General features: G+C 42.6%; 1 protein-coding gene across 1 annotated transcript; it reads left to right on the top strand.

Annotated features, from left to right (window-relative positions):
* Positions 1 to 12,775: 12,775 nt before the first annotated feature.
* On the top strand, positions 12,776 to 65,430 carry rimkla (ribosomal modification protein rimK-like family member A). The gene is made up of 5 exons (XM_084333898.1): positions 12,776 to 13,540; positions 35,299 to 35,529; positions 54,939 to 55,025; positions 56,963 to 57,166; positions 60,536 to 65,430. Exons 1-5 carry the CDS (start codon positions 13,378 to 13,380, stop codon positions 61,036 to 61,038), a joined length of 1,188 nt encoding a protein of 395 aa, XP_084190024.1. The 5' UTR covers positions 12,776 to 13,377; the 3' UTR covers positions 61,039 to 65,430.
* Positions 65,431 to 72,089: the final 6,659 nt, after the last annotated feature.

Raw genomic sequence — 72,089 nt, 5'->3', positions numbered from 1 at the left:
AGACCTACTCCTATCCAAGCCCCGGGAGGGTCATCAAAGAGATGCCGCTTATTCTCAGTCCTTGCCCCACAATGGTGGAATGAACTACCCACCCCAGTTAGGACAGCCGAAACCCGTCCAATCTTCCGCCGTCGACTTAAGACGCACTTCTTCAACCATTATCTGAAATAATAATGTAAAAAAATTAAAAAAAAACTCTAACCCTAACTAACCTTACTGTCATGCACATAAACTAACCTACACTGTAACACGCAACACTTTGATGAACATTGTTACTCAGCTGATAGCAGTGGCGGCTCGCCACTAGGGGCGCTGGGGCGATCAATGAGAGAGTAGGAGAAGAAGAATTTGTGTTTTTTTTATTTTAGATATTTTGAAGGCTTGAAGCCTAATAATAATTACTATTAAAATGCACAATAACGTTAATATAGCAATAAATATAGTATAAATCATTGTTTTTTGCATGCTATTCTAATCTCCTCCCCCTCGTTTGTGATTGACAGTCTATAGAAACTACCTCAGAATCCGGGGCGCTAGACAAAACGCAGTGAGTAGGCAATAGGCATCACTGCGCGCAAGCGGCCAATCGTAATGAATCTAGTAAATACATTTTAGCCTATCAATGGTCATAAATATGATCTGGGGGGGGGGGCTTGGGGGGGCTGGGGGGGTCGTGGTTTCGGGCGCTCTGGACAAGCAAGCACTGCAGACGCACTCTGTGCTCACGCCTTCACACTCTGTGTTCACTCGTCACCACCAGTTGACATGGTTGCGGTTTCAAGGAGTATTTTCATTTTCGATTTATAGTTAGCTTAGCTTATAGCTTTACAACATTACAACCTCGAATGCAGGTAAATCCCACAAAACAATACCTTTTGAGAGATGAACACTGGAGTGAAAGAGTTTCTACCTCATCAGCCTGATATCTCCTCAGTTCAGAAACACTCAACAGATAGAAGAAGGATATACTCTGTCGTTTTCTACTTGTGGTGGCTAACAAGAAGCTACATGGCTAGCTGGATGCAGCTACCACCAGCTACCGTTAGCTACCAGCCAGTGCACGTGAGCGGTGCGGCGCGTGAGCGGCACAGGGAGCGGAGCGGGCGGTTTTGACGTGAGCGAGGAGTGGGTTTTAAAATGGGTCGGCGCGACGTCCGGAGCGAGAGTTCTCCTCCGCTCCAATCCACTCCGGGCCGCTCACAGTGGTTTAACACTGATGTAATATACATGTAGTACAATGCCAAAGCAACAGATGGCGATGTACAAACATGAAGGCCATTTTCAACCAATGAGAAGGGTGAACCGTCACTCACATCCTGTTAGAAAAAGTATATGACGCCATTGTTGTTGTTGTTAGCTTACATGCTAACGTTAATGGCAGCGACCATAGCATTGTGGCTAGGCTAGCTATCATCGCTTAGTAGAGCTAGTGAATGGATAAACAACGTTATGTAACATTGCAGAATGGGTACAATTACAATACGGCTCAATACAAACAATTGTTAAGGGGCCCAGGGGGTGTAGACTGTTGTAGTTTGAGCTAATTTACACCATGCTCCAAAAAGAAAAAAAAAAAAAAACTGCCGAGCGATGTGGAGCGGGGAGCGCTCGATTCAAAGTGAGCGGTGAGCGACTTGGGGGCGGGGTCAACATGAGCGATTAGCGGAGCGGAACAAGCCGTCTAGAGCAAAGAGCGGATTTCACGCCCGCGCCGATCCGCTCACGTGGCCTGCTACCAGCTAACGGTATGGACTGTAACTTTACTGGAGTTTCTTTTTGAGTGGATTTAAAAAAAAAAAAAATTGGATTATGGCTTGTTGTGGACTGGACAGCTGAATATCTCGCCCCATTCAACTCTTGTGATGGTAAGTAAGTCTTGTAACGATAGCTGGGATTCCACGTCATGCTGTGTGTCTGTGTGAGAGAGAGAGAAAGAGAGAGATAGAGGGGGATACTAATTAATTTTGCCGCAGGGGGGGCATAATCACCGGGACAATATAATGGTTGATTGATTGATTGAAAACTTTATTAACAGATTGCAGAATGGGTACAGTACAGTACAGCTCAATACATACAATTGTTAAGGGGATGCAGACCAGAGAAAGACTTTCGTCTTGTTTACATCAGGGTCCCCCATTTTCAATTCATCGTAACATATATGACATACATGACATACAGATAGACAGTACTGCTACATCTATACATTTATGACATACCAGATTTGCAATTACAGTACTGTTTGTGATACAAAAAGAGTCCAGAAAAAGAGTATATACATTTGACGTAGAAACTGTACATTGGATTGGGTAGGTGGGGGTGGGGGGGGACTGTACATTGGAGGTGGTTGGGTGGGTGGGGGGGGGGGTTGGGTAGGAGTGGGGGGAGGTTGGGTAGGAGGGGTGGGTGGGGGACACTGTACAACTGTACAAACAAAACTGTACATTGGATTATTGACAAGACCATACTTGGTAATTTACTGTACATTGGAGGGGTTTGTGTTCGGACATTTACAGGGGCCAGTTTCGAGTTGCAGTCTCCCTTAGGTGTTTTTTGAGAGTGTTTTTGAAAGTGGGTAGTGATTCACATTCCTTTACAGCTTTGGGTAGGGCGTTCCACATTGATGTGGCATAATTGCGAAAAGTGTTTAGTCCCTTGTTTGAGCCGAATCTGGGTTTAACATGATTTGTGGAGCTCCCTCTGGTGTTGTGATCGTGGTATTCACTGACCTTTGGGAAGTATTTTGACATGTACATGGGTACCTTGGTCGTGTAGTGTATCTTGTAGACCAGGCCCATTGCAAGTTGCTGTACTCTGTCGTCTACTCTAAGCCATCCTAGGTTGTCAAAGTGGGCAGGGGTGAGGTGGGTTCTAGGAGTAAGGTCAAGCAGTAGTCTGACCAGTTTGTTTTGAGATGTTTGTAATTTTGTTTTTAGCGCCTTTGAGGTGCTTTGGTACCATGAGGTGCAAGCATAGTCGTAGTACCCTTGAATGAGTGCTCCTGCTAGAGTCTTCAGGGTATTCTTGTTTACCAGTGAGGAGATCCGGTACAAGAAACGAGTTCGTTGGTTGACTTTTTTTATTACATTGGATGCCATTTTGTCACAGGAAAGATTTGCCTCTAGGATGGAACCCAGGAAGGTAATATCTTCTTTCCTTGTGACAATATTGTCACCCACTGTAACTGAGAAGCCGTCGGTCTTGCTGAGTTTGTTATTTGAACCGAAGAGAATGGACTCTGTTTTACCCATGTGTAATGATAGTTTGTTATCAGCGAGCCATATGCAGATTTTGCCTAGTTCTGAGCTGAGGGTTTTTTCAACCTGTAACTTGTTCTTGTCAGAGACCAGCAGGGCTGAGTCGTCCGCAAACAGGAACAAGTTGCAGTCACAAGCTGACGACATGTCATTTGCATAAATTAGGAACAGTAGCGGACCTAGTATGCTTCCTTGTGGAACACCACAGCTTACTGTGAGGGGGGGGATAGGGTACCGTTTACCTCCACCATCTGCTCTCTCCCCTCCAGGTAGGATTGCATCCAGCTCACTGATAGACTATCAAAACCAATTGCTTTTAGCTTGTCAATCAGAATGGTGTGATTGACAGTGTCAAAGGCCTTTTGTAGGTCCAGCATGACCATGCCGCAGTATTTGCCCGCGTCCACCTCTTGTTTGATGTGGTCGTTTAAATAGAGAAGGCATGTGTCAGTGGAGTGGGATGTTCTGAAGCCAGATTGGAATTCGTAGATTTCGTAGACAGCAAGGTATTTTTCGACCTGTTCGTATACACTTTTTTCCATGACTTTCGAGATGGAGGTAAGGATAGAAACAGGGCGGTAGTTGCCTGGGTCTAATTTACTGCCTTTTTTGTGCAGAGGGGTCACTCTCGCAATTTTGAAGTCCTTGGGGACGTGTCCCTGTTTTATGGAGAGGTTTATTATGTGTGTGATGACTGGGGTGATGGCGGCTGCTGAGTCTCTGAGGAATTTGGAGGGGATGTTGTCATGGCCAGTGGCCTTGTTAGGTTGGAGGGCGCTCAGTTTTTTGAGTACCTCATCTGTTGTTACCATTTCCAGTTTGAAGTCGTCTTTGTGGACCCCTAGGTTCTTGTAGTATGCTACTATGTGTTCTACCCCATAATGCCCTGAGTGGGAGGGTAGTTTGTTTACCAGTGTTGTGGCTATGTTTGTGAAGAAACTATTTAAGTAATTGGCTACATCCAGCTTTTCTGTGATGAGCGTGTTGTCCGTCTTTATGTTTATGTTTGAGAATCTGGTTTTAAGTTTTTTACTGCAGCCTAGTTGGTTATTGAGTAATTTCCAAAGTTCACGTGGTTTGTTTTTGTTTTCCTCGGTTTTGTCATTGATGAAATTCTTTTTTGCTGTTTTGATCATGGAGTTTACATCATTTCTTAGTCTGTTTCTTTCCAGTTTGAGTTCAGTCACGTGGGCTTGGAGTTCACTGCTCGTGCTTATGGTAAGCTTTGACTGACTTTTACGAAACTCAGAGCATTTTTTGTCTCTGGTTTTCTGGTAACTTGTTTAAAATGATGAGATATACATCTGTGATTATTATTGGACGGATCTGAATACGGGCGAGAGAGAGAGAGAGAGAGAGAGAGAGAGAGAGAGAGAGAGAGAGAGAGAGAGAGAGAGAGAGACGTGGCTGCGATCATATATTGATTGATGGCAATGGTGATAGTTGTACTCTACCTACTTAAATATTCGTACCTTGTGGTTTCGCCGAAGCTCTGATGTGCACAGTAGGCTATACTCAGTGTGTGGTTTCGCCAATGCGTGCCTCGGTACATGTTTGCAAAATGTTTGGTATAGCGCCCCCCCTGGAGAAGAATTCACCAGCCGCCACTGGTTGATAGAGTTGTACCCTTCCTGATGACTTGTCGTACAGAACTTGTAAGTCGCTTTGGATAAAAGCGTCAGCTAAATGACTAAATGTATATGCTTTATAACCCATTTATTATGAACATCAATTTCAACTTTAAAATGGCCATCCAAATCATGTTTATAGATATGTATTAACCATTTACAAAGTATCATAAACATCGGTTGCTGTCATAATCACAGCGAGAGCGTATACTTCACCCCTCCTCCTTCTCCCCTCACATTCACCACGCACTCCTCCTCATCCTCCCTTCCATCCACATTCACCACGCACTCCTCTTCATCCTCCCTTCCATCCACCACGGAAGCCTCACGCCCTTATACGGTCAACAGCACCCCTTCACCTCCCGTCACTCAACCCAGCTGCACCTCATCCCCTGATTCACACGCTGTCAGGCACCTCTGTCAGGATGGAGGTAGGTGAGTTACAATTGTTGTAGGCAATCACAGAGACGGAGAAGGTATACTCTTGAACAGGTTCGACTTTAATAGTAAAGAACACAAAGAGTAATACTAGGATTCCTGATTCTACTGCGCAGGCGCACCAACCGACCTGTAGGAGTCGCTGTCCACAACGCCCGATCCCCACCCATCAGTTTCCCACCCCCTAATACGGCCAATGTGTATTAGTATGAACGACCAGCTAAACTGAAAGCAATGTGGAGCGCTCTGCTCGAACAGGCGAGCCCAGCGTCTCCGCATTCGTGGCGAGCACCTTGCCCACTACGCCACGTAGCCGCCCCCCCCCCCCCGAAAGCCTTATCGCAGCACGGCTGAGGGGCGGCGATGAAGCCCGAGTCGCGCAATTTTTTATTGGTAATTTCATTATTTCTTTTTTTCCATTTGACGCCGGAAATTCCACTCAGAAAGGGTTAAAAATGTCCACGCACGAATAACATGTATGGAGCCAATGAAAAAAGCTTATCAGACGCTATCAGTGCCGTGACGTCACTGCAGGTAACTTTTCCCTACCTCTCATACACTACAATGGAGTTTGACGAGCGCGGAAAGCCATTTCCTTGATGCAAAATGGACACCTTACAAGACGAAAATGGGTTTAATCGTCGGAGAGACTTTGATGGACTAGCTACTACTGCATTTTTGGTTGAAACAAAGGTAGTTATACGTTTTTTATTTTTATTAAAGATTTATTTTTTTTGCGTTTATCGCTTTTTACTACTGGGCAGTCCAGTAGAGAGAGAGAGAGAGAGGAGGAACGGGAGACAGAGTGGGGGAAGACATTCGGCAAATAATGACAGGTCTGGGAATCGAACCCGGGTCGGCCGTGCCGCGACTCAGCGCGTTATGTGGTTCGCCACTGGGGCGCCCCAGTTATAAGGTTTTTAACGTCGTAAAAAAAGAACTACATTTACCACTAGGCAGCCTGTTGTTCAGTACGCAGCGCTATTGGCTGTCACCTTATCCCCGTCACGGGTCATAGTACCAAGCTAGCTAGCTAACGTTAACATTAGCATTATGTCTACTGTCGTGAACCATTTTAAATTGGGGCATGTAGAGGAGTTTCGGGAACGAGTAAAATGTGCAGGTCCTCTTCTCAAACCTGTGGGGCAAAGCACTGCACGCATCATGCCGGCTAGCAAGCTAGCTAGCTACACGTCACGGCATGTTGATATGATAGTAGCCCCTTTCGTGACTGTGATGCACTCGGTGCATCACAGTCACGAAACGGGCTACCACGATAGCTAACTAACGTTAACGTTACAAGCTCAAACACCTTATAACTACTACTACTGTCATGTCCATAAGTTCCCTGGCAGAATACTTTGTTTGTGAGGACAAACGTATACAGGAGTTAGGAGTTTCGAGAATGCCGGCTAGCAAGCTAGCTAGCTACTAACGTTATAAGCTATACACAATATGTACAACGACACAATGATTTACATTAGTATTTACTAATATGGTAACGTGGTTGCAGGGCCGCCTCAGGGGGTGTGCGAGCAGTGCGGTCGCACAGGGCCTCGCGGGAAGGGGGGCATCGCAAAAATAATAAATTTAATAAATATATATATATTTTTTTTTTAATAAAAATAAAAATAAATAGAATGTTAACAATCACTTTCCATCACAGACCTAAAATCTAGTTTTGCTTACATGCTTATATATTTCACATTAGACACGTTTGTAGAATAGTGTTCCGGGCTCTGCGGCTCTGCAGATATACTATTCTCCACTTGCACAATCTGAATGTAGCCATTTCCGGCTGACTTCCGGTTGCCAATAGCACTTCCTGTCCCATCCAAATACATTGGTTTTAGCTACTTTTCTCCCCTTATTTAAACAACTTTGTCGTCACAGAGAGGCAATGAAACGTTTGTATTATTATAGTATAGAATGTATTTAATAAGCAAACGTTTGTCAGCAGGGTTTTTGGGCTGTATTTCATGTAAAAACGTTTACTGTTAGTTTCCTTGCTCAGCCAGCATTAGCTAACCGAAGCTAGTGGTTAAACAGGCCGGATTAGCTTTGAGCTAACTATCTTTCCCGACCCATGTATTCATTCCATTCTAAACATAACGTTAGTTTACAAAACATGACCCGTCTATATAACGTTGAGGAACAAATTATATAGACGGGTAATGTTTTGAACAACTAACGTTACGTTTAGAATGGAATGCATCGGCAAAGATCCGTTAGCTAAAAGCTATTCCGGCCAGTTTATCAACTTCCTGTCATTTAGAAATATGATTTTATAGTGAAAATCATTACCAAAACGTCCGGAAAAACCTAACGGGAGCATTATAGACGGTCATACAAATGTACAAATGCTATAAGGTGGCAAGAAATGCACTATAAACAATACTTTGTGGCGTCGTTTCTTGCGCTAGCCTCTTGTTAGCCAGCATTAGCCTTAATAGCTTTGAGCTAAGGATCTTTGCCGATGCATAAAGTATTGTTTATAGTGCATTTCTTGCCACCTTATAGCATTTGTATGACCGTCTATAATGCTCCCGTTAGGTTTTTCCGGACGTTTTGGTAATGATTTTCACTATAAAATCATATTTCTAAATGACAGGAAGTTGATAAACTGGCCGGAATAGCTTTGAGCTAACAGATCTTTGCCGATGCATTCCATTCTAAACGTAACGTTAGTTGTTCAAAACATTACCCGTCTATATAATTTGTTCCTCAACGTTATATAGACGGGTCATGTTTTGTAAACTAACGTTATGTTTAGAATGGAATGAATACATGGGTCGGGAAAGATAGTTAGCTCAAAGCTAATCCGGCCTGTTTAACCACTAGCTTCGGTTAGCTAATGCTGGCTGAGCAAGGAAACTAACAGTAAACGTTTTTACATGAAATACAGCCCAAAAACCCTGCTGACAAACGTTTGCTTATTAAATACATTCTATACTATAATAATACAAACGTTTCATTGCCTCTCTGTGACGACAAAGTTGTTTAAATAAGGGGAGAAAAGTAGCTAAAACCAATGTATTTGGATGGGACAGGAAGTGAATGAATGAATGAATGAAAACTTTATTAACAGATTGCAGAATGGGTACAGTGCAGTACAGCTCAATACATACAATTGTTAAGGGGATGCAGACCAGAGAAAGACTTTCGTCTTGTTTACACCAGGGTCCCCCATTTCCAATTCATCGTAACATATATGACATACATGACATACAGATAGACAGTACTGCTACATCTATACATTTATGACATACCAGATTTGCAATTACAGTACTGTATTTGTGATACAAAAAGAGTCCAGAAAGAAAAGAGTATATACATTAGGCGTAGAAACTGTACATTGGATTGGGTAGGTGGGGGTGGGACTGTACATTGGAGGTGGTTGGGGGGGGGGGGGGGGGGTAGGAGTGGGGGGGGGGGGGGGGGGGGTTTGGGTAGGAGTGGGGGGGGGGGTTGGGTAGGAGGGGTGGGACTGTACATTGGAGGTGGTTGGGTGGGTGGGGGGGGGGGGGTGGGTAGGAGGGGTGGGTGGGGGACACTGTACAACTGTACAAACAACACTGTACATTGGATTATTGACAAGACCATACTTGGTAATTTACTGTACATTGGCGGGGGTTGTGTTCGGACATTTACAGGGGCCAGTTTCGAGTTGCAGTCTCCCTTAGGTGTTTTTTGAGAGTGTTTTTGAAAGTGGGTAGTGATTCACATTCCTTTACAGCTTGTGCTATTGGCAACCGGAAGTCAGCCGGAAATGGCTACATTCAGATTGTGCAAGTGGAGAATTGGTTTCATTCAATTACTTTTGTGTAAAGCATCGTGTTTTTTTTTTGTTTTTTTTTCACAGAAATACGCAATTTTAGAGTAATTAGAGATGAATACTGAAGAACTAGAATCATTAGAGGTTCTCAAAGTGAGGTCCATGTCCATGAGAGGGATCTGGGCAGTCCCCATAGAAAATTAAAAGTTAACAGGACCAAATCATCAGTTTCTTATTTATTTATTTAACCTTTATTTAGCCAGATAAAACATTGATCTGGTCCAAGAGGCCCCAACAGGAGTACAAATATACATATATACACATATATATACATATATATATAATATATATATATATACATATACTGTACATACATACACACATATACACCAATAACAAAATAAAAACACAGTTAAGAATCATACACATAAGCAAATAAACAAACAAACAAATGCACAGCCTATGTACAAAAGAAATAAACAATTCATCTCTAGTCTTTACAGTTTTCTTCAATTGCATAAACACTCAAATCAAAAGTATTACACAATTATCAAAACCTTACACTCAAGGAGCAAAACATAGGCCCAGATTTGCACCCCTATAAGCACAATGTCAGCCTCACACTTTTTGCAAAACAATACACACAGTGATTTGCAAAACACTGAACACACTTGCATTACATTAGACACAGAATGTCAAATTACCACACATATGAGCCAATTGGTTAAACACAGCCATCAGTTGCACAAACACACCATTGCTTAATTGTAGATACACCAATCAGGTTTAAGCACTATAAAAATGCAGCAGGTGAGTTCACCTGTCTTCAACCAAAATGGAAGGAGAGTGAAGTACTGTACACAGTGTCATAATCACGGCGAGAGCGTACTTCACTCCCCCTCTTTTTCCCCTCACATTTACCACGCACTCCTCTTCATCCTCCCTTCCATCCACCACGCACTCCTCTTCATCCTCCCTTTCACCACGGAAGCCTCACGCCCTTATATGGCCAGCATCCCTTCACCTCCCGTCACTCAACCCAGCTGCACTTCATCCCCCTGATTCACACGCTGTCAGGCACCTCACTCCTCACAGCTGTATCTCATCCCCTGATGATGAGGACCCTCCTTCAACCGGACGACGCTGACCAGAAGGCATCGTGGTGTTAGTATCATTACCTAGGTACTACGCCTCAGTCTGAAGACCTGCTAGGCATCCCCGTGTGATCATCCTTGTACTAACTTCCCTCTCTTGTGCCCAGGACCTCCGTGCCAGCGTGTTCCTGTCTGGACCCCCCTGGAGCTTACAGAGGAGTTCCAGCTCTCTCTCTCTCAAACATCAAACCGTGTCTCCCGTCTGCAGTGGCACTGGAGTGCGCCTGCCCACGTTATCCCCATATTCATACCTGTTGTACATTTCTGGATGTAATACTTGTCTGCTTGGGAATACCATTAAAACCCTTGAAACGCTCCATTCTCCTCTCCTGTGTTCAGCGATTGGGCTCTGCTAAAACCGACTCTCACACACAGAGAACGTGAAAATATACAATACATTCACCAAACACTACACAAGACAACCAATGATGCAGACTGATGAAAATATACATTTTCTCCCATTTTCCCAAATCAGTCAACATGGAGAATCACAACAAAAAATTCTCTTGCCAGATCCAGCTAGGCAAAGAGATAATGTCTAGTATTTTCTGTACTCTATTTAAATTAAAAAAAAAATTACTGTAATTTTAACCTGTACTGGATACAGTCTTTTATGTTTGTCTGATATTTGCTGAGTGTTATGCACATAGTAGCATGAAAACTGGGACATGTTTTGTTGTGATTCTCCATGTTGAAATATTGACTGATTTGGTTATATGGAGAGAACATTTATATTTTCATCAGTCTGCATCATTGATTTGGGTATATGGAGATAAATAAATTAGTATCAGTCTACAGGATTGGTATTGTGTAGTGTTTGGTGAATTTATTGTATATTTGCACATTCTCTGCATACTTCACTTACTCTAATCACTGAGAAGTAGAATAGCTAAATGTGTTTTAGGTTAAGCACAGCAGTGTGTGTAACTGGTTCAAACAGAATTAAGTCATATGAAACGTGTGTTTCATATGGTAACAAAATGTAGTTTTTATAAATAAGTGTGGTTTTGACAAGTGTTTAATTTAGCAAAGGATCTGAGGTGTTCTGTTAATTGTGTGTGTGGTTGTGCTAATTGTGTGTTTTGAAACATTCAGCACAGACAATGGGGATGCTGACATCTATAAAAAAAAATAAAAAAATGTAAACAATTTTTTATTTTTTTAAAGCTCCGGGTTCTAGGAGAAAAACATCCGGGGCTAAAGCCCCGGAAGCCCAGGGCTAACGACGCCACAATCTCTAACTCCTAAATATGAAAAATAAGAGGGATATGGCGCTTTGTCTGTTAGCCTATTGAGTAGGACTACAGTCAAGTAGAGGCTGTCTCGCCCTCTGTGATTGGACAGCAGAACTGGCGCGGTTGTTTTGCCCGCGATTAATGGGACTCATCTGGAAATAGGATCATGCAGACTCGCGCTGCCACAGCAGTACTGTGGAGAGAGAGGGGTCTGACTGCGAGACTAGTCCAAGACAAGTTAGACAACGAAAATAAATCCAATGCAGCTTGTGGTTTCTGCTGCAAATGTGCCTAATCGGACTGGAGTGGATCACGCAACATTTAAGGAATTGGCTATAGTGAAAATAATAGCTACCTAAAAAAAATTTAATAGCCTGTAGGCTGTAATAATAATGATAGGCATGGCATTCTTGTGTTAGACTATGTGACTCTTACGGCATACAGTCTATATAGGGAAGAGAGAGAACGACATAGAGAGAGAGAAATTGGTCATTGGCATAATTTATCCCATGATTATCACATAGATATTAATTTTCCTCCATGGCGCATCATATTAATCTTCAGGACTACATTGTGCACGACAGCCCTCGTAGGTGATTACGTTGCTATACACGAGAACGCAACGCACACACGCCTACTTTCAGTACTTTGAGGTAAACGGTAAAAGACTCGATTGATGTTTAGAGAAAATACGTTTTATATGAAAAAATTATAATAACAACATTTCACTGCGATGTCGTTGTTGCTGTGTCGGACAACGACGTGCTATCGCCTGGGCTGCCTGCCACTTCAGCATGGAGACGGAGGCGTCCGTATTCACCAACCTCACAGTACTGCCCGCCCGGTCTGAACCGGTTCGGAGAACGCGCGGACTCGCGCGCTACAGTACACCCCCTTTCTGTTGCTGCATCTTCTCCTCCACGCGCTGAATCACAGCAGCCAGCCTCTGCGCGTGCTCGCGGGGCAGCTCAGCCAGCCCCACTAACATGTAAAACCACTCGTATTGGCTCGTGTGGCCCACGTGACCCTCCACGCCTTCGCTTTCGCGATTGGACCGCGAAGAGGGCGGGCGCGCGCGCGCGTGTCGATCGGTTTATATAAACTACGATTGGGCGCCGCCGCTACAAACCCAGTATTATCATTGGACGAGAGCGCTGAGGAGGAGGCACGCGAGAGAGAGGTGGAGTTGTAGTAAACGAGAGGCGCGTGCTCGAGAAAACGCAGAGGCTGAGAATCAGCACCTTTCAGCACCGAGATCCCGCGGAGAGCAGCCGAGCGGAGCTGGGGAGACACTGCGTCGGTGCGGCCGCCTCGTTTTCATCCACGCAGCGTTACCACAATATTGTGTGGTTTTTTACTAACCTTTATTAGAAAACGTTGCCCGGTCGTTTCCAGTCGACGAGTGGAAGATAACTCAAGCGTTGTGTTTGCCCTTTGCGGGGCAAATAGTGCAAAGAACGGTAACGTTAGCTAACGTAACGTTCTATATATTCCAAGACAAGTTTGTGAGGGGGCAAAGAAGAAGCGCGCTAACTAGTTGATACAGCCATTTGATAGAGGGTGGAGGACGGAGACCGTGTGGGTTCTTCTTGGGGGACCAGGAATAACTGCCGTCTGCAGATGAAGGGAATCGAGCGGGGCAACGAAACGTAATTGTTATTATAGCTCGCTCCGAACAGCGGTTGAATCGTGGTCTTGCTTTTTAGCCACAACATAACAGCTTGTTCGTGTCGCTCGCTGCGTCTATTGTGTGAGGAGCATCTTTGTGCTGCTGTTCCTGTTGCTCTCGAACCCGCGCCGCCCGCCGCCCCCTTTTTATAACCACAGCTGTGTGGATCTCCTCAGATTTAATTTTTTTTTAAACTCGGCTCTACATCGTTTACATAAAAAAATATGTGCTCTCGAGTTTGGTTCGTGACCGACCGGCGCATCCACCAGGAGTATCCCCAAGTTCAGATCCTCCGGGCTCTGAAAGAGCGCTGCGCCGAGGAGGATGTGGAGTTCCGCTCGCTGCTCATGGACCAGATCGTGCTCACCATCAGCGAGGGGCAACTAGGCAAGTAGCACTTCATTTATATCAGTTAATTAATACCTGAACACTATGCATTAGTATTATACAAACTCCATGCGTCTGTGCGTTATTATTGTACGTCTAATCGTTGTGTATAATACAATGTGTAACGTTGATAGCCACCACAGGGGCTAGCTGGTAGAGGGCGGGCATTGTTTGGTAGCTACTGTGTTGTAAGCGAGTGTCCTGTCAGCTGCTAGCTAACAAGCTAACAAGCTAACTGTGACGGTGACCGCCTAACCTACTTTCTAGACACAGCCTCGAGACTGAGCCGCATGATGCTGCTGCTGCTTACCGTTAGACTGAGCCGCATCCAGTCCAGTGAATACGAATATTTTGCAATAAGGTGAAAACGTGTAGCGAGCCACATCATGCAGAGACACTCATTTCGCCTTGAAATAATTTTGAGAGCATACATGCGCCGATTAGCACCATCAATAATCTGCTGACGCAATTCTACTGCACATTGCCTTCAAACTGACATTTTTATATTGATAATGTGCTTTTGGTGCTTAAGCTGTTGTTTCACTTGTTTGACTGTTCCTCCTTACACAGGTTTCATAAACGTTCCCAATACAATAGAGTGAATGCAACTACTACATGTATGATGTATCTATGTTCAATATATTAATAGTCAAATAACACAACATACCTTATGATAACTAGTATTATTGCATGTTGCCTTGTCCATTATACTGATGTTTATTTGTATTATTATTATTATTATTGTAAAAAACGAAATGTGTCAGACACTGCAGCCTTCCATAATGTTGCTGCGTGATACTGTGCAGGTGCTTTATTTACATTTACATTTAGTCATTTAGCAGACGCTTTTATCCAAAGCGACTTACACGATTTGTATGACAAGTCAGTAGGAAGGGTACAACTCTTATCAGCTGAGTAACAATGTTCATCAAAGTGTTCAGACTTGAGTGCTACAGTGTTGAGTCAGTGTAAGTTAGTACATTAGGAAGAGTGCAGCATGACAATAAGAAGGTTCGTTTTTCTTTTTTCTTCATTTCAGATATTGATTGAAGAAGTGTGTCTTTAGTCCAGGGCGAAAGATTGGTCGGGTTTCGGCTGTCCTAACTGTGGTGGGAACTTGAAGTTCGTTCCACCATTGTGCGGCAAGGACCGAGAATAGGCGGCTTCTCTTTGATAACCCTCCCTTTGTTGGGTTGATATGAAGTATCAATATTTCATGGACTTTCTTGGGAAGCTTTTGTGTGTTAATGATATTACCAGGGACGCTGACCAGTGCACTTGACCAGCAAGCACACTTGGAATCTGTTAAAGAGGCGTGATGTAGAGCTGTGGTCACTATATGGGAGGTGGTTAAGTCCCAATTAACACATACTATAGATTAGCATCGGGGGGCCTTGAACTGTATCATTGCCATACAGCAGTGAGATCACTCAGGAGGACTTCCGAAAATGTATCTGATCTGACACACGTGAGCCACGTGTCCCAAGCCACAACCAAGTGGTGGTAAGGCCTGTAGTCTCAACTTGGGGTCAGGAGCCAGCTTGGGAGTATAGCCTATACCACTCAATTCAAGAGTTCAGGTGATATCTTTTGACTATTCAAGGATAAGAGCCAAATTCATATTTATGAACACGAACAAATGAACATTTCAACAAAGTTCGAAATCAGGGGCCTGTTGCAGCTGTCAGTCCTGGTCTAACATTTCTTATATTTAATATCAAGTGATTTAATAAAAGTATAGATAAAATTAAAGGTTAATCACTCATTTGAAAAGGTATGTATTCATTTTACCATATTCTAATGTGAGATATATATAAAAAAAAAATAAGATGAACTTTTAAGTTTCTACAAAGTGATAACTTATTCTATTCAAATCTGAAAGTTGTCAGCTTTCAATATCTGTTGTCATTTTGTCTGAACATGCACCCTATGGTTTGTCTTAGGGTGGGCAATGTCAGTCTCTCAGTCATAGGATTGTCAAGTCAAAGTGACTAGTCTGACTCAGATGTCTATTTTAGAATGCCCACTATAAATGTTTCAGAGTGTGTGTGACGTTCAGGCGTAGAGGCAGCTCTGTGTAGGAGTGTGGTCAACTATAAGGGGTTCATAATACTGACATTAGCAGTTTACAATATTTAAAACAATTAAATATCCTCTAGTCAACTAGACTTAGAGCAGCAAGACATTATGCAATAACCTTAGGCCTTTTTCTTTTTTGCCAAATAGACCTTAAAGGAACATGCCAACATTATGGTAATTGCGGTTGCTCTCTTCTCCAGAGTCAGGCAAGCCAGCCTAGTTTAGCACAAATTAATGGAAGCGGATATGGACCACTAGCCTAGCTTAAAACTCTGGGAGAGGTGTTTTTGGCTGAAAGCCATGGTATTTTCCTTCATTCAGATAAATGTCCTTGTGCTTAATTTGTAAATGATTCCTCATCACACTTGTAGAGCTGTGTTAAGATAGTTTCATCTAACATAGTCTGCACTCAACCTCATGATCAGTTATATGTTCCAGATATTCCAGCTGCCATACTTCTTCATGCTCATCCCTAGCTTGGCTCTAGCAGCTGAAGGAGGCCTGCCTTGTCTGCTCAAGCGTGTCTTAGACTGTGGCAAACACTCTTATATATATAGCAGAAATCCAATGAGAATTAGCCTCCTCATTTTTAGCTAAACTTTTAATATGTGTTGTCATTTGTCTTGAATCATAAAGCCTGCTGATCAGTGTGGATCACACCAGTCATCCCACTGAACTCTGTTACATCTGGGAAAATCTCTCAACATCTTAATAGATTGTTTCTTTCCACACATTGCATTAAAGGTACTGGGCTCAAAGGGGACAACAGTGATGTCATTATTCTATTAAGAAATAAGATATTTATAAACTGATCTAGGCTAACAAAAGTAACCATGAACTACAATATAATGCATAATCAGCACTGGTCACATTGATCAAGGATAAACCATTTCTCCTTATTTACATTCCACATACATTCAGTGTTTTAATGGTTCTGTACCCTTTAACATTAAAAATGTTAATTTGACCAACAATGTATTAGTTATCTCTTAAGCCTGACGGTACCGGTCCTGAAACGACATCATGTCATAAATCAATATCTCTAGACTGTTCTACAAAAGTATCGTTTTTATTTTCAAATGTATTCAAGTATAAACATCATAACCATGTCACAACAACAGCATTTATAATGTATATTATCATCAATACGTTAGTTTAGCAATAGGTTAAAGTGTTATTAGATAGATTTTACTTTTGGATTTGGTCTGTTTATTTCACGAGAGGCAACCATTTTGGAACCATGGGAATTGTAGTTTTTTGTGGCCATTTTGTAGAGAAAAGCGCTAGCTCTGGATCTGCGTTGGAATTTTTCAGAACTACACTTCCTGAAAGCCTCTATGGGGTTTCAAGCTTCATAGTTCTGTATGCATTTTTTTAATAACTCTTATTATTTGGGATAATAAGCCACAAAACGTAACGTTATTGACAAATATTGAAGCGCAGTTCGTTTATCTTCCCTATTGTTAGCATGCAGCAACAATTAGATTTGAAATTAGTTTCAAAATGGTTGATCAAAATAAAAAAGTACAGATTTCATTATCTGTTCTTATGCATGCCTGGTGATACTAAATTGCCATTTGAAAGATTATATATATAAACGTGCGAATTGGCTATAATAAGGTAATTTATAAGCCTGCTATTCTATATTCTATAATAATATCTCAAATTGCATTGGTCCAGATGGGAGAATTCAGTACTGTATCTACAGAACCTTCTGTTTAATCATCTTCCCTTTATTAATTTCCTTATATTTCTTGTACACATGATCTCAAGAAGGTACTGAACGAGATCAGTGGCAGTTCTTCATGTCTGGTCATTATTAGCATGGTGTTATTCACTGTCAAAGATGCAAATAAAAATCATAATTCATATTCTCCTTTGTTTCATCACAATTTAAGCGAGCCTAGTAATAGACACAATATTTCTGACACTGCAGGGCTGTACACTGCGATGATCTCGTCGCAAATTGCCCCTTAATTTGGCCGTTGCGAGTTGGAAATATTATTTGGGAGCAACGTTGCGAGTTGTGATTTCAACCCTTCATTCGCATTTTACTCCTAAATTAATCCATACAAATTGGATACATTTATAAAAAAAAACATTAGCCTACAACCAAGGCTGTACAGTGCGACACAATGTGGTGCTATGAAAGAATCTGTCGGCAATGAATGAACTTACTGCGATCACCGATAGCCTGAGTGAAAAAAAAGATTTGCGTGTGGAGTGAATCTGGGTCACGCTATATAAGACGCAAATTTTGCTCTGCAAGAACAACGGAGTGGATATCAGTCCATCTTATGACAACCACGTCCGATGTGGAGAGATGATAAGATGATGATGATTGACGTGATGATGTGATGATTGATTGACGGGGACACGGACACTTCTAACGTTCAGGTTCAGCCATGCATTTAGGTGAGTAGTAGTAGCCCACTATTAGGACGTGAAATACTGTCTACTTAAATTTATAAAATATCAACCTATCTATCCATCTAATAATGAGACAATATGCAAATAAGATAATACTAATAATTGTCACGGCTCCCCGTATATGAAATGAAAGTGGCTTGCAACTTTACTGCTGGTAAAATCACTGTTTATTTCTCGTTTAGCATAGTATTACATTCCACTTCTATAAACAATCAAAGTCCTACCGTAAGAGCCTCATACGGGTCAATTAAACCTTTTTGATTAGTCTTTCCTTCCAGCTAAGTTGGACTGAACATTTCACTGTCAAAAGCGCAAATGTAAATAAGGTTGCGTCGCAACACTGTTTTCAAAATAAAGGTCACATATACAAATGCCTCTCAATTCTTATTAAAAAAAAGTCCCGGATATACATAAACATTAATTGGCATAGATCTCTATAAACGGCCCAACACATTGATCACTTTAGGCACACACTGAAACCAGTAACATCACAAATATGAAGCAGGTAATTACCCATACAAATAATAAACCTTTCATGGGGTTATTTACAATAATAATTCGTTTGATTTCTAAAGCACTTTTCATTGTGAAACAAATGTAGCAGAGTTTCTTGTCCTCCTGATTAATGCAATGGTGTGTGTGTGTTGTGGTGATCTCATTCAAGGAGCACTACACAAGCGCGCGCACACACACACACACACAGTTTGTTGTTTTTGTTCTATTAGTGATTTACACACTTTCTCAGTTGGTTCATTATAAAAGATACAAACCTGAAAACAAACGCACTTAAATGTTAAATAAAAGGACCACAGTAATGAGGCAGGAGGAACATATTTTTTTAATAATGGTAAAATTGTTATTTAAAAATTTGCCCCTAAAAAATATTTTTTGCCCCTAAATTTCTCATTTAGGGGCAAGTGTGCCCCTAGTGAAAAAGCTTAGCGTACAGCCCTGCACTGGGAATACATTCACTGAGGTCCATAGATGTCCCTACTGTAGATACCAACCAAGAATATGCAAATGGACCTTGTAGAAGTGGAGCAAGGCGGATTTTCAGAAAATAGGCTCCGGGTTTAACACATTGAGTGCCACGCCCCTTTGACCATATATGGCCGTTCCGTGTCAGCGCTGAAGTCAATGGGAGGTCGGGGAAATTTGCGAAGGCTTAAACTATATCTTAAATTATGGCTATGGGTCTAAAACACCCCTTGCTTATCAATGACTTGCTTGCAGTCAACATGTACGAAACGGATTGTTTTTTCATTGGTACATTTCCGTTTTATACCGTTTTGAATACGAGTATAGTTTTGGAGAGTTCTAGTAATTCCAGAGAAATTCCGCGATAATAGCTCTTTAGTGGAATACACAAAACACGTTGTCATTTTATGGCTGATTTATGAATAGTTTTCAAATAAACGCTAGATTATCGATAGTATATGTGTACTTATGCACGCTAGAGAAGCGGGCTGAAAAATCGTATCCATGACCTGGTCAGCGCTAACGTCATACCCGCACACACACACACAGACACGCTGCGATGGCTGAGAAAAAAACATCTGATTAACCCAATACTGGTAAAATAGATTCCTTACCTCACATCAGATGTTCTGCAAAAAGATTAATCCAATTGCTGATCGCCATTCCAAATATTTTATATATTTTTTTTGCGTTTATTGATCCAACGTTATAGTCCGAAACACATAATCGACGCTGCTCTGAGGGTCCTCAGTCAATCTGGTAACACGATACTGCTTGCCAGAGATGGGAAAACCCCGGACCGGATTTTTTTTTTTTTTTTTTATTATCTTTCTTCCCCTCCTTTTTTCCCGATTTTTCTCCCATCCCACCCTTCCTGGTTGTTGCGTACTTTCCCCTACTGTTGGTCCGGGAGACCGGAGACTGTCACATGCTTTCCTCCGACGCATGTGCAGCCTGGGGCAGGCCAACCTGGCCGCGCAGGTTCTCACCGGGGAGAGTGTAGCGTGTGGGAGGCCACACTATCTCTCCTCAGATCCAACCCTCGCTGAGCAGGCGCCCCGACCGAACTGTAGGGGTCGCTGTCCACAACGCCCAGGACCCACCCTTCAGCTTTCCCACCCTCTGATACGGCCAATTGTATCAGTGCGAGGGGCCAGCCAAGCTGATAGCAACGCCGGGAGCTGGATTCGAACAGGCGAATCCTAGTGTCTCCCGGTGTTGGTGACGAACGTCTATATCTATATAGCCAGAGGCCCTGGGCCTCAATAACGAGTTATTTGAGTTATATAAATTATTGGAAACAGGTTTACAAACGTTTCGGTCTTGTCAGTCCACAGTCTTTACTGCAGGAGTTGACGGGTGCATCGTGTCCTCGGCACACGCCACGTGTTTGGAATGAGATGAAGAAGAGGCCAAGCCCAGTGATGGGCTCCGTGGAGGCATTTCACATCCCATGATGGGTGCTCAGAGACGTGGTACAAGCGCAACACAGGATATGAGTTGATGCTAGATCCTTCTGCGGTGCCACAGTGGGCACGCTTTTCAGCCAGAGGGATGATACATGTAACGTCTTCATGTCACTGAACACGAGACACAGGAACATTAAGCCTACCCAACACCTTAATTTACCACTGCACATGTCACTTGCCTGGTGACAAGTCATGGAGCGGAGTTAGCTAGCTTCCTGTAATCCTAATCGAAGCATCTGGTGAGTTACTAAGGAAAGCTCTCCCCATTGATGAAGCATCCTGGACCAAAATACATTCTTCACAGGATCATGTGATCAGCCTCTCCTTGATGTCTTCACATTTGTAAGCTGTTGATGCATGATGCCTGGGAGATGGTAAAAAGCAAAGCGTGGCTGTAACATCCAGTTTGCCCAGGGCTCAGTTGGGTTATCTTTAGAGGGGAAACTGGGAAGGAAATCAATGGTAGCATTTAACTGCTATTTATTGAGGGATGTCAATTAATTTCAGATGAAATATTCCCATGTCTAGCCATAGCCTCTGGCCTCTCCTGTTTGGTATTTAATCAACAATGCATTTCCACTTGAAAGACCAAAAAACAAGACAAAGCACAGATAAGATACCAGTATGAAGATAAGATACCAGTATGAAGATAATGTTTTAAATCATTATGTATTTTGCACTAGAGACTCATATCACTGGACTCTCATCACTGGACTATCTTGTGTTTGTACTTTTTATATTATATTGTATTTGTATCTATACTTTAAGTGTATCTATAGTGTATATAGATACTGGACTGTATAGGACTGTGAAGCTATGCATCCCCCACCCTGTATCCCCCCCATGCTGCTTTGACACCCGAATTTCCCCAAGGGGATCAATAAAGGATAATCTTATCTTAAATCGATCATTCTCAAATACAATAATTTATGGCATCACATCCAAAGTAAAATTCTGGCTGACATGGCCACCTGGTGCGATTTGACGAGCTTGCCCATCTCGTTTCACCCTGTGACATCATAGGACATAGGCCATCAGACTAATAGCTTGTTGCTTTATAGTGAGCTGGTCAGGACAACTAGTTTGCATGCTCTCAAGTAGGGCTGTCTTAAATACTTCGAAGCTTCGTTCGATGGCACAAGCTTCGAACATAAAAAAAAAATCGAAGTTTAAAAAAAAAAAAAAAAACACACACACACACACACACACACACACACTCACTTACATTTAGTCATTTAGCTGACGCTTTTATCCAAAGCGACTTACAAGTTCTGTACGACAAGACAGCAAGAAGGGTACAACTCTATCAGCTGAGTAACAATGTTCATCAAAGTGTTGCGTGTTACAGTGTAGGTTAGTTTATTAGGACAAGTGCATGACAGTAATGTTAGTCACGGTTAGATTTTTTTTTTTTTTTTTTTTATTATTTCAGATAATGGTTGAAGAAGTGAGTCTTTAGTCGACGGCGAAAGATTGGACGGGATTCGGCTGTCCTAACTGGGATGGGTAGTTCACACACACACACACACACACACACACACACACACACACACACACACACACACACACACACACACACACACACACACACACACACACGCCAGCCCCCTCTCAATCATGTACCAGCCCCCTCTCAGTCATGTACCAGCCAGGCCCCTCTCAGTCATGTATACCAGCCCCCCTCTCACTCCTGTATACCAGCCCCCTCTCAGTCATGTACCAGCCCCCTCTCAGTCATGTACCAGCCCCCTCTCAGTCATGTACCACAGCCCCCTCTCAGTCATGTACCAGCCCCCTCTCAGTCATGTACCACAGCCCCCTCTCAGTCATGTACCACAGCCCCCTCTCAGTCATGTACCACAGCCCCCTCTCAGTCATGTACCAGCCCCCTCTCAGTCATGTACCAGCCCCCTCTCAGTCATGTACCACAGCCCCCTCTCAGTCATGTACCAGCCCCCTCTCAGTCATGTACCAGCCCCCTCTCAGTCATGTACCACAGCCCCCTCTCAGTCATGTACCACAGCCCCCTCTCAGTCATGTACCAGCCCACTCTCAGTCATGTACCACAGCCCCCTCTCAGTCATGTACCATCCCCCTCTCAGTCATGTACCACAGCCCCCTCTCAGTCATGTACCAGCCCCCTCTCAGTCATGTACCACAGCCCCCTTTCAGTCATGTACCACAGCCCCATATCAGTCATGTACCACAGCCCCATCTCAGTCATGTACCACAGCCCCATCTCAGTCATGTACCAGCCCCCCTCTCAGTCATGTACCAGCCCCCTCTCAGTCATGTACCACAGCCCCCTCTCAGTCATGTACCAGCCCCCTCTCAGTCATGTACCAGCCCCCTCTCAGTCATGTACCACAGCCCCATCTCAGTCATGTACCAGCCAGCCCCCTCTCAGTCATGTACCACATCATGTACCACAGCCCCATCTCAGTCATGTACCAGCCCCCCTCTCAGTCATGTACCTGCACGACTGGCGGGGGGGGGGGGGGGGGGGGGGGGGGGGGGTGCTTAGGAAGATATAAATGATTGGGCCAGCCCAGTGTCAGTTTTATTTTATTTTTTTTAATCATAACGGCCCACATATGGGTCGGCCCACCGGGCAAATGCCCAGTATGCCAGATGGCTACTCCAGGCCTGCCTGCTTCTAAGTTCAGTGACCTGACTGCAGACAAAAAAGAAAAAAATTAAGAAAAAAATTATAATATCTTTTTTTTTCAAGTACCACCAGCAGGGGGCCCAAGTACCACCCGTGGTACACGTACCACAGGTTGAGAACCACTGCCATAGTATACTGAGGAGGATAACCATAAAGTAAAGCCTGAGGCGACGGCGTACACTAGGGGCGAGATCCACAAAGAATGGATTGCACGGTGCTAATTGCACCCTTACTTACAATTCATTATGAATTGAAAATGGGGAACCCTGATGTAAACAAGACGAAAGTCTTTCTCTGGTCTGCATCCCCTTAACAATTGTGTGTATTGAGCCGTACTGTATTGTACCCATTCTGCAATCTGTTAATACAATTTTCAATCAATCAATCACCACGCACCGTGATTGATTGAGTGACATTTTTATTAACAGATTGTGCTAGAGAGGCTAGTTTGCAAACAACTCACAAGCTTTCTAGAAATGTACAACATACTTTCGGAAAACCAATCTGGCTTCCGCTCAGGGCATGGATGTGAGACTGCTACAATGAAAGTCCTTAATGATGTCCTCAACGCCCTTGACTCCAAACTCTACTGTGCTGCCGCCTTTATAGATCTGGCTAAAGCCTTTGACGCTGTAGATCAGGGGTAGGCAACCCTAGGCACGCGTGCCTGCATAGGCACGCAGGGGCATTTTCATTGGCACAGGGGACAGCATTAAAAAATATATATATATATATATATAATCTTTTCTTTTCTTTTTTTGCTTTGAAATATTATAGTGAAATATTTTGCACTGTTGTCGCATTTATCTTGTTGAAATCCTACCACAGGTTATTTTTTTTAAGTCGAGTATATCAAGGAGGCTTTTCTCTGTAGCTCAGATGTTTTGTTTGAAGGCTTGCCAAACAAAGAGACAATCAAATCAAGGATAAAAGATATCCCCATGTCAGCTTGAAGTGTCGAGGGACGCATCAACGAAATGTCAGAAAATATCAGAGAACAGCAAACAGCTGGATTAAAAGATGCTCCGGTGTGCAGTTTAAAGTGACCAACTACAGCCCCCAGATAACGGAGCTCAGTAAAGCAAAACTGTTTGTCTGCATTGCACCCCCGCCCCAACTCAGATTTAGGGTTGATACAACCATCATAATAATATTGTTAATAATAACAATAATGATGTAATAATGTAAAAATCCTCATTAAAAATACCTGATTATGAGAAATGTTTTTTACGATGCATGGAATATTGTTGAGGCACACTAGTTACAACTATATTTCAAACAGGCACTTCATGTCAAAAAGGTTGCTGACCCCTGCTGTAGATCATGCACAGCTTTTGGAGCGGCTGGGTCCTCCAAGGCTCCTTACTAGCTCCAATCCTCTTCTCTATCTATATAAATTATAAACAACATAGGCCAGTTAGCTGGAAACTCCCTAATTCACCTCTATGCTGATGACACAGTCCTGTACACCTCTTGTCCCTCCCCGGATGCTGTCCTGAAAACTCTCCAGGAGAGCTTTCTAAAAATCCAAGCTGGTTTCTCTGCCCTTTGCCTGGTCCTAAACACCAGCAAGACCAAAGTTATGTGGTTCGGCCACAAGGGTGCCTCCCAGACTGACACCATTGTAGCCGCCGATGGCAAAAAGCTTGAACTGGTCACCTCCTATATATACCTGGGAGTGTGAATCGACACCAAACTCTCCTTCTCTGAACACCTAACTAAACTGCAGGTCAAAGCAAGGCTTAGCTTTCTGTATAGGAACCGTTCCTCCTTCACTACATCTGCTAAACACCCTGGTCCAGATGACTGTCCTGCCGATATTTTACTTTAGCGATGTAATCTACCGCTTGGTCCGTAAAGGCGATCTAGAGCGCTTAGATATCCTATATCACTCTGCCATTCGCTTCGCTACCAATGGCCCCTACAGGACCCAGCACTGCGAGCTATACTCCCTAGTAAACTGGCCCACCCTGGAAATTAGACGCAACATCCACTGGCTGGCCTTTGTATATAAAACACTTCTAGGCCGTACTCCCCCTTACCTTACTCGCCTAGTCCACCCTCGTCCACTCCCGGATTACCACACCCGTCAGCCACACAACTAACCTGCCTATACAAATAAAGGTTTGATGATGATGATGATGATGATGATGATGATGATGATGAGAACAGGTAACATTATAGGATTGATTGAAGCCAGAGACTGTGCTGACTCGTCGAATCAACAAAACAAACAAACAAAAACACACCGTACCATATCGGTATTCGCCCGCTCTGTAATTCTCTCTTGTGATCGCATGAATAAAAAAAAATATCATCTTATATGATTACTGGATTACGCACCCGCCTCCGTCAAGCTTCATACTTATATATACAATGTGATTATATACATGGTTGTGACTGAAGAAGTATTGAGGTAACCACACCTAAAAGCACCTACGGGAGGCCGCAATTCGAAACTATATCTTGTATGTCATAAATGTCTGGATGTAACAGTACTGTATGTCAGGTATGTCATAAATGTTATGAATTGAAAATGGGGGACCCTGATGTAAACAAGACGAAAGTCTTTCTCTGGTCTGCATCCCCTTATCAATTGTGTGTATTGAGCCATACTGTATTGTACCCATTCTGCAATCTGTTAATAAAATGTTCAATCAATCAATCAAACACGTCCATTAACACTTTCAGCACCAGAGGTTGCTGTGGGCCGTGTGGTAAGAATGCCAGCGCTTTAAAGAATAGGGATATATGGCGATGTTTGCAGGGCTAAAACTATATTAAATATCATAGCTATGGATATAAAACTATTGCCCATTTGACATCGAGTATCTATCGTTCAATTTGTGAAAAATAAAAAAAAATTCATCCATACATTCCAGTTTTATACCGTGGTGAATATGAGAGTATAGTTTTAGAGTAATTCTGTGTAATCCCAGGAAACACTGCTATGCAGCGTTTAGTGCATTTCACTAGAAACCATGGCGTTCCTCGCCTGGATCAACTATCAATCTGAAATCAACGCTATATTATCGGTATTATGTTTCATCATGCATGCATGAAAGGGTGGTGGTTTTCTATGCTTCGATCGTCACCAACGGAATACGTTACACCAGTGGTCACCAACCCGTCGATCTTTGAGACTTTCCCTGTAGATCTTTCCCTGAAATTCTTTTTTTTTTAAAGAAATACTTTTTTTTTTAGATCTTTCCCTGAGAGTCCACATTACAGTTCTACTTTTGTTTTGATGTGAAAAGTGATGCTGCATAAGATTACTGCACTTAGCACTGACTGAGAAAGTACATATTACAGTTCTACTTTATAAAATGCTAATTGTAAATATGTTTGGCAATGTTAATAGGAGAAGGTCCACATTACAGTTCTACTTTTGTTTTGATGTGAAAAGTGATGCTGCATAAGATGACTGCACTTAGCACTGACTGAGAAAGTACACATTACAGTTCTACTTTATAAAATGCTAATTGTAAATATGTTTGTCAATGTTAATAATATGAGAAAGTCCACATTACAGTTCTACTTTTGTTTTGATGTGAAAAGTGATGCTGCATAAGATGACTGCACTTAGCACTGACTGAGAAAGTACATATTACAGTTCTACTTTGACGTTTTAATGGGACCAAAGCATTGCATGTAATTAGAATACAGGCAAATAAAAGTAATTTAGTTTAAAGTACAATCTTGGCTGTCTTTTTCTCTCAACGCTTCAATAGGTAGATCTTGCCTTCACCAAAAAAAAAAGTGATCTTGGGCTTAAAAAGGTTGGTGATCACTGCATTACACTGTACATTACACACATATGCTCCGATCGCGGGGAAGGGATTCTTCGATCAACGCAAGATTGATACCATATAGCCCTTACCTTGACTAGGATGAGCTCCAAAAAGAATATTCCAATTATCTGATCGCCATTCCAAGTATTGATGTCGATCGTGTTGCCAACATAATCCACCAAAGAACATGAACCGGGAGTGCTTGATTATCCTCAATCCATGTGTTATAACCGCTCGCCATGACCGACTAGGAAAACCCGGACCGGACTTTTTAGATCGACGTACAGACCAAGCCAGAGAGTTTCCAAGGATGTGCAATACCGGCCGCATTGGACGGTTGCGATCTCAGACTCATTCCCAATGATAACATCAGGCTCCCTCGATGGATTATGAATGGAAATAGCGAATAAAAGAAATAACTACCAAAACCTGACTATACTCGGGTCTGGCGCTGAACGTTCGGCGAGTTAACCCGACTATACTCGGGTCCGGCACTCAAAGTGTTAAGAAAAGATTGATATGGACTTTGACAGATTCTTTGACAGGTTGTAGTGGTGAGCATGTACAACGTGGGGAAAGGGTTGTGTGCACGCAGGACCAGAAACATAGTTCATGTGATACTGTATTGGTTTGGGGGAATCTCTCTTTGTGCCGTTGTGGTGGGAAACGCAGAACACCTGAATCACGTTGTCATGGACCTGGTCTCCTGGTCAAGGCCTCATGCCGTCATGGACCTTTTTCATTAATTAATTCAACCTTTAGTTAATCTCGAAGGATTATTGAGAGCAGGCTTTCATTTACAATGACGTTGAAAGGAACAATACATAATATAAAAACTGAAAATGGATATTAAAGTATTGAGTTTTAAGGTGCTTTGTAAAACATTCCACACGTCCAAGCTAAAAGTAGATTTTCCTAATTCAGTGCAAACTCTTGGGACCTTAATCATAAGCCAATCACCAGAGCGGGTATGATAGGGTCCAGAGTTCCAGTCCAGTAATGAAGTGATGTAGGGTGGAAGATCATTAATAAGGGCGTTATACAGGGCTTTATATGGCTGGTCTCCTGGTCAAGGCCTCATGCCGTCATGGACCTGGTCTCCTGGTCAAGGCCTTGTGAAAATGTTATATTGACGAGGCTTGACAACAGAGGTTCAAAGATAACTTCACATTTATTGGCTGTTCATTTCTATATATCGCTTCATGCATTGGGCTCCCCCAGGTTCCAACTCCGTTTGTTGATGTTGACTTCCTAGTGTGACATCCCTTCAACTACGGCAACCAAGACTCTCAAACTCAAACCTAATACATCACTATAAATACTAACTGGATAGTTGGTGATATAAACATTTAATTTAATTTACTACATCAGTGGAAAACTAACAAAAGCGAGTCGAGTAGGTACCATACAGTGGAAAAGCGGCATACGGGAATACTTCATAATGTTTCATGCAATTAAAAAGTAAATATATATATATATTTAGTACACATGATGCACACACATCTTTACAGTGTTATGTTCACCAGTAGGATGCTATAACATTGCTGATAATACAAATTATTATAATTTTTTCACAGTAGAGTCAGTGTATATATATGTGTGTGTGTGTATCTTTGGCTAAAGTGGATAGAAAACAGTACTGTGCAAAAGTCTTAAGCACCCAAGAGTTTTTATATAAATTAAAAGAAATCTGTATTAGTGTGTCAGTAGACTACTCTTAGATTTTTAGAAACTTTTCATTTAATTATATTTGAAAGCATCTTCATGGTTTAATGCAGACACATTGCAGGGACTATTATAATCATCATATTGGCGTGACTGTATGAATCAAAGGGTTAAATCAAGCATTTTAAAATGCTTTAGAGGAAATATCAAAATATCGCGATATATATCGTGTATCGTGATATAGCCAAAAAACATCGCAATATCATTTAGAGGCCGTATCGCCCAGCCCTAGCGGTGTGGGTGTTTCCAGTTTTTCTGTGAGGATCTTTTGAGTGACTGTTTTATGTGTGTGACCAACAGTTTTCATATGCCTCTCTAGGTAATAGAAAATCCATACCAATTTGGTCATGGTGTGTGTGTCTCATCATCTGAGTGAGAACATGAATATGAACCACCAGGTAGTCCTGCACCGTGCATTGGTCCCAGCGGCGTGGCGGCTGCATGTGCCCACTGTTGACAGAAGAGCTCTTTGTTGGCTCAGCCCAGCCCTGTCAACCAGGGGGAAGTTGTGCCCACTGCCATGCCAGGCTGCCCAGACTGACCCAGGCCCAGACTCCATCCAGGGCACCACAGACAACCAAACATTGGCGCAGCATGTGTCGGCACCGGCCGCATTGTGACGTCATGAGGGAATGCATAGAATGCTGAAGTGGAACAGGAGTCCCCCCTACTCAGCAGTTATGGAGCTTGTAAGCCCTGTCAGGCAGAAGGAAAATAACATACAGTTCATTGACCTGTAAGAACCTCAGGCCTGGCCTGTAGGAATAAGACCGAACATGGCCAGGAATAGCCAGAAATAGGCACGGTACACCCACACTGAATCGTTACATTACCACACCAATGCCCGGGTGGCCTTTGTTCACCACAGACTGAAGCGGTCATGAGGGTTTTCTGAATGTTCTGAAACGGTCACATGACAGGCAGACAGTACAGTGCAAAATGAACACTCGCACACACAAATGAATAGGGCGAATTCATCAGGCCGCTCCATGGCGTTTGTGTTCTTGTTCCCTTGGAGACGGAGACAGGCAGTGTGTGGATGGTGAATACTGTCTGTCAAAGGGACCACTTCCCCCGACGCCTCCCCACTGTAGCGCCGCTCGGCAGCTGCACAATCCCAGCAGTGTGTCCTGCTGAATGGAGCGGGGGAGACGGTGAAGAGGGGAGGCAGGCAGGGCTGTCCCATCATGCCTTCTACACACTGCTGTTGTCCTGCCCCGCCCCTATCATCTCCACACCTCCTTGACCTTCTCTTTCCTGCCCCGCTCTGTCGTAGCACGTCACCAGCTGAGCCTAAAACGCTGTGGGATATCGATCGCAGCGCGTGAAAGAGATGGCAGAGTGGTGCAGAGACAGAGCGGCAGTATCCGGTCCGTTCGTCCCGGGTCTCTCGTTCCATACGCATCGCCGTAGGGGAGCTCCCCACGCTGTGACCTCTGCCGAGCCTCACGGCAGCGCTGCCGATTTTGTTGAGCGTGGTGATCTTAAGATGGCTGAAAAGCAGGTCACGGCGGAGCTGAAGTGCTGTGTCAGTGACAACGCCCCCCCCCCCCTTCTTCTATATCTCCTCCTCCCCCCTCTTCTCACGTCTCCTCATCCACCCATCTGTCTCCTGACGAGCTGCAGAGACACATCCCCTGCTCATCTCTCTCCCTCTATCTCTCTCTCTCTCCCTATACCCCTGTATCTCTCTTTCTTATCCCTTCATCACATGTTACATCATTTTCTCTGCTTTTCATCTCTCTCTCTGTACCCCTGTATCTCTCTTTCTTATCCCTTCATCACACGTTACATCCTTTACTCTGCTTTTCATCTCTCTCCTCTCCCTGTACCCCTGTATCTCTCTTTCTTATCCCTTCATCACACGTTACATCCATTACTCTGCTTTTCATCTCTCTCTCTGCTCCCACCATTTGGCAGATGAATGTGGTGCACTGCAGGCGGACTTGGGTTTCTCCTGAATTAAAATGGCTGGTCATTCAATGGACATAATAACGTAATTGCATGTTCAGATGGGAGTCCGATTTGAATGAGCGAAAACGGACGACACTGAAGCACCCGTCTTCAATATTATTTAGTAATCTTGATATGGCGTAAGATTGTTGTAGCGGATAGTCCCAAGATACCTTGTCCATCCCCTGGTGTATATTTGTATGTGATTAAAAGTTAAGTCATCTCCCCCGAGCACCACGCATCTCTCTAGCCCAGTGCCCTACATTGAGACAAAGCTCTGTTAAGTGTGCCATAAATCCATTACCGGGGATATCTCTTTTTGACTCAGAGAGGCAGCCAGCCTTGGCCCGGCGGCCAGAGGAGTTGGCAGTGCCACAGGGAGTGTATCCGGGCATGAATGAACGTAGCGGCACGCAGGACCAGGTCCAAATGAAGGACTAACATCACCAGGGAGGCTGGTTGCAGCCATGCCTCTGCCTGGCTGTGCAACCCCAGGCCAAATCCCAGCCAGAGCTGCCGGCTAATGAGCCGTTTACACAAACACCACTTAGACAGACTTCAATGAGAGGAGGAACATGATGACAGGTGTGTTCTTTGTCTGTGGCTCAGAATATGGTTCTGCTCTACTAAACTAAACAGCAGCGTCTACACCTGTGTACACCGCTGCTCACCAGGGCCCTCATGCATCAACGTGTTCTACGCACAGATCTGTGCGTAACCCGTGCGTACGATCATTTCTAAGCAAAGAGTGGGATTCATCAACTTCAACTTGAACTTGACTTCGTGCTTACATCTACGCACATTTCGGACCTGGCGTACCTCGCGCCCAGTGGTAGAATATATTATTACAACAAGGAAATGAGCTTCTGTGCATAATAACACTGGATGTTCTATGAACCGTAGTTCATTATAGTTCATTGTAAAATAGCAACAGTAGTGTAATTATGGTCAAAACCCTATAAATAGCATTTGGAATAATAGATCTTTCTCTCAGAATGAATGCAGCATGTCATATATGTTACGATGAATTGAAAATGGGGGACCCTGATGTAAACAAGACGAAAGTCTTTCTCTGGTCTGCATCCCCTTAACAATTGTATGTATTGAGCTGTACTGTACTGTACCCATTCTGCAATCTGTTAATAAAGTTCTCATTCATTCATTCATTCATGGTTTATATAGCGTTATCGGAATATACGGGGTGTAGGCTACTGACTGACTGCGCTCCGCGTAGCTTGATTGATTGATTGATTGAAAAGTTTATTAACAGATTGCAGAATGGGTACAGTACAGTACAGCTCAGTACATACAATTGTTAATTGGGGATGCAGACCAACTTTCGTCCTGTTTACATCAGGGTCCCCCATTTTCAATTCATCATAAATCATAAAGCTCAACTCGTTATTATTTTGCGCACAGACCGCCGAAACACGGGAACGTTTTGATTATATTTAAAAGGCTTTACGTTAAACGAAACAAGTGGAATTTCGAAGCTGTAAGCAGAATAAGTCATATGAATATAGTGTTCTTCCCCCTTTTTACTGTACAAGAAAGAATAGAAAACGCATTGCAATGAACAATGACACCATGCAGATAGTGGACAGACTATATGATGGAATTCAAGTTCATGTATTGAAAGGCAGGATACATCATACATGCAGTGAGATTCATTGTTCTTGTATATGCTCTCGTATTATATTGTTTATATAGGCTACCCAATACTGACATCAAAATAGATTGTAGTAGTATGCCTCTAGAAATCATGCAGCAGGTAGAAAATTGACGGGAGATCCATCGCGATTTGGAATAGAATTGAGGAGAACTTTAATCCGTGGGTATTAATCAAACAACACGGGAAAAGGCAGTCATATTCCAGCGCGGTCTTTATTAGCCGACAACAAAATAGATGCCTCTAAAAATCATATAGCCAATCGAACACAACTAATAAAGGCATTCATATTGTACAGCACGGTTATAATGACACACAACACAACCAACGCCAAACAGTGGTCAACGAACGGTCTTTATTAGTATTTTGAGCTGTCCAGGCAGAATTGCAGCAATGGTTTTAGGGAGCCGTTGATATCTGACATCACCGTTTACAAATCCGCCTTTTATTTATCCACCTCCGTTACGAGGACCTCCACCTCGGTGTCTGTGTAGTTTCTCTTTTTCGTTCGCTTTGCCATCCTCCAACATTCCACGCACAGGGATTCCCTCATGGTATTTGAAGGGGAGGGCCTGACCATATTTGGTTGGTCGGGGCGGTTTTGGTATGCAAATACGTGAAAGCGTGCACGAGCTGCGGCGCAGGGCCAAGGTGGGATTCATCATGACAGGTGTGCGTAGAGCCTGCTTACGCACGTGTGATGAATGCCGACTTCCCTGTGCGTGCGCTAGTTCTAAATTCCGTGCTTACGTGTGGAAGTAGGTCAAGGTCAAAGTCCACGTTGATGAATGAGGGCCCAGGGTCTGCTCTACTAAACTAAACGGCATCGTCTACACCTGTGTACACCGCTGCTCACCAGGTCTGCTCTACTAAACTAAACGGCATCGTCTACACCTGTGTACACCGCTGCTCACCAGGTCTGCTCTACTAAACTAAACGGCATCGTCTACACCTGTGTACACCGCTGCTCACCAGGGCCCTCATTCATCAACGTGGACGTAGAATATGTTCTATTTCCACACGTAAGCACAGAATGTAGAATCAGTGCACGCACAGAAAAATCGGGATTCATCAACCGTGCGTACACAGGTCCTATGCTCCTCCGTGTTGATGAATACCACTTTGTTCTACCGTCAATGCTCGTGCATGATTATCCATATATGGTCATGAAAGTGAGGAAACACCCCCCATGGGATGTGAAATAATGGACTGACCCGAGCGGAACTCTGAGAAACTTCACGGAGATTGTTCACTGCTGTCGAACCAAGAAGACACAACGCGTGTTATGGGATAAATAAAAGGCGGACTTGTAAACGGTGATGTCAGATATCAACGGCTCCCTAAGACCATTGCTGCAATTCTGCCTGGACAGCTCAAAATACTAATAAAGACCGTTCGTTGACCACTGTTTGGAGTTGGTTGTGTGTCATTATAACCGTGCTGTAATATGAATGCCTTTATTAGTTGTGTTCGATTGGCTATATGATTTTTAGAGGCATATATTTTGTTGTCGGTATTACCGACAACAAAATAGATGCCTCTAAAAATCATATACTATTAGGTAGCCTATATGGATTACATATAATAGCAGCCATAGCCTACATTATGCAACAGTAACTTGCGCATACCAGTGTATGCGACGGACCAGTGTATACCTTATATCATATCATATTCATATAATAGTTTACTCTATCAGCATACCAGCATGTAATATGTTCTTTGTTAGAACTCAACTCGTTATTATTTTGCACATAGATTGCAGAAATACGGGAACGTTTTGATTTACATTAAAAGGCTTTGACATTGTAAAACTAAATACGTGGAATCCTGTAAGCATAATACAAGTCATATCACCCACACGATATGCTCTGTGTCCAGAGCATGTATGCTTTTCATTCATTTAAGACACATTATTGCAAGGGTTTTGTAATACACATACACCCTGGTGTCATTGCAATGCGTTTTTTTATTCTTTCTTATACAGTAAAAAGGGGGAAGAACACTATATCGTGGGTGTTCATATGACTTGTATTCTGCTTACAGCTTCGAAATTCCACTTGTTTCGTTTAACGTAAAGCCTTTTAAATATAATCAAAACGTTCCTGTGTTTCTGCGGTCTGTGCGCAAAATAATAACGAGTTGAGCTACGCAGAGTTAATTCCGATAACGCTATATAAACCATGCTGCATTCATTCTGAGAGAAAGATTTATTATTCCAAATGCTATTTATAGGGTTTTGACCATAATTACACTACTGTTGCTATTTTACAATGAACTATAATGAATTACGGTTCATACAGAACATGCCAGTGTTGAAACTAATGCACAGAAGCTCATTTCCTTGTTGTAATAATATATTCTACCACTGGGCGTCAGCTAAGTGTGCTCCGAGCTGTGCGTAAATATAAGCACTAAGTCAAGTTCAAGTTGAAATTGATGAATCCCACTCTTTGCTTAGAAATGATCGTACGCACAGGTTAAGCACATATCTGTGCGTAAGACACGTTGATGAATGAGGGCCCAGGTCTATTATTTTAGGTATGTCCTCAACTAAAGACATTTCTTAGTCGACTAACAGTCAAAGATTTTCCTGACTAATCGAATAGTTGATTTCACAGACTGTGAACAACTGTGTAAAATCTTAGTTTTCCATGTGTAATAATGGAGAAGGACCTCTTTAATTAGTGCTTAGCAGAGATATGTATGTGCTTATTGTTTTTCAGGAAATAACTCATTTCAAATGCAAATGCATCACATTTGACTAAGAAAGTCTTAGTTGACTGATCAATGACCATGGACTATGAGGGGCAGCTCTATTATATTTGTGCGTTCCTCTGGAGGTTCTAATCATGTAGTATAACCTTCATTATTCTGGGTTACAGAATACGTCACGCTTGTTTCTGTACGTTTCCTAGACATGTATCATATCCCCATAACGTGTCCTCATGTGTCCTTTTCATCCAACTCTAACCATCACGTGTCCTTTTTGTCTCCAGGTCTGCGGGTGGAGCAGGAGGTGGTGACGGCCTACCCACAGGTATCGGTGGTGCGGGTGCCCACGCCCTGGGTGCAGTCAGACAGCGACATCACTGTGCTGCGTCACCTGGAGAAGATGGGGTGCCGGGTGGTCAACCGGCCCCAGGCCATCCTCAACTGTGTCAACAAGTTCTGGACCTTCCAGGAGCTGGCTGGCCACGGCGTACCTCTCCCAGACACGTTCTCCTATGGTGAGACAACCAACCGGCACTTTGACACACAGCTAAATCAGTTGTTATTAATTATATATATATCATCATTATATATATAACGGCCCTCGTACTGTCTATGGCCCTCACGTGTCCCCGATAACAGAACGATATTCAATTACACAACATCTGTTCTTATCAGGTTCTACATTCCGTTACTAACGCTGGGTAATGCTGGGTAGCGATGGGTAACGCTGGCCAGTTTCAAGGAAATGGTAAATACATTGTGTTTATGTTCAAGTCAAGAACAAGGAAACCATTGTTAGCTTTAGGTTTGACACTGAACTCTGAGTCCCTCCTATTGTAGCCTCCTAGCTTTCCAAACTGCACAACGTAACCCATAACCTGTAACCCATAGGAACAACTCCAAACAAGCGAGTCTATATTCTAACAGAACAAACACCAACTGAGAATGTTTAGTCATGGTCTAAGCAAACACAACACAGGGTTTAAGAGCCTTGCTCAAGGGGCATTTCAACACTGGATGGTGAGAAAAGAGTTGTTATTCATTTACCCCCCCTGACTGAGATTTTCCTGCTAGTTCAGGGATTGAACTAGTAACCTTCCGGTCACAACACAAGACCATCGCTGCCCCATACTTAAATAAATCCCAGTACCAGACCAATGCTGGTAAATTTAGACTGTGGCCAGTAAGTCTGTTACATCTACCAGTCACCTTAGGACCCAATCTGTGTTCAATCAGACTTATCTATTCTAAATACTACTTGCCACTTGGAGAGAGAACTTAAACATTGAGTAGGTGACCTCAAAGACATCCGTGAGAGCACAGACAGCGCAGCTCAGAAGCATCTTTAAATAGGAGTATACAGTCATGTGTACATATTCAGTAGATATAGTAGTCATTAACTGTTTACTAAGCAGGGGGGGTCGTTTTTTGATGCTCTGATCGCCAGTAACGGCATTTGTTTTGAACACCACACACGCTGATCAGCTGGATCGATATGAAATCATTGTAGGATCAAGGTGGAATTGACGTCAGATAGTCCTTACCTTTGATCAGGGTTATTCCAAAAATAATATTCCAATTGTCTGATCGCGATTTCCAGTATTGATGTCCATCTGGTCCCGGACATAATTTGGCACAATTTATGGATTGAGTGTGCTAGATGCATTTCAAGTTGCTTGGGTGAAGTGTAGGGGTGTAAAAAGTACCCAGAAATCAAATTATACTTAATGAAAGTATGGGTACTGTCTCAAAATCTGACTCAAGTAAAAGTCAAAGTATCTGGCTAAAAACACACTTGAGTAAAAGTAAAAAAGTCCTACTTTTAAATGTACTTAAGTACTAAAAAGTAAAAGTACATTTTTTTTTGAAAGGGATAGACCAGGGGTCTCAAACTCATTCCATCGTGGGCCAAGTTTTCATTTTAACTATACATTGCACCAGGTGCGTTAGTTGGAGAGGTGAGCCAATTAGTGAAATCATCAGCTGGTGTTTAGGCAATAAGGCTGGAATGAAACCAAGCATACACTCTGCCCACAATGGAATGTGTTCTGCGATAGACAATGCTGAAATGAAAAAACAGGACACTTTTTTTTGCATTAAAACTATTTAATGCAAGGGCGGCTACGTGGCGCAGTGGGCAAGGCGCTCGCAACGAATGCTGGAGACTAAGCTCGAGCAGGACGCCTCCTGTTCGAGCCCCGCTCTCCACATTGCTTTCAGTTTAGCTGGTCGTCCACAGTAATACACATTGGCCGTATTACGGGGAAGGAAACTGAAGGGTGGTGATCGGGCGTTGTGGACAGCGACTCCTACAGGTCGGTTGGTGCGCCTGCGCAGTAGAATCAAGAAGCGACGGGGGCGGGGCCCCTCCAAAGCCCAGACCCTCGACACTGAAAGATCGAGCCGCGCAGGTGAAAAGATGCGACGGCTGTTACCTCGAGTATCGGAGGGGACTCGTGCTATGTATGACTTAGTCCACATTGCAGCCGGCTTGTGGGAGGCAAGAAACAACGTTCGAAGACAGGGGAGGGTTGAATTGGACGATATGAAAATTGGGATGGGAGAAAAATAGAAAATGGGAGAAAAAGTGGATAAAAAAAATAACTATTTAAAGGGGAACTATTTTACTATTCCTAGCACTATTTGGGCAACTTTACACAATTCCTGTGAGTCTATTGAAGACATCTGTACGTTTTTTTTTCAAAAAAATGCATTGGTTTATATTTCTAATCAAGTACTCAAAACCATCATTTTTCAGCCTCCGGATTTCAGGCTGTTATGGCCTGGCTCCGATTTCAGGCTGTTATGGCCTGGCTCCTCCCATAAGCACTTTGAGTGACAGTCAGTCCACACAGTCAGAGAGAGAGAGAGAGAGAGAGAGAGAGAGAGAGAGAGAGAGAAAAAAGAACTGTGTAAACACTCTGCGTGTCTCCGTTTACAGTTCGTTCTCTCGGTTCGGGAGCATGGGGGTCCGTGTACGTTTTGATAGTTCGTTTTTCGTTTCAAAAGGAAAAACTGAAATACGGACCTGTTTTTCGTATTTTGGTATCAGAATCAAATGAAAAAAATGAGTCAATAATGGGCCGTGTACGTTTTGATGGTTCGTTTTTCGTTTTTGATGTGAAGAATGGAGAACGGAACCACGTGACAAGTACATTTTTCAATGTAAAAGCCATGCACGATCTAACGTTAACGAATATGTATAACGTTATGAATAAATACATGCATACAGATCTATACCAGGGTAACGTTATGATACATACATTTTTTGTTTTGTGCATTTCATTTAGACATGATATTTTATGTGAAGTAATAGCCTAATAATATGGAAATAGCCTGTGTGGTCTGTCCCAAGCAGTGTTGTCTAAACGCACGTTATACATATATCCTAGTTCAGTGGTCAGCAATAGGCGGCCCGCAGGCCGAAATAGGTCCGCCAGCAATAATATCTGCCGATCAGATTATTTTGAGAATATGATTTGTGATGAAGACTCGCTTTATTGTATCGGAATCGGGAGATTTAGGTAACGTTTTTAAAACACAAAGGACACCTCTTTCCTATCGTATTAAGGTAGACAATGAGCTACAACCTTATTTTCACCTAAACGAGGCGAGCCGGCCTCGGAGCTGTACATTTAATAATAATAATATTGATCTATATGTGCAGTCGGCCTTGACGAGGCAAGTGCGCAGCCAGGGACCGTCTAAAAAGTGCAACACTGAAAAGAGACACTACAAAAAGATTCAATAACTTCACGTCATACAGTGTATAGTGTCACCAAAATCACTGCACACATCATCAATGGTATCCTATTGGTTATACTACAACACTACAAATGCTTTTTCATAATTCTGGGGATTTTGTATTGGAAAAAAACATTAAATATCTTCACTCTTATAGAGTGTAGTGTCACCAAACTCACTTAAAGTGCCACTTGCAGGTTAAACACTATACAATTATGGGTAGTTTACATCATTGACCTAATTTCATTATTTATTTTTTTCCATTTGACGCCGGAAATTCCACTCAGAAAGGGTTAAAAATGTCCACGCACGAATAACATGTATGGAGCCAATCAAAAAGCTTATCAGACGCTATCAGTGCCGTGATGTCACTGCAGGTAACTTTTCCCTACCTCTCATCCACTACAATGGAGTTTGACGAGCTCAAACAAGGGACTAAACAATTATGCCACATCAATGTGGAACGCAGTGGCGTCGTTAGCCCTGGGCTTCCGGGGCTTTAGCCCCGGATGTTTTTCTCCTAGCCCCGGACCTTAAAAAAAAAAAAAAAAAAATGTTTACATTTTTTTTTTTTTTTTTTTACTTTTTTTTTTTTTTTTTTTTTATGTCAGCATCCCCATTGTCTGTGCTGAATGTTTGTTAGTGTTTGGTATTTTTTGTTGGTTTTTAGTACTTTTAATCCATTTTTAGTAAGTAGTTTTCATTTGATCCTATCATTCTTTCATTCACCGATTTGTGGACTTGAAGATGTGCACTTTAACACAGCAGCACCTGGAGCCATCCATACCCATGTCCAGTGTCCACTGACAAAGACATGCTCATGATACTGTGATAAACTATAATAAGCTTTAATCGAACCCTGGTTCATTTCCTCGGATAGTCCGGTTGGTTTGGGGTGGTGTGAAAGCTCATTCACTCTTGCAAGTGAACCCTGCTACGGTTCATTTGAGATGTGAATGCAAAGCGGACCAAAGGCAGGAAAAGACCCAAAAATCGAATATTTCTTTTATGAGAAGACTGAAACATAATTATAATGAAACACACAATAGTTTTTTTTCGATTGCTTAAGCATGATTTTGAAAACAGGGCCTGGTGTTTCAAAACACACAATTAGCACAACCACACACACAATTATCAGAACACCTCAGATCTTTTGCTAAATTAAACACTTGTCAAAACCATACACTAATTTATAAAAACTACATTTTGTTACCATATGAAACACACGTTTCATATGACTCAATTCTGTTTGAACCAGTTACACACACTGCTGTGCTTAACCTAAAACACATTTAGCAATTCTACTTCTCAGTGATTACAGTACTGTAAGTGAAGTATGCAGAGAATGTGCAAATATACAATAAATTCACCAAACACTACACAAGACCAATGCTGTAGAGTAGACTGATGAAAATATAATTTATTTATCTACATATACCCAAATCAATGATGCAGACTGCTAAAAAAAACATTTTCTCTCCATATACCCAAATCAATGATGCAGACTGATGAAAATTAAAATGTTCTCTCCATATAACCAAATCAGTCAACATTTCAACATGGAGAATCACAACAAAACATGTCCCAGTTTTCATGCTACTATGTGCATAACACTGTAAGCTCAGCAAATATCAGACAAACATAAAATACTGTATCCAGTACAGGTTAAAATTACAGTAAAACAAAAACAATTTTGAAAAAATGTAAATAGAGTACAGAAAATACTAGACATTATCTCTTTGCCTATGGATCTGGCAAGATCATTTTTTGTTGTGATTCTCCATGTTGACATGTTGACGGATTTGGGAAAATGGGAGAAAATGTATATTTTCATCAGTCTGCATCATTGGTTGTCTTGTGTAGTGTTTGGTGAATGTATTGTATATTTTCACGTTCTCTGTGTACAGTACTTCACTCTCTTTCCATTTTGGTTGAAGACAGGTGAACTCACCTGCTGCATTTTTATAGTGCTTAAACCTGATTGGTGTATCTACTATTAAGCAATGGTGTGTTTGTGCATCTGATGGCTGTGTTTAACCAATTGGCTCATATGTGTGGTAATTTGACATTCTGTGTCTAATGTAATGGAAGTGTGTTTAGTGTTTTGCAAATCACTGTGTGTATTGTTTTGCAAAAAGTGTGAGGCTGACATTGTGCTTATAGGGGTGCAAATCTGGGCCTACGTTTTGCTCCTTGAGTGTAAGGTTTTGATAATTGTGTAATACTTCTGATTTGAGTGTTTATGCAATTGAAGAAAACTGTAAAGACTAGAGATGAACTGTTTATTTCTTTTGTACATAGGCTGTGCATAATGTTTGTTTGTTTGTTTGTTTATTTGCTTATGTGTATGATTCTTAACTGTTTTTATTTTGTTATTGGTGTATATGTGTGTATGTATGTACAGTATATGTATATATATTATATATATATGTATATATATGTGTATATATGTATATTTGTACTCCTGTTGGGGCCTCTTGGACCAGATCAATGTTTTATCTGGCAAAATAAAGGTTAAATAAATAAATAAGAAACTGATGATTTGGTCCTGTTAACTTTGAATTTTCTATGGGAACTGCCCAGATCCCTCTCATGGACATGGACCTCACTTTGAGAACCTCTAATTCGTTCATCAGTATTCATCTCTAATTACTCTAAAATTGCGTATTTCTGTGTTTAAAAAAATAAAATAAAAAAGGGGGGGGGGAGCCCCCCTCCACCCCCCCGGGCTGAAGCCCCCAATGTTTTCTAACCCTAAAAACGCCCCTGGTGGAACGCCCTACCCAAAGCTGTAAAGGAATGTGAATCACTACCCACTTTCAAAACCACTCTCAAAGAACACCTACGGGAGACTGCAATTCGAAACTGGCCCCTGTAAATGTCTTGACCCAACCCCCTCCAATGTACAGTAAATTACCTAACCCAAGAATACATGAGACCCTCTTCTTAGAACCAAGTATGGTTTCATCGATATTCCAATGTACAGTTTTTCTTGTACAGTTGTACAGTTTCCCACACCCTGCCTACCCAACCCCCCACCCCACCCACCCAACCACCTCCAATGTACAGTTCCCCACACCCTGCCTACCCAACCCCCCACCCCACCCACCCAACCACCTCCAATGTACAGTCCCCCCCACCCCACCTACCCAACCTCCTCCAATGTACAGTTTCTACGTCAAATGAATATACCGTACTTTTCGCACTATAAGCCGCACCTGACTATAAGCCGCAGCAGCTAAATTGAATGATGTGTACATATATAAGCCGCACTGGACTATAAGCCGCATGTGTTTTAATGTTTAATTACCATATGTAAGGAGTGGAGCCTGCGGCTTAATTTGACTCAACATGGGAAACCTCACATTTCACTTCTTCCATCACATTAAATCAGATGTCAGTGTGCTATAAACAACCAATATGATGTAGACTTGGCATCATATATAACCCGGACACGGAAAGGATTGACAGATTGATTGCTCGTTCTCGATTCTGTGGGTGGTGGTGCATAATAACAAGAATGAACTCATTTACAAGTTGTATTAAGTAAATAAGGGAACAGATAAATAACATTTCAATGCAGTAAAAAAAAGCAATATTTCGATTTTCGGGTTTTGTCCACATATAAGCCGCACCGTTATATAAGCCGCAGGGTCGAAAAATGCGGGGAAAAGCCGCGGCTTATAGTCCGAAAAGTACGGTACTCTCTTTTTTAGACTCTTTTTGTATCACAAACAGTACTGTATTTGCAAATCTGGTATGTCATAGATGTATAGATGTAGCAGTACTGTATCTGTAAGTTGTGTATGTCATATATGTTATGATGAATTGAAAATGGGGGACCCTGATGTAAACAAGACAAAAGTCTTTCTCTGGTCTGCATCCCCTTAACAATTGTGTGTATTGAGTTGTACTGTACTGTACCCATTCTGCAATCTGTTAATAAAGTTTTCAATCAATCAATCAATCAGCTAGCTTGCTAGCCGGCATTCTCGAAACTCCTAACTCCTGTATACCTTTGTCCTCACAAACAAAGTATTCTGCCAGGGAACTTATGGACACGACAGTCATGGACCGCGGAACCGGTATGGCCAGTAGGGCCGTGGCCCTACCAACTTTTGGGGTGTAAAAAAAAAAAGTATTATTATTATTTTTTTATACAGTTTTGGCGCCCTCCACTATATCTGCAACCATTATTTTTACATAAAAAAAATTCTAACATAAGGGAAAATTAGCCAAAAATCTAAAACGGTCGGTCGGTCTGAGCCTCAGCTTTAGGTGTTCACAGTCTTTCTTTCTTCTTAATTTTCTTTGAAAGCAAATTTGCACATTCTTTTATTGTTTGTTATTATTATTATTATTATTATTATTATTATTATTATTATTATTATTATTATTATTATTATTATTATTATTATTATTATTATTATTATTATTATTATTGTGTGTTAGCTAAGTTGTTTATTTGTTTTAATTCTTTAGTGTGCACTTTACATTTATTCTTAGCTCTTGTTCTTGCTTGTAAAAAATAAAGGTGCAGTACTTTACTGTATAACTGTTAACCCTTTCACTGCCACACGACTGAGGGTTAACCCTTTATTATCACACAACCGACGGTCGTGAAAGGGTTAACCTTCTGTGTATTGTTGCAGTGAAAAGGCTTAACCGGTTGGTAGCGTCTGTGAGTACCTTTGAAATGTCTCTGTGATTCTTGTATAACGAACGGTTCGGTTAGAACCAGTCCTTCATGGTCAACATACGTTGGTTTGCTATTGAGGAGCAAGTGACTGTTGGTTCACTCTGTGCATCACAGTTTTTTGGCTCATTTTCCCTTATGTTCGATTTTTTTTTATGTAAAAATAATGGTTGCCGATATAGAGGAGGGCGCCAAAACTGTGCAGAGCAAAAATAAATAAATCAAATATATATATATATATATATATATATATATATATATATATATATATTTTTTTTTTTTACACCCCAAAAGTTGGCCCTACCTATTCCAAATGCGTTCCGCGGTCCATGACGACAGTAGTAGTAGTTATAAGGTGTTTGAGCTTGTAACGTTAGTTAACGTTACTATTGAACTGACACCGGGTGTGGGAGGGCTGTCGGAGGTACTGGGGGAAGTGAGAGTGTGTGGGGAGCTACTGCTGACCGCCTTGGAAGGCGAGGGAGACCAGAGTACCATCCCCCAGGTTAGTAAATCCTGGGCCCCATCCACTCCTGCTGCAAGCCCTCCAGAACGACGTTCCGGGCCAAAGACGGGGGTACATATAGATCCAATTCTATAGTATCCTGCTACCAGGTGGCTGTGTACTACTACTCCCATAAGCAGGGATAATCCACCCTTCTACATTATCTTATAAGCTTTTTGATTGGCACCATACATGTTATTCGTGCATGGACATTTTTAACCCTTTCTGAGTGGAATTTCCGGCGTCAAATGGAAAAAAATAAAGAATGAAATTAGATACCAATGATGTAAACTACCCATAATTGTATCGGGTTTAACCTGCAAGTGGCACTTTAAGTGAGTTTGGTGACACTACACTCTATAAGAGTGAAGATATTTAATGTTTTTTCTTCCAATACAAAATCCCCAGAATTATGAAAAAGCATTTTTTTCAAATCTAAGTGTTGTAGTATAACCAATAGGATACCATTGATGATGTGTGCAGTGATTTTGGTGACACTATACACTGTATGACGTGAAGTTATTGAATCTTTTTGCAGTGTCTCTTTTCGGTGTTGCACTTTTTAGACGGTCCCTGGCTGCGCACTTGCCTCGTCAAGGCCGACTGATATATAGATCAATATTATTATTATTAAATGTACAGCTCCGAGGCCGGCTCGCCTCGTTTAGGTGAAAATAAGGTTGTAGCTCATTGTCTACCTTAATACGATAGGAAAGAGGTGTCCTTTGTGTTATAAAAACGTTACCTAAATCTCCTGATTCCGATACAATAAAGCGAGTCTTCATCACAAATCATATTCTCAAAATAATCTGATCGGCAGATATTATTGCTGGCGGACCTATTTCGGACTGCGGGCCGCCTATTGCTGACCACTGAACTAGGATAACGTGCGTTTAGACAACACTGCTTGGGACAGACCACACAGGCTATTTCCATATTATTAGGCTATTACTTCACATAAAATATCATGTCTAAATGAAATGCACAAAACAAAAAATGTATGTATCATAACGTTACCCTGGTATAGATCTGTATGCATGTATTTATGTATTTATTCATAACGTTATACATATTCGTTAACGTTAGATCGTGCATGGCTTTTACATTGAAAAATGTACTTGTCACGTGGTTCCGGTTTTCGTTTTTTCTTTTTTAAACGAAAAACGAACTATCAAAACGTACACGGACCCATGGGCTGTGGCGCAGCGCGGTGGTGGACTTCCTCGAGAGGGAGAGGGAGACACGCAGAGTGTTTACAGTTCGTTCTCTCTCGGTTCGGGAGCATGGGCTGTGGCGCAGCGCGGTGGTGGACTTCCTCGAGAGGGAGAGGGAGACACGCAGAGTGTTTACAGTTCTCTCTCTCGCTCTCGCTCGGCTGGCAGCTAGAGGGGGGCGGGCGTTATTATGCAAATGAGGACCATCTGACGTCCCGAATACGCTAATTTTCAGATGACTCACTTGAGGGAGGGACATTATTGTGAGATGAGAATTGGAAGAATGCGCCAAATCGAGAATTAGAGACATAGATCCTATTACTATAAGTCCACATAGCTAGAAAATGACCCTAAACACTGGAAAAGGTCATTTATAAGATAGTTCCCCTTTAATGCACTTCTCCATTGAAGGTAAACTAGGTAACATGGACGGCATTCACATCACAGCATGAATAATATCACAATATTAAATACCGAATACTGTAGTATCCTGAATAATATCACAATATTAACCACAGCGTACTGGATTATCCTGAATAATATCACAATATTAAAAGCAGAATAGTAGAGTACCCTGAATAATATCACAATATTAAAGACAGAATACTGGAGTATACCCTGAATAATATTTTATTTATCCTTTATTTATCCAGGAATGTCCCAGTGAGATACAAGATCTCTTCTTCCAGGGAGTCCTGACCAACACGTCACACAACAAGTTTCAACATAAAACAGGGCATTAAACAAAAAACATACAATTGAAATATAAATACAGAAGGCCATTTGTGCAGTGGCAAAGCGCAGACCCCCGACGCTGAAAGATCACACTGTAGGTGAAAAGATGCGACGGCTGCTACCTTCGAGTACCGGAGGGGACTCGTGCAATGTATGGCTTCGTCCACATTACAGCCGGCTTGTGGGAGGCATGAAACAGCGTTCGAGACAGGGGAGGGTATAATTGGACGATACGAAATTGGGATGGGAGAAAAAAATTGAAAATGGGAGAAAAAGTGGATACAAAAAAAAAGAAAGTATGGGAGCCCTTCAGTCTTCTGCAGGCAAGTGCAGCAGAACGCCTTTCAAAGCTTTCAGTGTCGATCCAGTGAGCGGTTACCCCAATGAAACTTCTTTGTCGGGCTGTCCAGTAATCTGTTGTTGTCGCGATCCATTCAGCTTCACTCATAGCACCAGTGACTTTCTCTTTCATGGTTTGAGCAGCTTTGCTGATCTTCGAGCGGACAGTGGGCCTCGTAATGATGTTAGTGCTTGGTCGCAAACCATTTATCAGCTTTTTGAATGATAGCAAGTCAACAACACTATAAGGTTGGAGTCCTTGAACTATGTATTTTTTATGTAGATAGGGCCATGGATGCTCGTCTTGTCCATCCACGCCGTCGCCGACCATTTCGTCCTCTTCATCACTCATTGTAATAATAATAATGGATTGGATTTATATAGCGCTCTTCTCTGACTGACTGTTGCTCTGACTCAGAGCGCTTCACAGAGTCCATTATTCGTTCATACACAGTCATACCGGTGGTGGTAAGCTACAATTGCAGCCAGAGCTGCCCTGAGGCAGACTCACGGAAGCGTGGCGAATAATCAACGCCTACGGCCCCTCCGACCACCACCAACATTCATTCACATGCATACACATTCATACGAGGCAAGTAGGTTAAGTGTCTTGCCCAAGGACACAACGGCAATGGGATGGACATGGGCTTGAGCGGGATTCGAACCACCAACCCTTCGATCATTGGACGCCCCGCTCTACCCCTGAGCCACGCCGCCCCACTGTGGCCATCTTCTATGGCTTGTCACTCTGACTGTCTATTCTTCTGATAGCAGGTGTTTAATCAAAGATCCCCGCTTTCTAGTCTTGCACAAGGACCAATCAGCATGGGTATGGGCGGGTTCATTTTCCATTGATGGGGATTTGATTGGCTGTTTACCTGGATTAATAACGTTAACGTTAGTTTGGCCAAATCAACAATTCAAATATACCAATTAAAATGGTTGGACCTGCGAGATTTGTACTTTGTACTTTGTAGGTCTGCATTTTAAATGTAAGGAGTAAAAAGTATGTTTTTTTTCTCTGAAATGTAATGGAGTAAAAGTACAAAGTATACAAACCTAATAATACTCAAGTAAAGTACAAATCCCCCAAAACAGTACTTAAGTATTGTAACGAAGTACAATTACTCAAGTACTTTAGCGTTAGACTTGCCTGGACCAAAATTCTCCAAAATTCTCCAAAATTCTCCACACAGTCTGGAACAGGGTTTCAAAGGGTGGGCGATACTGCCACCTAGCAGGATCTGGCCGGTACTACACTTTTGGCGTCTCAGTATGGCTTTCAGCGGTAACATATAGGTCCGTGAGTGTAATATTGATATTAAAATCGAATAAAAGAGAAAAACGATCTAAAAACGTAATATTACGTTTTTGGCGCCCAACGGTTGGCGAGCAAACACGTAATATTACGTGATTGGCGTGAATGAGTTAATGGCAGTGACAGTACAGTTACTATGCATTTCTGTTTTCATGATGGATAACAAAAAAGTTTCTCCTGTACATACTGTTAACACATTGAGTGCCAGCAGGGGGCGCCAGATTTAGCGTTTGAATGTCCGCCTTTTTGGACTGATTTTCCGATATTTCATGATTTTCGCGAGCTATTTCTATATTCTATATTATGGCTATGTGTCTAATACGCCCGTCGCTTATCAATGACTTGCTTGCAGTCACCATGGCCGAAACAGATTGTTTTTTCATCGGTACATTTCCGTTCTATATCGTTTTGAAAAACTGAAGTTTTAGGAAAAAAAAGTTCTGTGATAATAGCTCTTTAGTGGAATACACAAAACACGTTGTAATTTTTCTGCCTATTTATGAATCGTTTTCAAATAAACGCTAGATTATCGATAGTATATGTGTACTTATGCACGCTAGAGAAGCGGGCTGAAAAATCGATTATCTATTTCCTGGTCAGCGCCGCTAACGTCATAACACACACACACACACACACACACAGACACGTTGAGATATATGTGAAAAATACATCTGATTACCCCAAGACTGGTAACATAGATTCCTTACCTCATATCAGATGTTCTGCAAAAAGATTATTCCAATTCTAAAATATCGATCGTTTATTGATCCAATGTTAGGTACTCGAAACACATATTCCACGCTGTTCTGAGGGTCCACAATGAACCCGATCGGCTCGGGTTACATGCCTGAGAAGTAAAATGTGGAATCCGGATATATTTTTTTTCATACATTTTCATTGAGTCCAATCCAATGGGTGCATTACCATCCGGGAGACGATAGGGGGCAGTATTTTCCCTGTTCGAGCTCATAGACAGTCCCAATGGTAATGTGAGGCTAGATTGATTAAAAATGAATGGATATCGCTAATAAAAGCAATAACGATTAAATAACAAGACTTCTCGTCATTGGCACTCAACGCATGGCATGAAATAACGAGATTTCTCGTGGCTGGCACTCAAAGTGTTAAACTCTTAAGCCAGAGCGGTCCGGTACTGGTACAAGAATGACATCACGCCAGAATGTATGAATTAATGTTGCATTTTTTTTTTCCAAATGTAGCCAAGAGTAAACTCCTTATTCCTGTCAAAACAACAGTCAACGTGTATATATCCAGCACTACATTTGTTTACCAATGATTTTAAGTGTTATTAGTGAAATATGAGTTTATAGAAATCTCAGGGCATCGAGTCGGAAAAAGGCGAGGATTGACGTGAGGATTTGGCGCAACCTAACTTGAGTGTAGTCTTTTGAGAGAAGAGACCCAGGGCTTTTGATGGACTTTCGAATAAAAAAAGAAATGGACACTTCCCAGCTCTTTTTTTGTTTTTATTTTTGGGATCATACCTCACGGGTGGAACAAACCTGAACGTTATTGCCATAAATTAGAACGCAGTTAGTTTCTCTACCTGTCTGTGAACGTCTAGCAAAATGTGGTGTTGCAATCTGATGAAAAATGGTGGAGAATATAATTTACATTATAAAAAAGTAATTGTACTTACAGTAGATTTCATTCACGGTTTTGTCAGGGGCGCTTGTTGGTACTAAATTCAGATTATACTCTGCCATTGGAAAGGGGAGATTTGGCCTGATCCATAGATGTGCAACTTGGCCATAAGTAACCCATAATAAGGTCATTTATAGGCCTGATATTCTATATTCTATAATCATATTTCAAATAGCATGTGTCCGGATGGCAGAATTCAGTACTGTATCTACAAAACCTTCTGTTTAATCATCTGCCCTTTATTCATTTGCTTAGATTTTTTGTACACGTGATCTCAAGAAGGTGCTGAACAAGCTCAGTGGCAGTTTTTCATGTCTGATAAATTTTAGCATAGTGTTATTCACTGTCAAAGATAAAAAAAAAATTATCCATCCATAGATGTCCCTAGATACCAAGAACATGCTAATGGACCTTGTAGAAGTGGAGCAATCTTCTGAAAATATGGCTAGGGCTTAAGAGGTTAAGAAATATTTTGCTGCAACAACACATTCAAACTGTGCCAGAGGCTCTGACAGCTGTTTAAGAGGTAAGTGACAGAACATTTGAGATGACACTTGAGTTTGGATTAGCGTACTTTATCATTTAATTTAAGCCTTCTAAAATTAGCTTACTAATGTTAGCTGACATTGCCCATACCATCAATATTGAATACAAAACCTTTTAAAAAGCTAACTAACGTAATGCCCACTGGTTATATTGTCAAAGCACTGTTATTGGCTATGCTATTAGCTGTTATTAGCTAGCTATGCTGCTAGATTCCGTTGTTTTGTTTTGTTTTGTTGTTTGTTTGTTTGTTAATTTTAACCACTTCATCCAATTGGACAGAACTTGCCTCCTTTTTTATTTATTTTTATCTCATCTCTTATCTTATTTGTTTTTTCTTGTTGTTACTATACACAGATCTTTTATGTATTTTATTATATATATTTTTTCAATTTTATTACTTACTTTTATTTTTTTTCCATCCTTTCCTTGTACAGTGTCCTTGAGTCTGAGAAAGGCGCTTCTCTCTTAAAATTCAATCTATTATTATTATTATTATTATTATTATTTAGTATACGATATGTCTGATATTAATGTTATGCACCTTTCCAATGGTAGATAATGTTAAGTGCCTACAGGCTATGCTGTCAAAGTGCTGTTATTAGCTATGCTATTAGCTGTTATTAGCTAGCTATGCTCCAAATAGAAGAAACCATAACATTGATATCAGAAATAATGTGATAGCTTAAGTTCCGATTACATTTTTAACAAAAAAAAAATCATAAACCTGTAATGTTTACATCACCTGGGTGTGATTTATTTCTTCTGTTTTAGGTACTGTGATGGTGGGATAGTCATTTAGATCTGGAGTATCTGAATCACTTTGCTTCAGAATGGAGGTCCTTAAGCACAAAGAATCTAAAGAGTGTATCATACACCAGAAAACAACAAAAGAAGATGATGACCTCATTAGTCCTCAAGACTATGAATCCTGGAAAACATTGCTTGAAGCAGCCAAAGTGATAAACTATGCCCCTATAATAGATGTTACTAAAGACCTTGGAGAAAAAGAAGTCCCAAGAATCTACTATCACAGAAAATGCCGGAGCCTCTTCACCATGAAGAGAGACTTAGAGATTCTGAAAAGGAAAGCCAGGGAAAGCATTACAGATGAAGCTGGTGAGAATACATCTACACCAAAAATACCAAGTAGGATATCTTCATCAGAAGCAAGAGTGTATAATCCAATCTGCATTTATTTCGTAATAAGGAGAAGTTTCTCCTTAAGAAGGGCTTCAAGTCAAGGGAAAAGCTTACACAAGCTGTAACACAGAGCTGACCAAACACTACGAGAATGTGCAACGCAAAAGGGACATGCAAAGATTAGACTAGCAGTAACAAGCAGAGACATAGTTGCTGCAGTGGCCCACTATCATCGTTCATGCTGTAAGGATTATACTAGAATCAAGAAGAAGTTCATGCTATAAGGTTTACACTAGAATCAAGAAGAAGTTCATGCTATACGGATTACACTAGAATCAAGAAGAAGTTCATGCTATAAGGATTACACTAGAATCAAGAAGAAGTTCATGCTATAAGGATTACACTAGAATCAAGAAGAAATTCATGCTATAAGGATTACACTAGAATCAAGAAGAAGTTCATGCTATAAGGATTACACTAGAATCAAGAAGAAGTTCATGCTATACGGATTACACTAGAATCAAGAAGAAGTTCATGCTATAAGGTTTACACTAGAATCAAGAAGAAGTTCATGCTATACGGATTACACTAGAATCAAGAAGAAGTTCATGCTATAAGGATTACACTAGAATCAAGAAGAAGTTCATGCTATAAGGATTACACTAGAATCAAGAAGAAGTTCATGCTATACGGATTACACTAGAATCAAGAAGAAGTTCATGCTATAAGGATTACACTAGAATCAAGAAGAAGGAACCTGAGAACAAAGGGAACGATGAAGGAACAGATGGTTGATGAAATGTATAAAAAGGGTTGAAAGGGAAGCCTATAAAGACATTTTCAAGAATATCATAACTGAATGTGAGAACCAGGCATCCACCTCAGAGAGTGTGGAAAGTTCAGACAAAGACGTGGACGACATGGACAATTATTATGATTATTAGGTCATAAAAGTATGGAAATCAACATATGTAAACCAGTCTTTGATTAAAGATATTTACTTTACAATCTGTTTCTTTATTGACTTTTCCCAAATAAACTAAATGGAATCATTCACTTTACTGAAATTAGGCCTTGTATTGCAAATGCCACCAATGACATAATTTATCATACCAACTTTTTATTAAAAAAAAATATATATAAAAAAAGAGCTTGAACTCAACTATCATTGTGACTAATTTCAATGTTGAGGGGGCACTGATGACAAAATACCACTAGGTTGAGTATACATCTATGTTTCATGTTTTTTTTTAGGGTAGTGATATAAAATGCATGGGCTGTCTTAAATACTTCGAAGCTTCGAAGCTTCATTCGATGGCACAAGCTTCGAACATTAAAAAAAATCGAAGTTTAAAAAAAATAAAAAAAATTCAAAACAAAAATTTGATTTTTTTTTTACTTTGATTTTTGTGTGTGTATGTGTGTGTGTGTGTGCGCGTGGGGCCATTGGGTGGGGCCGGGGGACAAATACACTGGAGGAAAGTAACCCAGCTCAGCACTGCCCAAATTATATCATCACTATTGCCTGTTTGAAGGATATCATCCTCAAACACATATACACCTACATGCCTTGTAGAATTCCACACATAAGAAAGAAAGATACTGGGATGAATAAACAAAATAGGAAATAAAATGTAGAAATGCATGCAATACATAAATAAATATGAATCTCCATATATGAAATAGAACATTTAGATAAGGTGCTACTGAGATGTTTTGGTGAGTTCTTTGTTTTTTTGTGGAAGTAGCCCTTCTTAAAAATGCATGAACATTCACTGATAATTGGTCTGTAGTGGAGTCTACAAGGTCTACATTGCCGGACCATGTAGAATCCGGACCTTGTAGACTGACATAATTCTGTGCATAGTTTAGTCTACACAGGCCATATTTCAAATAATCAAAATCTTACTTCATTCATCTTAAACATTCTTGATTTGGGGGATTGGTAGTTCCCATGAAATCTGAAGTTGTTCAAACGACAACAGCGATCCACCTTGAATTAAATCACACAGCCGAGTGAAACCTTGTTGGCTGCGTCACAGTCACGAAAGGGGCTACTTAATTCATTAATCCAATCCACTTTATTTATAGAGCACATTTAAAAACAACAAAGTTTACCAAAGTGCTGTACAAGTCCCACAACATAAGATGTAAAAAAAAAAAATATATATATATATATATATAAATCTCTCTCTCTCTCGAAGCTTCGAATTAAAATCGAAGTTCGGCCCCGAAGCTTCGATTGCCAAAAAAAGCTTCGAAGGTCAGCCCTAGTTTAGCTACCACTGATGCAATGCTTTCACATATGTTCTAACTCTAGAGATGTAACTTATACCTTACCAAAAATCACTATGAGCATTAGTCCCCTCAGATGGTACAGACCAACCCTACTGGCTCACGGACTAAATAGATATAAATCCAGCAGAGACGGACTCGTCGTCTAACAACGTGGATAGTATTATTGAAAAATAATTAAAAACAGATGTAGACGGTCAGGGACAACAGAGCGATGTGGCCCTAAAGCTACAAATAACCCAGTGGAATTACCTACTGGAATTAAGCAGTTTTATTTTTATTTATTTTTTATATACAAAAGATTACATAGAAAGTGAGAGAAAATACTGTAGTTTAGATTTGGGCCTAGTCATCAGTGTTGAGAGTGAGACTTCCAACATTCTGCAAGGGATTAGAACCTTGCGTGCACCAGTCAGCGGCTCAGATGGCCACCATGCTGTGTCACAATGTTTTCAACTCTTGACATGTCAATCACACGGGTTACATCACAGGCGCCTGGCCCACATGAGGCAGATTAACAACCCAAACACAAGACAGTCACTCAATCATATATCCACCATGGTTTATCACAAACACACACACAGAGCACCGCCCACTTCTCTGAGTCCAACCTCCCGCCTTGTGGACGTCCAGTGAAACGGTCCTTATCGTGTTTCCCCTCCTCCGCCACCGCTCCCTGAAGCCTGTGCCTCTCTGGTGGAGTTAGATAAAGGGAGGATGTCTGGTGAGTCGAGGCCTCCAGACCACCTCTGCCAAAACTGCACTCTCTGTTTTGGTTTTGCCGTTTTTCAAGATGAAACAAAGGACAGGCGACCAATGACGCATATTGTTTTTTTGTTGTCCCCCCTCCCCCCACCGTGGTGTTTGTGGGAATAGAAAGAGAAGGATACAGACAGAGAGAGGGGAGGGGCGGTATTTGCCCCAAATTCCACTGGTCTCTCTGCACAGTAAGCCGTGCAGAGCGGCAGGAGTGCTTATGTAACGGCCCCTCCCCCCTCCCTCATGATTTGAGAATAAAAGATCCCCTCCCTCCCTCGGCCGGCCTCCCTCCCTCTCTCCCTCCCTCTCTCCCTCCCTCCCTCCCCACACAGCAGCAGCTCGTGACGTGGTAGGGCCCAGTCTGACCATTTTGCCATGCGCGCTCATTCTCTCTCTTTCTCTTTCTCTCTCTCTCTCTGCCTCCCTCGCTCAAAACATGTCTGAGTGTGTGGACGTGTGCTTAAAAAAAAAAAAAAAAAAAAGACATGTGGCAGAGCGGCTCACATCTGGTCGTCTGACTGAACGCCAGACAGACAGACAAAGAGGGAAAAAGAGAGGGCGATACAGAGAGCACCAGTTATTAAACCAAATAATTTCAATAAGAGCTCCATTTTCAATATCCTTTTCTCTCAAGCCCGGGCAAACAATGTTGTTGTGACTTGGTGTGAAGAATAGACATCTGGTTGAAATCAGCCTCATCATCAGATGGATTAGTGTGAAATCACATGAATCAGCAAGCCGGCTGCTAAGTATAAACACAGGATGGCACTCCCCACAGCAAGACCTGCTCCTCCTCACGCCCGCTGCGTCCAGTTAGCACCGTTTCCATGGCAACAAACGACTTTATTTCCCCCCGCCCCCCTGCTCAGTCAGTTGGGATGTGTGTGTGTGGTATCAAAAATGATTTTTGAATTTCTAACACGCTTGTGTGTGTCTGTGTGTTTCTCTGCGTGCTGTGCGTTTCACAGGAGGGCACGAGAACTTCCGCAAAATGATTGACGAGGCAGAGCCTCTGGGTTACCCGGTGGTGGTGAAGAACGCGCGTGGACACAGAGGTGAGACAAGCAGTCCAGTCTCCTGCCGCCTCCTCACACCAGCACCCCTCACAGTCCCATAGATACCATGTCTCTCAATGCACTCTGCTGACCCCATGGTAACAGGCTCTCTCTGGTAAACAGCCCACTGGCCTCGTTGCTGCAAGTTAGCAGTAAAAGCTTGTGTTTTCATTATGTAAATACATTTTGTGGTAAACGTCTGGTGGGAAATCTGTCGAATAGTTGCAGCAAACATCGGATAGACATCTTCCATATTGTGGTTTCTGCTGGTCTACAGTCCAGTTCACCCATAAGAGGAATGCATCGACGGAGTGCTAAATGATTAGGACTGTGGTGTTGCAACAAGCAAACACACATCAGCCTCAGTACTGCTCTTAATTGCTATATAGCCTGGAGTATACTTCAGTTTCGGCTGCAAGGTTAATCATTTTTGTCCCCAGTTTACTAATTGACCCACTTGTCTCACTTTGCCCCCATTCACACTAGGCTAGCCTGGGAAGTTTGAACCTTGCCGTTTATGTGAAGTTTCCTGGAGACTGACCGGCCTCTGCTGACCCTGGTAGCCCTCCTCTATTCACAGGCACCGACACTCTAGTGGCTCTGCCATTGTGTGAAAGGATAACAATGGACTTTGGCCAAGCAGAGGCCGCCATCACAAGGCATTGTTAAGGAAAGCATTTTATGGAGATCAGGGGGTTGTTTTCTTCCCACTGACAGTGGCGTATGTCCAGCTAGGCAAAAGGCCCCAGGATGCACACACTTCTGTTTTTCATCAGGAGAACAGGAGAAGGATAATATTAAGACGTTTTTATTTATTATTATTATTATTTATTTCTTTACGTGTTGGTAGGTCTACACTTTCTCAGAGAGGCTTTTCATCTGGTTGCGGTGGACAGTTGTTAGGGGGCAGGGCCTCCAGGGATCCTCCATCTTGTTAAGTTAAGTTATACTTTAATTAATCCCCTTGGGGAAATTTGTCCTCTGCATTTGACCCATCTTACCTATTTTAGGAGCAGTGGGCACTGGGCAGCCACACGGTGTGGCGCCCGGGGACCAACTCCAGTTGTAATGCCAGTACCTTGGTCAAGGGCAATGGTAGGAGTATATACCTAGCATGCATGTCTTCTTATGGCGTGGGAGGAAACCTGGAGGAAACCCACGCAAACACAGGGAGAACATGTTCACGAGTCATCATGTCACTTCCTGTTCACGAGTCATCATGTCACGGCTGCCACTCTGCCCATCTTATGTTAACCAATCAAGATAGCCATGTCAAATTATTGTTTGCTTAGCTACATACACGCACACACACACACACACACAAACACACACACACACACACACACACACGCACACACACAAACACACACACACACACACACACACACACACACACACACACACACACACACACACACACACACGCACACACACACACACTAATCACATGGTCTGTTCTGGTGCTGCAACGAGGGTCAGAGGACGTGACACTGCTCACTCAGACACAGTGTTAATTAAAACTGGCCTCTTCTAGACTGTGCGAGAGACATTCAGTCCACTCCTGTGTCCTTGCTGTTACGTGAGGGACGGGGGCTGATGTGAGTTGATGTAGTTGTCTTGGTGAGAGACTTTATCAGCAGGTCAGAGTGTTATATAACCTCAGTCCAGGTTATGCTAATCTTATGATGCTAATCAGGTCCCTTTGTGGGACCTGTTTTTACATGACATGCATAAAACATCTATGTTGTTAGCGTATAACAGTACGAAAAGAAGAAATCTATGTATTTCATGTGATCATGTTTTATTGATGAGGTGGGGTTCTCTTGTGATAGTGTTGGTGCAATTTTTCTCTCCGTTCAATTCATGAAACTCTACTGGCGCGACGGATCAACAAACAGCACAGTAACTCCCCGCCTCCCTCCCCTGCCCTCTCCCAGGCAAGGCTGTGTTCCTGGCCAGGGACAAGCATCACCTGGCGGACCTGTGCCACCTGATCCGCCACGACGCCCCCTACCTGTTCCAGGAGTACGTGAAGGAGTCTCACGGCCGGGACGTCCGGGTGGTGCTGGTGGGCGGCCGCGTCATCGGCTCTATGCTGCGCTGCTCCACCGACGGACGCATGCAGAGCAACTGTTCTCTGGGTTGGTATTTAACATCCTGTAGTGTGGTAGTGAAAGGGTTAAGATAGCGTATACTGTATCATAATATTATAACTTTTCAAACATGAAGGGAAATAACCCTTACCTTTTCTGTTATATTGTAAAATAAACAAATTCGTAAAACTAGTCTTTCCCGATTTAAATTGTAATTGGGGTAAACTCTATTGTGATAATAGCTGATTTTGTCTTATTAACCGGCACTATTTAGTAGACACTGCACGGTGCACTATTTAGTAGACACTACACAGTGCACTATTTAGTAGACACTACACAGTGCACTATTTAGTAGACACTGCACGGTGCACTATTTAGTAGACACTGCACTGTGCACTATTTAGTAGACACTGCACGGTGCATTATTTAGTAGACACTGCACTGTGCACTATTTAGTAGACACTACACAGTGCACTATTTAGTAGACACTACACGGTGCACTATTTAGTAGACACTGCACGGTGCACTATTTTGCACGGTGCACTATTTAGTAGACACTGCACGGTGCACTATTTAGTAGACACTGCACGGTGCACTATTTAGTAGACACTGCAAGGTGCACTATTTAGTAGACACTGCACGGTGCACTATTTAGTAGACACTACACAGTGCACTATTTAGTAGACACTGCACAGTGTACTATTTAGTAGACACTACACAGTGCACTATTTAGTAGACACTACACGGTGCACTATTTAGTAGACACTGCACGGTGCACTTAATTTGGGAAAATGGAGCCAGTGTGCTGCATATTGATCAGCTTCTGCTCCAGAGTTTTTTTTAGAGAAATAGGAGAACATAATGATTGTTGTAAAAATGTTGGTGAATGATTGATTCGGCCTGGTAGCCCAACTTTGTGTTCCAACGGTCAGTGTTTGGAAACATATTTGAAAAGCCAAATGGTGTCACCGCTCTCCGTAACTACAAATAACATGTACACATAACATGTACACATAACATGTGCAAATAACATGTACACATAACATGTACACATAACATGTACACATAACATGTGCAAATCACATGTACACATAACATGTACACATAACATGTACACATAACATAAAAATAACATGTACACATAACATGTACACATAACATGTACACATAACATGTACACATAACATGTACAAATAACATGTACACATAACATGTACACATAACATGTACACATAACATATGCAAATCACATGTACACATAACATGTACAAATCAGATGTACACATAACATGTACACATAACATGTACAAATCAGATGTACACATAACATGTACAAATCACATGTACACATAACATGTACACATAACGTGCAAATCACATGTACACATAACATGTACACAACATGTGCAAATCACATGTACACATAACATGTACAAATCACATGTACACATAACATGTACACACAACATGTACAAATAACATGTACACATAACATAATACAAATAAGCAAAACAATTTATAAATGAGGACTATTTAACCATTAAATCGGCTGGTACCTACAAATTCCTCAAGATGTCCGGCTTCATTCTAGTTTTAACTTGAGCCTGCGATGACCTCTCAGAAGACAGTGATGTTTGGCTGTGTTGCTGTTCACTCTTTGCCGGCCCATCAAACAATGACAAGGAACCAGCGATGCGGCCGACATCGTTCATTGAGAGGTCAGTTTTAACACTAGAACATAGATAGAGGTGTCATAGGAAACTAGGCATCTTGAGGAATTCTTCAGCTATTATTTTATTCCGGCATACCTGCAAAAAGATTACATTGCTCTCTAAAGCAAGTGATTTAACGGGTCAAAATGGTCCTTGTTTATTCATTTAGTTGTTTATGCTTATTCCACGTCACTTGTATGAGGTTGTGTGGACATGATCCTCATTCCAAATGATTGAAAATCTAACAAATAGCACCTTTAAGTTGTCTGGGGTGTGTGCGGTTTTAGGCTAGCCGAGGAAATGATGCAGTCATCAGCTTGTGTTGGCAGCAGCTGGCTTCGTTTCTACGTGAATGTGCCATGTTGATGTTGTTGGCAGCAGCTAGCTCCATTTCTACGTGGATCTGACACGTTAATGTTGTTGGCAGCAGCGAGCTTTGTTTCTATGTAGCTTCGTTTCTATGTGGATCTGACACGTTGATGTTGTTGGCAGCAGCTAGCTTAGTTTTTATGTAGCTTCGTTTCTATGTGGATCTGACGCATTGATGTTGTGGGCAGCAGCTAGCTTAATTTTTATGTAGCTTCGTTTCTATGTGGATCTGACACGTTGATGTTGTTGGCAGCAGCTAGCTTAGTTTTTATGTAGCTTCGTTTCTATGTGGATCTGACGCATTGATGTTAGCAGCAGCTGGCTGTTTTTATGTAGCTTTGTTTCTATGTGGATCTGGCGCATTGATGTTGGCAGCAGCTGGCTGTTTTTATGTAGCTTCGTTTCTATGTGGATCTGACGCATTGATGTTAGCAGCAGCTGGCTGTTTTTATGTAGCTTCGTTTCTATGTGGATCTGGCGCATTGATGTTGGCAGCAGCTGGCTGTTTTTATGTAGCTTCGTTTATATGGATCTGACGCATTGACGTTGGCAGCAGCAGGCTTTGTTTCTATGTTGCTTTGTTTCTATGTTGTTTTGTTTCTATGTGGATCTGACACGATGTTGGCAGCAGCTGTCCTCGTTTCTAAAGTGGATCTGACATGTTGATGTTTGTTCCTGTTCAGACACTGCTTCAGTGTCATGGGACATTTATAGGGTCACCCATGGTCTCTACAAATATTTTCAAATGTATTAATTCTGTAGATTTCGAACGGAGTTGAATCATTACTTTGTCATACTCTCTGAGCTCAAGATAATGTCAGTATCTTGGAGGCAGACGAGGAATGAGCCGCAGACCGCATGTAAGATAAGATAAGATATCCTCTATTGATCCCCTTGGGGAAATTCTGTATCATAGCAGCATGGGGGAGGGCGAGGGGAGGTACAGGTACAGTAGTAGAAGACATACAGGTGCAGGTCACAGAATTATAGTACAGTGGAGAAGTACAAATTAAAATAGAATAAAAAGGCAGTGTAAACAATATACAATATAATTAACTCTGGACATGCGCATATGGGCAACAAGGTGCGATATGAGTCTCAGTTATTTTGCCCTACAATAAATATAGTTACAATATATAATCTAAATCTAATCTAATATATAATCAAAAAATGCTAAATGCTAAAATGCTAAATATATTCAATATATAATCTAATAATCCAACAGTCTAAATCTAATATAATATATAATATAAAAAAAAAGCTAAATATATGCTCTGATGAAGTAGTGAATGTAGCAGAGAAATGACATGTTTTCTCTGTTTCCTTGGCCCGTCAGGTGGCGTGGGGATGATGTGCCCGCTGAGCGAGCAGGGCAAACAGCTGGCCGTGCAGGTGTCCAACATCCTGGGTATGGACGTGTGTGGCATCGACCTGCTGCAACTCAACGACGGTTCCTTTGTGGTGTGCGAGGCCAATGCCAACGTGGGCTTCATCGCCTTCGACCAGGCCTGTGGCATGGACGTGGCGGGCATCGTGGCTGACTATGCCCTGTCGCTGCTGCCCAGCCGCCTCACCCGCAAGATGTCTCTCCTGTCGGTGGTGTCCAGTGCCAGCGAGACCAGCAGTGAGCCAGAAGTGTGCCCGGTGCCCACCGGAGGCGGCTCGCTGCCCGAGGCCGTCTGCAACATGAGCGTGGGCTCTACCTCCAGCGAGAGCGACCCGGAGTTGGCCGAGCCCTCGCAGTCGTCCTCCCCCCGCCAGGCCAGCCCCGCCCTCCCCGACCCCGCCTACAACTTCAACACCATCCTCGCCAACGAGATCAAGCTATTGACTGAGTGAGCTGGAAACAGCTTCACGCACATACAAAACACCACATACATGCAAATACACACACATCTCTGAACACATGGCGACAGACATTCCTTTTACATTCACACAAAACCCCCACAACCATAAAACATAGGCAGAAAAGCATTAGCTGAATAAAGAAAAACACAAAAACAACACCCGCAACACAAAAATTACCACAGAAAGCTGACATACAAGCAGGCGCCTTCTTATACTAACTCCCTCCACAAATTCAAGAGATCTGAGGCTGCTCCCCTGACTCTCCTCTCTCCGCCTCTTCTCCCCCCCACTGTAAACCAACCCTGACCCCCCCTGACCTCTGACCTTAGTTTACACTGCAGAGTGGAGGCATAAACGGGATCCAGAACGCAAGCTACTAGCCAAAATGGCCGATCCTAGTTTTAAGTTTTTCCTAAATTGCTTTTGTGAGGGTGAGTTGGTGAGCTGAGCCAGATATGGGTTTATTTTATGGGGGCATGGGACTCCAGTAAAAAAAATACATGTACCAACACATAGCCAATCTGAGTTTCCATGCTGAATACTCATTAGAAAGCATGTAGGAGAATTGTGTTGGTGACACTATTGCTATAGGAGGTTTCCTACTGAGAATATAACAAGGCTTGGTTGACTGGAGGTGAGATGATGTGTTTTTGCAAGTGGTTATCCATGAAATATGAGAGGGATACAGACTGTACAGTATACTGACAGCATGTTGTCATATCCAATGTAACAGTGTAGTACCTATGTCCTTGTTATAAGGGTGTAGCGCAGGACGGAGGCCAACTGCATTTCTACATAGTCATTTTAGACATGAAATGGACGAACATAATGTCCAATTCACTGTTGCTCCATTCATGTTGGGAGTGGAACTCACTCCCAACACTAATGTCCCCGAACAATAGTTTTATGTACAGTATGTGATATATTGTTAAATTCCACTCTGAGGGAAAATTTACCCTCGAACGGAATTGACACATGGTAGGTTATTCCTGTGATCTCGGACGGCTCGATCAGTATTTGTGAACATGAACAACCGTCTCCCAAAGGTATGATCCAGAGAAGCACTTCTCTCATCTGTATTGTCATCAAGAGACGTTTTCTGTAGGCTCCAGGGTGTGGTGCCTGATATAACTCGCTCGTCCGTCCGTCCGTCCGTCCGTCCCCCCCTAGCTTTGAGATAGACTTGTTCATGTACACAGAATTAGGCTAAATTCTATTCTGTTCCAAGACGGACATGTTTACACCCTTGGGAGATTAAAATTTATTGAGCACGCACTTGATTTTTAATTAATTTCATGTTTTTAGCTAGCTTTTGTTAGCTTAACCAACCTTTTTTTTTTTTTTTACAAGAACAATAGTGAAACAGCAGCAGTCTGTCTGCTGTTTGTTTTTCTTTTTTTTAAACTTCATTTAAAATAAAGCACTTTATAATGAACAGATGCATTGCATGCTCAGATGACATATTTGGGAAATGTGAGATGGGAGTACGAAAGTTGTCTCGACACCTGCAAGCATAATATACCTCAAAACAGATGACTTCTCACTGCCATAGAATGAAATGACTCAAGCATACATATCAACCAGGATCCTTGTGCTTTCAAATGGGCCCTGATATACCAAGTTAACCCTCCCTTAGTTAGTTGTGTATTTTGTTTGTAAATATTGAGGTAGCAGGCTAACTTGAACACTAACTAGTTTACAGCTTGGATGAAACCAGAAGGGCTGAAATAACTGCCACTGTTAACATTTTTGATAAGCTACTGTGTACAAAATTGGTTTGTACTGCAATATTGAAAATAATTTAAAAAGAAAAAAAAAGGTTTCAGCTGAAATTTGGTGCTAAAGCTTCTGGATTTGGCTCGATGTGATTTCTCAGTCAACCTATTTGCTGATGATGATTTACTGCTCTTTTCTCCCCCACTGAAAGTGAGGTAACCTTCAAGCTATGTCGGCATGATGTACAAATAAAAGAAAAATGCCAACAATCTTTATTTATTTATTTTTCTTCAGTCTGTTTGAATAGAATGTTGCTTTCTCATTACTTAATGGGGAAAAAACATCTTTTCCAGGGATATCTGTGGCCGAAAGCTTCTCTCAAAAAGCTTTTGGTTAATCTTAGTTCACCTCTTTCTTAACAGTCCGCCTTCTGAAATACCTATCAACACATAGGTACTGACTCGGGGGTAACCGACATTAACCAAAATCCTTCACACTTTAATGATCAAAAGCACAAGCAAATACTATGTTGTGCCACTTAGCGTTAGATGCGCATCTTGTGTTTATTTAATTTTTTATTTCTTTTGGCTCGTAAACCCATTCCGTCTGCATTCGATTCTTTGTAGCAGTTGACTCTCGACCGCAACTCAGGGAAGCAGCCTGGATCTCAACCACCACCACCACCACCACCACCCAAAAAAGCATGTGACATATCCATCCCAGCTAGAGATCTGCCCAAAACATGACACATACCAACAGACAACAAACACACAAACAATAAAAAAAAAAATTAAAAAAAAGGTTTTAAACTATAAAAAGATGCGGTGTACCATGAAGGTTAACATGCACTTTTTTTCCTTGCTTGTTTTATAATGTTCTGTGTTTTTCTCCTAATTTATGGTATTTTTTTTTAAGGAAAAAAGTGGTTTGTGTGCACTAATCTTGTCTCAATAAAGTGAGACCGCTGTGAAGCTTGATTTTTGTGGGGCGATTTTACTAACCGTCTGGAATCTAACAGGGGCTTGCTGCAAGGCACTAACCACCAGGGTGCCAAATCCAAACACGGCGCTGGCAGATGACGACAATTTTCTTTATTTTTTTTTATGACTTTATTTTCCCCCTGAAAAGCTGTCAAGTTAATCACAGCGGCTCCACTGAGAGTTTTAACACCATTTACAGTACTGTGATGTTGTCCAGCATATATAACTCAAATACCTTTGAAAAGCAGAAACTGTGAAATCCCCCGCCTCCACATACTTGACATGCTTAGGTCCCCAGGGTCAGATCACCGTCGAGTCACCCCGGCTGTTTCAACGGGTGACCCCCATCTCCAGTAGTCGTTTCCCCCCCCCCCCCTCCCATTTTCAAGTTTTTGTTGTCTTTGTATAATGAAGCCTGTATCATTCCGACATTCATTGTTTTGTAGATAAATGTAAATCAGAGATGACATATCCTCTCTAGACCTTAAAAACCAGCCATAGGAGAGAATGAAATGGCAACCATTTTTTTTCTCGAACATAATGCATTGTTGAAATCGTATATTATCCACACTACATTCATGACCAGACGAAGCACATCAGCGCATCAAGCCAGGTTGATTTCAGGGGTTCACTACAACCGTGCCCTAATGACTTCAAGAAGCCTTTTACATTGTAAAGTTTCCTTTGTGAGCATTGATCTGGAAAAGATTGTCGAAGTGACTGAGCAGATGCCGCTGATTAGGCTCCGCTTTTGTCCAATCCAGTCTTTTAATCAGACCAGTGGCCATGAAGGGGACGAGAGACAAAGCATGTGAGCTATTGATAACAGCAGAGACGCTGCCTGTTAATGACTCAGCAAAGGCAAAACGATTGGTAAGTTGCGAAAAGGTCCTCGTCGGTTGATTTTAAGATGTTGTCGGCCTGCGCTGTGTTCAGCCAGCATGGAGCTACGGGCTAAGACCCTCCTGACAACACAACACACGCTTACTATTTATTTCTCAATTGCTGCTAATGTATATTTGGCTCAAATATTTAAAAAGGGAATAGGAAGGAAATCCAAGTGTTTCCATGTTTCGCTGCCTCAACACCTAGAAGATTAATCTGAATGCCAAAAACAAGCATTTTGTTGTATAATTCAATACTAATAATACTAGTAGTGAAATGATTTTAACATTGATTATTTGTTTTGATATAAATAATAATAAAAACATTTTTAAAAAAAAGTTTCAGAATTGTATATAATATGTAGGATTTGAAAGCGATCATTAGGTTCCTTTCATCCGTCGATGTGTTCCTGAAATGAACCTGAAGTTTGCTTTAAGGTTTACAATATTGATACATATATCTGACAAATGTATATAAAAAAAAAAATGCAACATACTATATGCCCCCAATGAATGGATGCGTCTCTGTTGGTTAGAATATAGACAAATTGAGTTTGATTATTACAACAGAAGAAATGTCATCCTCCATAACATGATGTATGTGCATATGATGAATTGATTTGAGCATATCGGAAACAATACGAGGTGCCAGACTGCTATGCAGGTACGAGTCCTGCGGGAACATTGTGTGAAGGAAGTGGTCCAGCGAGATGCTGGAAGAGGGGAATCCCTTTTCAACAGCGAAGCAACACGGAGCCCACGATTGGTTGTAGTTCACGAATGTGCAAAATCATGTAAATACACAGCCCTCTTTTTTTTAGATTAAAATAAAATGAGTCATTCGAAACCAATGAAAAGCAAAAGTCTCATCTCTTTTTTAATGTTTGTATTAAGGATCACTGTCCATATTCATGCTTATATGTTCAAAAGAAAATTCCATTGACGGGATTGCATGAGAGTGTAATCCAGCTAATCTGAATTAGGTTTTAATTGTAAAAATGTTAAGACTTCAAGTTCCTGCCAAGTGACATTATAATCTGCACATCCTTTTCCCACCACATAATTGTATTTGTTTAGAGCTCAACTGTGCTCTGTATTGACTTTGGAGAACCAGCATGGGATTGAAGAGGAGGTGGCCAGGCCAGGGTATAGTGGGGCAAATAAACTCATATAGGAAGGTATTGTGCATTTTATGAAAGAAGCATGAAACTTTCTACAGTGTTTCTATATACCATGAAGTTTGTTTTCAGACGTGGAAACACTTCTGAATTTACCTCTGGAACTTGTCAGAGGCTGTACACATTTTGGGCTCTCAAAAACATGTTATTTTAAACTTTTTTCCAGGCACAAAGGTATTATATCAAAAAGTTGTGGAACCCACTGGTCATCATAAAAGTGCTTTCATAGATTAAATCAGCTGTATTAGGATATGGCAATTGGGTTTCATGTCATAAACACACCTCACACAAACACAAAGACTCAAAAAAGGACTTTCAACAATATGCATGTTAAATTTGATTGAACAGTTGACATCTCTTAACCTACCCTAGTTGTAGTAAGTAGTACCTGCCCTACAATGACATTATTAGTGAGGCCTAACAGTCTCCTGAGCATGAGCAAAGGGCAGTACACTTGAGGGCAGCCAGGGCAGCCTTTTTGCACTTGCAGCGTGTTGTACACCCTTTCTTGCAACCACAATGGATCAGTTCATAGCAGCTCTGTGATGCTTCTGGAAGGGTGGTCCACAGTGGCTGCCATCCCATTTCTTCTTTCACCCAGCCCCAATCAGCAGGGCTTGGCAGCTGAGGGTCATGTTCCAAGGCGTTGCTTCAAACATTGGCCTGATAGCTGGCACGCTTAACACTTTCAGTGCCAAGGACGAGAAATCTCGTTAGTTCATGCCAACCATTGAGTGCCAGGCGACGAGAAATCTCGTTTTTAATCGTTATTAAAGACCTGCTCAGAGGTCTTTAATTGGCATGCAATTATCCTCAACACACACACACACACACACACACACACACACCGGAACACACACGCATGCATTGTCTCTGTAGGATCGCCGATGCGATTCGTCTCTGCGATTAACCCATCCCGTCGTCCTTCCCCCCCAAGGGCAGCCAGGAGCAGACAGGCGTCAACGTGAGCCGCGCCAGGGGACCAATCCAAGTGCTCCTGTCCGTCTTCGTCAAGGACGCCACAGCGTTAGCGATCTGTTGTTGTGCATGTTTTTCCATTGGGTTTATCTTATCGGGGGGAAACCCTTGCGAGCACGGGGAGAACATGCAAACTCCACACAGAAAGGCCTGGGAGATACCCCACCTGGGTACCTGGCATCATGGAAACCTGGTCCCCAAGCGGGAATCGAATCCTGGACCTTCTTGCTGTGAGGCGACAGTGTTAACCACTACACCACCGTGCCGATCAATCAGGATATGGCGTTTTGACATGATGCAGGCACAGTGTTGCATCAAATTGCTGAAGAGTGTCGTAGGCTGCCTTGCCAGTAGCTAGCTCTTTGGAGGAATTAATGGTGAAGAGGTTGGAGGTGGATTGGCTAACATTGCACAATGGCTAGCTAGCTCGCTAGTTGCTAGCTAGATATCTAACTGTATTTCATTTCATTCATCATCAACAACATTTCATTCATCAACAGCTAGAAATAGTATTTGATCAATAAGAACATAATAAAAATTCTCATCAAAATCATGCAACAAACTGACACATGGACACAAGGCCATGGCTGAGCAAGTGAATGTCTTTATTAGAACAAAACTGCCATTTTAACAAACATATATATTATTATAAAGGAAAATAATGGGACAAACAGTGGAAAAATGCAATGCTGAGGTCAATGACCCCTCATGGTCACCAGAGGTCAGTCTGAAAGTGTTTCCACGTTTGAAATCAAACCTTGGGGTATGTAGATGATATGCTGAAAGTTTCATGCTTCTTTCATAAAATGCACAATTAGTTTGCTTAACCGCCCCACTAGTAGGGGGCCGGCTAGCTCGCATCAGTAGGAGGCTGTGGGCCTCTCGGTAGCAGCTGAAGGAAGCTCTGGATAGGCTCTGACAGGCTGTGGTCTGGCACCAGCTGGCTAGCATGCAGGGCCCTGCTGCCAAACTCCAGTGCCTGGAACACAAACACACACACACCGACTACAGCTGTTACAGGAGTGTAAAGCTGACTTATATAATATCACTGTAACATGGGCCGTGTCCCAAAGGCTTAACTCCACTCCCCCTCCCTCTCCCTCCTGACCACTTGATCCGGTTGACTGCAGCGCGGTCTTGTTTATGAATGAGACACAATGTGGAGATGAGAACACTGATACCGCTGACAGACCATGCTTACTTGGGGCGTAGCTCAGTGTGTATCCATGCTTTCCGGAAGCATTCATCTGCATCTGTCACAGTGTTTTTTTGCCAAACACTATTCTAAGACAAGGGGGGGGGGGTATGAATTACATGTGTATGACTGGTGTGAGCTTGAATGAATTGAGCGTTTAGTATTACAGTGCATCTACCCACAGTACTGTATCACAACACTGTCCCAAGAGGTGGCACAAGAGGCGGCACAATGGATTAACCCTTTCACTGCCACACTAGCAAATGGTTAACCCTTTCACTGCAACAATACATAAGGTTAACCCTTTCACTGCCACACGACAAATGGTTAACAGTCTGTAGTGTGGTAGTGAAAGGTTAACCTTCTGTAGTGTGGTAGTGAAAGGGTTAATTCCGGCTGCCAAAAGTACATCTTCTAATTTCATTTCCACCAACTAGAAAATAGACAAAACGGAACCAAATTCCCGACTTCCAATGTATGTTTTTTCTAGGGCAATTCAATTCATTCAACCTTTATTCACTCTCGGTAAAACCATCGAGGTTGAGTCCTCATTTACAATGACGTTGAGATAATGAAAGAAGGGAAACGTTGTTGAGCACGTTATCAGCGCCCTGCTTCTCACTCACACATTTACACCTGAGAGTTGCCCAGTTCAAAAAGAAATTTCTTGTGTACATCACCTGTGAGGGCTGGGTAAGAACTGCATGCTTCCCAACGAGGGGGCGTGCCGAACATTCTACCTCACGCACCTGAGAGTGGTTTGCATTCAGCTCGTCGGGAGACTACAAATACTGCCGACTGCCTTCCACTCATTGACAGGTCGTCTCTGTATGCTACCATCAACCGCCGCGCTCCTGGTGAGACATCGTCTTCGCTCTCTATAATCCCACGGGAGGATTTCCTATGTTCTCACTGGGAGACGTCGTGCCATCCGTTGCTACCATCTACCGCCGCGTCTCTGGGGTGAGACGTCGTGCCATCTACTGCCCTACTCTCTCTCCGTGGGCCTCGTTCCTGGTGTGAGACATCGTCATCGCTCTCTATGCTTCCACAGGAGGATTCCTATGTTCTCACTCCTTTTTCATGGACCCCTGTTTGCTGTGTTGCCCGTCGGCAAGTGTTCTGGTGAGTCTGAACAGGACCAGACTCAGAACTTTCATTTCTAGAAGATTCACCTGTGTATTTTGAGTTCTCCCTTAAAGGGACAGTGCCGCTTTTTTGTGTTCCTGGACTTTAGTGTTTTTTACCCTTAAAGGGTCAATGCCGCTATTTTTGTGTATTAATAAATCATGCCCTTGTTTTTGGCTAACTTTGAATACCTGTATGTGTTGTGCAATTGGGGTCGCATACAATCCCTAACAGTTACGACCTGGCCATGTCGACGACCCCAGCCGGCACAGACAGTGTATTAGAGCCCCTGCAGCTAACCGGCTTCCTCAGCTAGTCCAGCCGTCTGCTAGCTTAGCCCCTGCAGCTAACCCCATGTGTTCTCATGCTAGTCCAGCCGTCTGCTAGCTTAGCCCCTGCAGCTAACCCCATGTGTTCTCATGCTAGTCCAGCCTGTCTGCTAGCTTAGCTCTTGCAGCTAGTGCAGCCTCTATGCTGATGTATGTGTTGCAGCTAGCATAGGCCCTGTTGCTAGTAATGCCCTGTGTAGCTACCCTGTTCCCCACTGCTAGGACTGCCCCTTCAGCTAGCAAGGTACGTTTTCCTGGAGCCGCCCTGTCGGCTTATCCCTTGTTCCCCACTGCTAGGACTGCCCCTTCAGCTAGCAAGGTCAGTTTTCCCTGGAGCCTCTCGGATTTTTTTCCCCCAGTGTTCCCACCCCTACGGGCCTGGCTGGTCGCCACATGGCTCCCGTGGAGGGGGGGGGGTACTGTGAGGGCTGGGTAAGAACTGCATGCTTCCCAACGAGGGGGCGTGCCGAACATTCTACCTCATGCACCTGAGAGTGGTTTGCATTCAGCTCGCCGGGAGACTACGAATACTGCCGACTGCCTTCCACTCATTGCCAGGTCGTCTCTGTATGCTACCATCAACCGCCGCGCTCCTGGTGAGACATCGTCTTTGCTCTCTATAATCCCACTGGAGGATTTCCTATGTTCTCACTGGGAGACGCCGTGCCATCCGTTGCTACCATCTACCGCCGCGTCTCTGGGGTGAGACGTCGTGCCATCTACTGCCCTACTCTCTCTCCGTGGGCCTCGTTCCTGGTGTGAGACATCGTCATCGCTCTCTATGCTTCCACGGGAGGATTCCTATGTTCTCACTCCTTTTTCGTGGGTCCTGTTTGCTGAGTTGTCCGTCGGCAGTGTTCTGTGGTGTGAGGCATCAAAGGCACATTGACAGTAGCCTAATTGTTGAGAGGAGAGCACTTTTCATTCCCCTTTCCAGATGTATTTAGCTGGTCCGGGGATTTGAACCAGAGGACCATCTTCTAGCATTGTATTGAAACTCTTGGTGGTTAGGAAATGTAGTCAACGAAATGGGGTGTCTAGTCAGGACACGGAGGCAGGAACGTCCTCTGAGGAGTTTTATTATCAATTATGGTAGATACACAGATGCACAGGCACTTGTTACTATTCTGCTATTTCCCATTAACATGGTGGGAGTGTGTGGTTTTGTGGTCATGGACGCACACAAACTGAGGAAATCAACTCAAGCCCAATGTAATATAAGCTGACTAACACCACTGACATGTCCGGGCATGTTCTCTACAAAAGGGGGCGCTGCCTAGTATTGAGTTACATCTTACTGTCCTTATGTCTACCCATCCCTTGGGCCTTTTGCACAGCCACCCCCTAATTCACGGCGTGGATTAGTTCCTGAAAAGGCTCAACTGTCCCCTGGAGTTGTCGTCGGGCGTCCTCTGGGATGGCTGGTAACGTGATAAGCTTGGCCACTGGTCTGGTGTAGGTCCTTTCGTCCACCTGCACCTCTGCAGACCGCACCTTCCCGTCGGCACTCCTGATGGTCTTTGTGACCCGTCCTACAGGCCACAGCACTCTAGGTAGCCTCTGGTCAATCACCATCACCACCGTGCCGACAGTGAGGTTCTCTGTATCCTTCACCCATTTCTGCCTGGACTGTAAGGAAGGTAAGTAGTTCTGCAGGAAGTGGGTCCAGAACTGGTCAGCTAACACCTGACTGTGTAGCCATCTTCTCCGATTGAGGATTTCGGATTCAGGGTAAACCACTGGAGGGAGTGAGGAGTCGGGCCGCCCCATGAGGAGGTAGTTGAGGTAGCCGGGTCCACATCGGCTACATCTGTCGACACGTAGCCCAGCGGCTTGGAATTGAGGATTCCTTCTACCTCAATCAGTACTGTCTGCAAGACTTCTTCGGTCACTGTCTGTGCTCCAAGAGAAATGTAGAGTGCAGCCTTGATGGACCTGACTTCCCGCTCCCAGGCCCCACCAAAGTGAGGTGCATTTGGGGGGTTGAACTGGAAGCGGATCTGGCGCTGAAGATCTTCACCACGCAGGTAAGCGACTGACCCATAGGCAGACTCTGAAGCATCACAGAAGACATGAAGCCCAAGGGTGAGCGCACTTACATCAAAGTCTGGTGCGAAGTAGCACCGGGAGAGGCTGACTGTTGGGAGCTGTGGGAGCTCTTCTTCCAATGTGGTCCAGGGTTGCAGGAGATCGGCAGGTAAGTGGGGATCATCCCAGTCGTGGTCTGTGTCCCACAATTTCTGGACCAGAACTTTGGCCCTTGTGGTGAAGGACAGGATATGACCTAGGGGATCATACTGGCTTGCTAGTATTTTGTAGTTATTGGGGCAACTGGGCGATGCCTGTATTGAAGCGTGTCCTCCATGAAGTGCCAACTGAGTCCTAGTGTCATTTCTTGAGCTTCCCCATGGGTCTGGGAAACCCATCTCTCGCTGCTGTCTGACTTGGCCTCCTTGGGCAGGTTGCAGATCACCTCTGGCTGGTTACTGGCCCACTGGCAGATCTCGAAGCCGCCTGTGGCTAGGAGGGCTCTCAGTTTGTTCACGAGGCTGCTTGCTTCTTCTTTGGTGGGCAGACTCTGTAGACAGCTATCCACATAGAAACAATGTTCTACACTGTGGTGAACATCCTCTCCTGGTTGGCTGGAATCAATG

Source organism: Notolepis coatsorum, assembly GCF_963971535.1.
Source record: "Notolepis coatsorum genome assembly, chromosome: 17".
In the NCBI taxonomy this organism is placed as follows: Eukaryota; Metazoa; Chordata; class Actinopteri; order Aulopiformes; family Paralepididae; genus Notolepis; species Notolepis coatsorum.
Note: the sequence above shows the minus strand (reverse complement) of the source record. Positions and strands in the feature narration are given on the sequence as shown.

Bases quoted from the DNA above. Each gene is read 5' to 3' on its own strand.
- rimkla (XM_084333898.1), top strand. From the start codon at position 13,378: ATGTGCTCTCGAGTTTGGTTCGTGACCGACCGGCGCATCCACCAGGAG. The intron at 35,530-54,938 runs GTGAGACAACCA...TGCGTTTCACAG, and splicing joins CCCAGACACGTTCTCCTATG to GAGGGCACGAGAACTTCCGC. The intron at 57,167-60,535 runs GTTGGTATTTAA...TTGGCCCGTCAG, and splicing joins GCAGAGCAACTGTTCTCTGG to GTGGCGTGGGGATGATGTGC.